Genomic DNA, 63,150 nt, shown 5'->3' with positions numbered 1-63,150 from the left:
AAATGAAAATTCTTCAAATTCTCCAATATGAATAAAAATGATGAAAATTTTTAAACAATGTTAGGAAATAGCTCTGTTCACTGGCTAATAAACAACAATTAAAAAAAACTTTATAGAAAGGGAAAACTCACACTTTTGTATAGAATCTACATATTTTTTGAATGGAATGGATTATGGAACTAATTGATAGGTTACAGAGCTGGAGTGAACAAGTTAACACAGGGTAGGGGAAAAAAAAAACCTTACTGAGAATTTTTGCAGGATGCCTAAACCACTTCATGAATTGCTTTCAGCTAGATTGTAGATCGGTTACTAAATTGTTTGTCAAATCAAAAGCATCCAAAAGAAATGTTAATCCTTAAATAAAGATGTCAAGAGTTGGCGAATAAGCAAAGGAGTTTAACTAGGTCCACCAAACAAATGCAAAGTTAATCCTTAAATATACTTAACTTACAAACATACAAAGAATTAGTACAAGAAAAAAAGATAGACCAGCTTAGCAGACAACACAGTTTCATTAAAGATATCTTAATTTTAACTGAGCATGAGATATAAATCAGATATGACCTGAAGAACTTGACAAGGAAAGAAAGATTAGCAGGACCCCTTCTCAAAGAAATTGAAAGAGGTATTGGTCTATTTGTACGTCTGACAGCCGTGCATTTGAACTACACCAGCATATTTCCTGTGTATTTAGCTGAGACAGTTACAGGATCAAATATATTTAACCAAAGTAAGATAACTGGAAAAAATAGGCAAGTTTTTGGACACAGAAACTCTTCATAATCTCTGAGGGAAGAGACCAGGACAAGGATCTGCTACAGAGCCTATTTTTTTCCATCTCTATCAGTTGGATCTAATCAATGATACTAATTCCTGCACAAGCCTTACCTTGTTTGCATCCTTAGGTTAGCAGAGTTACAACACCCCTACTTTTAAAAAGCGACGTGTATAGTGACTCATGGGTTTGCTCTCAGTTGAGCAGATATAGATTTCTTCTCATCTAACACACAATCCATCTCACCCCACCCATAACACAGGGTAAGGTCTAGTTATCTGAACTCCTTCTGCTGTCCAGGCATGAGGATAGGAAATACCAGCATGTAATTTTCCACTGTCTTGTCTTCATAATCTGTGCTAGCATGGGATGACTCATTCTCTTGATGCATTTTTCTGTCACTCCTGATTAAAAAGTGAACTTAAATAACTAGCTTGTACTAGATGACCAGCTTATAGGTGGTTAAAGTTCAATGAATTCCACACAAATATCATCCCGTGTTATGCCAGTGTTGAAGCAAGTCAAAATCTGAAAATAATCTGTTAAATTTACCAGAAAAAACATAATTTTAGAACAATGATATATTCAGATGTATAATCACATCTTGCCTTTAGTTTTGTTCCCTACATATCCATCTTCATAGCCTGGTTGAATCCCCTGCTCAAGCAGAGATGTCTAGAGCAGGTTATTCAGAATGGTGTCCAGTTAGGTTTTTAATGTTTCAGGGGGTGGAGATGCCGTAACCTCTCTGAGCAACTTGTCCAGTCAGGTTTTTAGTAGCTCTAAGGGTGGAGATGCCATAACCTCTCTGAGCAACTTGTTCCAGTGTTTCACCACCCTCACAATGAAGATTTGTTTTCTTACATTCAAGTGGAATTTCCCATGTTTCAGTTTGTGTCCATTGCATCTTGTCCTGTCACTGGGCACCGCTGAAATGTCTGGCCTCATGCTCTTTACATCTTCCACACCAGACATTTATATGTACTGATAAGATCCTCCCTGAACCCTCTCTTCTCCAGACTAAGGAGTCCCAGGTATTTCAGTCTCTCCTCCTATGATAGATGCTCCAGCCTCTTAATCATCTTTGTGGCAATTTACTGGACTTGCTCCAGTAGCTCCATATTCTTCTTGAACTGCAGAGCCCAGACCCTGCACTCCTGGTGTGGCCTCAGCAAGGCTGAGCAGGAAGAAGCCCCTCCCTTGACCTGTTGGTAACACTGCCTAATGCAGCCGAGGATGTTGATGGCTGCCTTCACACAAGCGCACATTACTGACTCATGTCCTACTTGGTGTCCACCAGGAATCTCCCAGACCATCTCTGCAAAGCCATTTGCCAGCCAGTCATCCCCTAGCCTATGTTGGTGCAAGGAGTTATTCCTGCCCAGGGGCCAAGTCCATGTGAATGGCAGCACAACCATCTGCTGCATCAGCCACTTGTCTGAGTTTGGTAGGCTCTGCAAGCTTGCTGAAGGTGTGCTCAGTCCCAAACTGACCAGTTATCTAACTCACTAGATCATTGCTAGAATAATTACGAAAAATGTAGAAGTCAAGGTACTAGTGAGTGCCAAAAAGGATGTTAGAGAAATTATGTTGACATAAGTTTAATGACATCAAATTATGCAATATATTTTTTTAAAAAAAGAAGAAATATTCTTCTAACAGTTTGTAAACCCACTTTAGGAATGATTTTTTTAAAAAATATATTTACAGTAAGTCTGTATTTTATTGGATCATCATAAAGATGTAATGTTATAATCATTTGTTTATAAGTCTAAGCATATATGAAAAAAGGACTAGACAGGAGAAATTAATATCAAAAGGGGAAAAATAAGTTTATTTCTAAAAAGACAAATAAACTTGAGCACAAAAATAAGTACATTACAGTGTAGTTAACTTCTTACAGCCGTATCCACATCCCCCAATAAACCATTTGGAAAATGAATCTTTTATTCATCTTTTGCATGATACTTGTTCTGGTTTAGCATAGAATTTTCAGTTATCAACACGCTATCTATACATTAATTCACAGTGTATGCATATGATGTATTGGAACCATCAATTTCTCCCTTGTGCCTGTACAGATCCATTTAAGAATCCCATCACTGAAAGAAAGCTGGTAAAAACACTTGCAGGTGCACTATGTGGTCCCTTCTACGAAGGGGAGCAATGTGGCTTCTAAATAGAAGGTTTGGGGTACTTCCCACTCCTCCTCCACACACAAGGCTTTGCTCCATATAAGACATTACTCAGTATAATTCTCTACATCGTAACATTTTTAGTATTTCACAATGATCAAATATTGCGTACAAACATAACCATTAAAAATGAAAATGTTTCAGTTATTTTATTCATTTCCTGAATATATATTCCTAAAATATATTTATTAATTTTGTCCACTTGTTTACAGTTACAATTTCTTTTTTTTATTTAAACCTTTCCATTTCATCCATTACTACTTTTTGCTTTTGACAACTAGTGAATGATTCCACTGCATCATCCTTTACTTCACTGCATTAGGCAGGCAAGTGAATCAGTCCTACAGAGAGCTGTGTAATGTAAGTTGTATTACTTGAGAAACAGTGTAGCTGTAGTTAAACCAGTTAATTTTTTCTGCAACTTGTGCAAAATGGTTTTTGTTTGTTTTAAAGTCAGTCATATTTATTGCAAGAGGTCCAAATATCAATGATAGGAAGCAGCAATAATTGAGTATTTTGCTATACTTTCTAATATATGGGAATATATAATTAATGAAGTAGCTATGCTTTATCACAAGGTAAATAAACTTTTAGATAATCTGTAAATTACAGATCTTATCATTAGTCTTATGTTATACATAATGCAATGATCTGCACAAGGAAAAATTAAAAAAAAAAAAAAAGTATTTTGAATAAAGTCTCATTTTCCTGACTAAATTTCGATTTGCATTTGTAAATGTTGAGGAAAACTAAAAGAAGAAATAAACCAGAATTTAAAAATATATATATTAAAAATACATACAAAAGCATTTCCCTGGAATGATCATCAGTGCTGTTAAAAAGTTGTAGCCTTACCAAAAAAAAAGGACAGGGGAAGGCTTTTAAGAGTAAAATATTAGCTTAATTCCACTTAATTATCAATAAGCTCTGTGGCACCATTAACATCTCCACTGTTAATGCAGAATTAAAAAAAAATTCACATTGTAAGACAATACATATTGTATGTTAAGTATCAAAGGCTAAAAATTTTAATAAAGGAAAACAGACTGTGTATATGGCATGTATTTCACTTTACCTTTCAGTGTTTCATGAAAATAGGTTTGATTAAATTATAAAACAGCAGAAACTAGGCTACTTACATCTCAACAGAAACAAGACAACATTGACAAAGGTTGTGTTTTAAATACTGTCCTTCAAGAGCTTGAAAACAATCTTTTTATATTGCACAGTTTTAATATTAATACAGTGTCCAAAATTACACTATGGACAGGTTCATAAAATCTTTAAAAATTACAGTCTTTAGCAATGCTTGAAAGAGAAGTTAATCCAGTGCATCAGGCAGTAGTCTGAGAGCTGTTAGATATAAACATGAGAAGCCCTCTTTGCCTCCTCACCCATTCACATGTTCTTCCTATTATTATATCTATACCTTACTTAGCGCTGCTAACAGTTGCGAGAAAGCACATTTCTTGCAAGACAAGTATATCTGTAAGTTCTTTCCATTTAAGGGACACTTTCCCCAAGAAGATTCAACTTGCAGAACCTGCCTGACAGTGCCTTTGATGTGGTCTAGGTGAAATCATACACACTAATATTGCCTCTCCCAGAGCCAGATTGAAATGCCATTTACGTTGCAAGTGGAGGGGAAGAACACAATGGTGCTTGTCTCATCGTTCAGAGATTCTCCATCTCTCTCACACCAGTGTCACTTTACATTTTGGCATAGACTGCTGGAGGCGTTTTCAGGTCTGAGCTGATTCTGAACGCTGCAGCATGTTATGCTTATCTCTAAATAACATCATTCCTTCACCTAAAAGCCATATGCTTTACTTCACTTTCATATGCATAAGTGAATGGGACAAGTTTAACACTTCAGAAAATACCAGAAATCCATAATGAACTTGTGGCATAGCAACAGATTGTTCTAATTCAGTCAGAGAAAGGAAGAACTAAAAAATAATAAAGCTGTGCAAGCAGAAGACTGTCACACTAATAATTTTTGTGTTTTGATTTCCCAAATACCACAAAAGTTTACCTTCACTCTTTCTACAGTATTCTAGTTGTGGAGAAAAGTCTCATACTTTTGTCTCAATGACTTTCAACATCAGGCTGTGGAAATCCATGTACTCTCCCAGCTTTAAGAGCAAAATAGATGTGCATAAATTTCCATGAGTTCAAAACTACATTAAACTTAATCCTAAATTGAGGTAGCACATTTAACCAAGTTTCTTTCCAAGAATTTCAGAAAGAAACTGAAGAATTTTTAAAATAGTATCTCTATCAGCAAGTTTTAAACATTTAGTGAATGATGCTTTTTTTTTCTTCCCCCTCTCTCCACTTTGAGCATTTTAGGAAATCAAAATTTCTTCTTTAACTCTTCCTTTTTTACCAAGAAAATACTGTTTAGTCCATGCACCTTTAGGACCTGTGGCATCTACTGCAACATCAATAATGGAATCTGGAGTCATCCACCTCAGAAATGCCAAGAAAAGGAAGCTCAAAACAGCAAAAAGAGCAAAAATATAACCAGTCACCGGGCCACAGTGAGATATTAGTCTGTTGAGTCGCTCATCCATTGACAAAACCACTTCATCTGCAACCCTCTCATACACCTAAAGGAGAAGATGAAAACAAAGTAAGCACTTAAGACAATGTCACATCTACCTAAAATATAAATAAATAAATAAATTATATAAAAAACCAGCACTTCGTTGTCAGTGCACAAAATGCATTACCTACTCCTAACTATTAGATTGGATGATTCTGCCCAAAAGAGCTCTGCATATTTTAAATGTTGATTTATGAATACTGTTATAGAAGTTTCATGAATTTACACAACTGTTGAGGTGAAAAAGGTAAGTGTTCTACTCTGTGACAGAACTCCAAAGTATTTTATTAAACAGGAAGGTACATCTGTCATGTAGTAATTCAAGCAACCTCTATGTAATATTTCAATTAGCTTCCGATCTTATATTCACACCAGTCAGAGGAGAACAGAGTTTGAACATGCAATTACTATATTTTCAGCACAGAAAGCTGAACTCATGGATGAGTGGACAATCTTCTAATCTCTGCACAATCAAATGAATCAGAGCAAGATAATGACTTTTTATTTAAAGAAACACTTATAACAAAACAGTGTCAAGAACTCTTCCAGTTATGCCAGGAGAGTTACTTACGGTGCAAAAAAAAAAAAAAAATCTATCTACCTGTCTATATATATACACATATACATATATATATATATGTTTATGTGTGTGTATATATATATATATATGTATATGTATATATATATATGGAGTAGAAATATAACTAGAACATTCTGAAGAGTAGATAGTGCTTTATCAGCTGTTGTGGCATAAAAGGAATACAAATAGAAAAAAAAATCTATGTGGGGCAGGTGTATCTAGGGGAGGAGCAAGTGTACTTGACAGCAAGCTCACTGAGAAATTTCACAGAGTATGTGCACAGTAATGTTTCAAATAAGTCACTTTTCAGAACTGTACTTTAAAAGGAAAAACAAAAAAAGTGAGTTATACATACTTTCTCAGTTCTCTCTGCTACATTCCTCCATGTATAAAATGTCTTTACTTTATTATGAACAGTTTCTGGAGACGGCAATGTTCCTGATCTGAGCTGGGCAATCGCTTTTTCTAATCCATCACACAAAGATTTCACTGAGGGTTCACATAAAAGAATAAGATTTTCTGGAAGCACCTCAGGAATTCCTCCAACTCGTGTACTCACCACCTTTTAAAGAAAAAAAACAAAAAGTACATAGGTTGCATAGCAACAGAAATGCAGTGATAATACTGTTATTACACTGTTTCGATTGAGTACTTAAGAGGAAGAGAAAAAAATTCAATTACTAGCTGCCATGAAGGCAAAGATTGATGTCATGTTTTAGGAATTTTACCTTGATGAGAACTGAAGGTCTGTCTAGGCCGTATAGAAGACCTAGCGTAGCAGGTTACCTGTAACTACATTCAGAATGATTCTTTGGTAGCATGGTAAAATAGAAGACTATCTAGTGAGTATTTTACAAGACAGTTATGTTTCCTAAAGGTGTTTGTCACAGCATGCAACTAAATCTGTGTAACTGGATTTTGGACTTTCTCTCCATAGTCCCTTATGGAAACTACAATGTCTGCTCAGGGAAGGCAGTTTTACCTTATCCACTTCCAGTTCCTGGTTTCTAGACTACTGAAGTTTACAACAATTTCTTCAAAAGTTCAGTCTTTTCAATTTGAATTATTTTCAAAAGGAAGTAAGATGCTAGTAAGATTCGTGTTACATTATAATCTGTAAACAGCAGGCAACAATAAGAAAATTGCATAACTTTTTGGGAGGATTTTTTGAGTTGCTAATCTGAGCTATAGATTTGCCAACAAGGGCGTTACTGTAAATGCTCCAATGTTACCTCTCTCTCCTCCTCTTCTCTGTCTGGAATCTCTGTTTGGTAAGGTAAATATATCTTCAGCTAAAATAAGAAAATGAATGTATGTTCTTTGTTCAGGAAGAAAATAGTTCTAATACAATGGTTTATCCTGATAATTCAATATTCCTGATTGGTCAAATTCAGCCATGTTCATGTGCTATTTTTCTCCAAATCCTCAATAAAAAGTGTAAAAGTAAATCTTTATGAAAAACAACTACCCCAAAACTCTGTAAAGGAGTACATACAAAAGAGCATTTTGGAGAGGCAGTTTGGTTAGTTCAGAGAACTGAGAGTTAGCAGATCTACATGTTATTCCCAATTCTGCATAAGTTTCTTCTAGGAGCTTGAGCAGTTTCGGTTAACCCTTCTGTCTCAGCTTCCAGGTGATCTGCAAATGGGGATAATATTTGCTAACCTTTGTAAAAACAGAGCCTCAGATGAAATGTAATGTCACAAGCACTTATTACTCAATCATTAGCTTTGTTTAAAATGCATACATGCACTCTATATAGTCAAAGTCTTTTCTTACCTGTAAACCACAGCTTGCTGCTTCCACAATTGCCATACAAAATGCCTCAGTGAGAGAAGTGTTGAGAAAAATATGCCCCTGGACTAGGACATTTCTAACATCCTGATGTTCCAAGGCTCCTAGGAGACGTACCCTGCATATAAGATAGCCACTAGATTTGCAATGTAAACATGCTATGTAATATTACCATATACTGAAAAGTGTATAGTTCCCATGGTATACATATACTTAGAAAAGCATCACAGACATCTTTGTTCTGGTTCCTTTACATCTTTGCTAGCAATAAAAAAAAATACAAGATTCTGCTTTTTTCACATTAAAAAACAACACAAAAATGAAGCTGGGGGAGGGTTGTTCTGCTTTGTTTTAATTGTAAATGCCTTCAAAACTTTGTTACTGTGCTGTGATAATATTGCTTTATTCAGTTAATTATTAAGATTTGTCATCATTTCTTTGTTTGGATGTATTATATAAATTTGCAATGTGAGATCTGACCAATTTCAAAGTCCAAGGGGAAAATATATATATATATATATATATATATATACATACATATATATGTATATATTTAGGACATCAATGATCAGGACCTATTATTTTGACGTAAGACTGGAAAACCAGAAGACGGAGAATAATGATACTAACAGACAATTTTATCTTCCATGCCAGGGGGGAGCAGAGAGAAGAATCATTAGACTGAAAAACAGAATGGGAAACGTAAGATAGAGGCCCTGCAGTAAGGAATGCAGAAGACTTGACAAGAGAGAAAGCTGGTCAGTGAAAGTCACCGCAGTAGGAGCATCTGAGAGGACTGCCACAAAACTTCGTAATAAAAGGCTGTCCTGGGCCTCTCCTCTGCACTAAACTAGCAGAAGCAACAAAGTAGGCAGATTTCTTGGATAATATTCACTTAGTCAATATGCATTACATATTTACTTCAATAGAACGGAAGTTAGTTTTTGTTTGCCCATAGATTTTCTAAAATGCACCCTCGGAACATATTATTCTGGAATATATATGAATAACTAGATACAGCTAAGGATATCCTAATTCTGATAAAAGTTATATTTTCAACTTTTGGTAGGAGGGAGTAGGGAAAACTTGTTTTAAAAAGATGCACTGGCACCACCAAATACTTTTTTTTTTAATATAAACTAAAAATGAAGTGGAAAATTAAGAACCTTGTATTTGCTACACAAAATTGGTTTTGACCAAAAAATAAAAATTCCAATGAAATATTTAAACACATATATGTCATAGAAACAGTTTGGTAACACAGTAGTACCTACAGGTGTCTTTGCAGTGCCACAAAAATACATATTGGTAAGTACTACACTGAAAAGTTTGATTTAGAAGAAAAAAATACATATTGGTAACCACTACACTGAAAAGTTTGATATAGAACAAAAAAAATGAAATAGAGAACTCAACAAGGAAGAAGATTGCAGAATTACTAGCAGTCATGATGCTCCTCATGAGCAGCAGTCACACCAACTAGATGCCTAACATCATATATCATTACACGGTAATATAACAAGTATAACCTGAACACCACTATTTCAGAGAGAAATATAAATAAATGCATGTCTAATTCAGATTTTTTCTGAATCATCTGAAGGTTCCCACAGGATCTATTCGTATGAATAAGTTTGCAAGATCAAGGTACAACTCAGTATTCAGTCAGTGACTGCTGAACCTGCCTTTCCCTCAGTGGTTCTCCTCCTCCAACCTAAGTTTTTTGGATTTCTTTGTTTGAATGAGAGCAGGGGAGGGACATGAGGAGAGTTGCTGCTGTCTTCTCTATCACAAAGTACACTAAAGGACCCTAAACATACATAGAACAAACCTGTCATGTAGCTGGTATCTTTCCCGCACTTCTTCCAGAACAATTCGTTTTGGTCCTTCTCCTCCAACTAAGAAATGTAAATCCGGGTATTTCTGACAGAGCTCAGGAATTATACCACTAAGCAAATCTATACCTAAGAGCACAAAATTTAAACAAACTGTTATTGTATTTGATTTTAGAACTTATTGTAATGTAGCTATTATTATAACTTTATTTGGGAGGAAAAGGCAGGAGGAGGGGAAAAAAATAGAAAGTCATTGTCTCAGAAGGACAGTTGTATTGCTGGACATAAAATTCTGAAAAAGGACATTTGATCTGTTAGGAGACAGTAATGAAAAAAATCACTGAAGTTCTTATTGCTTGATTAAAAGCAACAGTAAAAACATTCTTAATAGTTTGGGGTCTAAACCTGGTTCCCAATACAAAGCAGATCTTCCATTTTACAAATGTCAGTTTTTAAGATCTTCAATTTTTAGAAGACATAGCCCTCAAAATCCCAAGCGTGCAGACTGAAATGTATGTTTCTTCTTCTTCAATGCATAAAAATTCAGAACCTTCACCTCATGAAATAGGGAGGCTCCTGTTTCACATTTAATCCATACCATAGATATGGATATCAAAAAACAAGCAAACAAAATACACTTACATTTTGGCCCCCATTACCTTTTCTGTAAACAAGTCTGCTGACAACAACAATCGTTATTGTACTGTCATCCCTTCTTGATGGGTCTGGAGTGAAGTCGGTGGGGTCTACGGCATTAGGGATGACAGAGACTATCTGAGGATCCAGAGCTGCTCTCAGCACTGTGTTTTCCCTACTTGTGTAAGAGACACAGATTATGTGGTTCGTATCGCACAGGGACACAGTCAGAAGTTTGTTGGTTAGCACCGAGCTGACATCCGCAAACCCAAAGAGAGAGTGGTCGGTGAACACCGTCCACAGCCCCATGGTCTTGGCGTGGAAGAGCGCGTCATGGGCCATGGCCGAGAAGGAGCTGTGGGCATGAACGATGGTGACCCTCTCTCGCACAAATATGTACCTGAGCAGAGGCAAGCTGTGGAAGAGCGTCGTCGCCGTGGACTGGTTGTACATCACCTTCAGGGGCAAGTAGTAGACCTTCAGCCCGTTGGTGAGGTAGCGGATGCCTTTGCGGGTCCCGTAGGCGTGGGTGACCACCAAGACCTTGTGGCCCCGCTCGATGAGGCACTGCGACAGCTGGTAGATGTGGCTCTCCACGCCCCCCATGTTGGGGTAGAAGAAGTCCGACACCATGCAGACGCTGTGCGCCCGCCGCGCCGCCATCCCCGGCCCCTCGCCTGCGGGGGGCAACCACGAGGCGCCGTCACTCGCCGCCCGCGGGGGCTCCCGGCCGCCCCCCGCCGCCCTCACCGCCGCTGGGCCCCGCCATGCCCCCGCGCGGCGCCGCAGCCCCGGCAGCGCCAACGGCCGCCGCCGAGGGGCGGCCCCTTTAAGAGGGCGATCACCCGGGCAACCGAGCCGCCTGGGGTGGGGGGGGGGAGGGCGCGTGTGGGCGCGCGCGCGCGGGCGCGCACGCACGCACCTACCTGCCGGCGGCCGGCGCTCTGCAGGCACCGCCCGGGGCCCGCCCATTTCCGGGCACGGCCGCCGTCACCACGGCGACCGCGCGGCCCGCCTTCCTCCCGGCGGCGCGTCAGGCGGGAAAAGGAGCGGCCAATCGGAGCGGCCGCGGGGCGCAGGGACGGGGCGGAAGCGCGAGCCGCGCCCAGCGCTCGCTTTAACCCTTCGCTCGCGCCCGGGCTGGAGGGGGCGGAGTCGCGGGGTGGGGGCGGCCGTTAGGCGCCGCGGGCGGGGGGGAGGGGAGCGGAGTGCTGGCGTGGGGGTGGCCGTTGGGCTCCGCGGGTGAGTGGAGGGTTCTGCGCTCTTCCTCCTCGTCTCCGTACTAAATCCTGGTTGTGGCCTGAGCCGCTGAGGTGTGAATGTGCTCTAGCGTCTTCTCCATCCCCTGATTAGTACTCCAGCCCTCTGTGCTTTCCTTCTCCAAGGGCCTTTTGCTGCCTTTGGCCACCTCCTGAGCCCCAAGTGGCCCTGTGTGAGCTAGTCAGGAGCCTGGTGCACACCCATGCCTTGTGCCAGGCACCTGCCAAGGGGGGCTATCCCACCTGACGTGTGGGGAGCTTGGGGTGGGCAAGAGTTGCTATAAAATGTGAGCTTGCCTTGCTTGGCCGTGTATTTTGGGTCTCCTCAAAAAGATCTGGAGTTGGCTGTCACCAACTCCAGCACTGGCTTATCTGTTACTGGTGAAAATGGGTGTTATCACAGCAAGCTAGTGGTGTTCATGCCTTTCCTATATGTTTCTAGATTTTTTTTTTTTTTTTTTTTTGCCAGCTACTTCTCCTGGGTAGGATTTCTGATACGAATTTTGCCCAATTCAGCCTTATCATCGCTCCTGTGCAATTATTTTTGGCATTAAAAACAGTACTAACTGACATAGATTAAAGTACTGGTTGGATTAAAACTTGGGCAGATCAAGCTTGGAGGTGGTGATCTGGAGGAAGAGGAAGGAATTAAGCACTTCATTCTGGGGACTGAAAGTGCTGAAAGGGGTTGGTGTATTGAATAAGAAAACCACCACTATGACGTTCTACTGTGTTCAGAGAGGCAGTAATTGGTATTGCTCCATCTGACTTTGTCATCAAGTGCTCCTCGTGGGTGGAACACCTGGCAAGGACCTGAATTTCAGGATAGGAAGCTGAAGGTGAGGCCAGAAGGGGTAAGGCTACTGCCTGTAGCAGCAGGTAACCTGCTGTGAAGCAAAGGGCCAGGGGACCAGTAGGCCATTTGGGTCCTATTTCTCTGCAGAAACAGGAGTCTGGATGTAAAGCAGTTGCCTTGAAGTAAATGTAGGAGAGACCAAAGCAGTGCTAATAGAAGGAGGAAAGCACTTTGATGTTCCCAGCTCCGGCACCCCACCACGTGCTTTCTGGTAATTTACACAAGTAGGCTGCCTCAGGGTCAGGCTGCCCTGAAGAATCAAGCTGTAGTAGTCACTGCAGTTTTAGCTGTCAGAAAAAAATGTGCTTGTTTTTGCCTATTTGGAAAATAATTTATTTTCTTTTTAGACTGGCTACTATAGCTAACAAACTTGTGTGCTGTCTAGAGAAACTAATTATTTGTATGTGAGCTTTGCAAAATCCACAGAGTATCCTAACTGGCATGTAACACAGCAGCTCCTCTCTTCAGCAAAGGAAGTGGAATTTGACATGGTCCCTAAACTGTTTCTGATCACTGTACAAATTCAGGACACTCACACTGATTTATAAAACCTTCCACAGGATAGCACCATATTGTCTCAGAAATCTCCCTTTCTGCCATAGGAGCCATGATTTTGGGGACCTCTGTATTTATCTGAATATTGTACAGAACACAGAGCTTCCTCAGCAGTTAGAATGTCTTTTTAAAGGTCAGAAAAAGTATTATGACTAAGGTTTCCTGCCTTTGACCCTTGCATGTTAATTGTGATGTTCTGATATCTACATTTTAATGTCATATCATTGGCCTAATGCAATCCCATATATACCAGCAACCTCTTTTCATTGTCATCTTTAAATGACCCTGAAAATTTTATGTCTACCAAGAAGCTTAGGAAAAACCCTAAATGAAAGGAATCTTTGCTACTCCAGACTTTGCAAATGTATTGATAAATTTTCTATACACAATTGTTTCACAAGGACAAGGCACATCACATTTTCCCAGTCTACATTATTGTGTTTTTTATTCATAAAGTTGTAACTGATTCTGGGCAGATCCGGTCTATCCTGTCCTGATAAGAGGTGAAACTCCTAGTGAATGGAGCAACAGCTGAAGAGAGAATTGAATTTGCTTCCTTTCTAAATGCTAAAGCTTCATTCCCTCATTTAAAGTACATACAAGGTCAAAGTAAGACTGTGGGATATGTAAAGTAGAGAGCAAAGACATTAAATCAGTGACAGCAGAAAAATTATTGCTTCCAAGCTTGCTTATAGAACGCTTCCCAAAGCACCCTCATAAATTGAGTTAATGGAGAGAGAAGATGGAGGAGACTTAAAGAGACTCCTGTGGCTTTGTACTGCAAGCAGATGTTATCTTGCCTCAAGGACAGCAGTTCAGTATTCTTAAAAATAAAGGAAAACTTTATGCCATCTACTGTGCTATATCATTCCCCTTTCCACCTCCCCTCATGCTGAGCTCTGTTATGATGCTCTCAACCTCCTGTGCAACATGGATTGCATTTCATGTTTTCCTAGAGCAAAAAATACCAGTTTGGTGGAGCAGCTTTTCTAGGTGAGTAGAGAGGAGTGATCTGACAGTGACTACACAACTAGTTCAAAGTGAGGAAATTTTTTTTCCTTGTACTGAGGAAAGCAGAAACTACTTTATGCCGCAAATGGAGAACATAGTGAAAAATAGTACTGCAGGTGAAGACTCAGGACCTCTATTTGCAAGCATGGAGAAAGATCAATTCCAAGCAAGGAAATAACTAGGAACAGCTCAGCATGCTGTTTGAAATTCTCTGATCATGATGGAATTACATATGCTGTGTTGTGAGGAGAGAATCAGTATTTGGAGCCTTTGTTCTGAAGGAAAGGAGAAACACTCCTGTTTTGTTTGCTTTTATATGCTGATTAAGACTGGAGAGCCTATCACTTCTCCTCAGGCTCCTACAGATAGAGAGTGAGGGACCAACTGTCTACTTCAACAGTTATTTTTCATGGTCAGGAGTAAAAATGCTGTGTCAGGTTTCTTTAATACCTTAAAAAGATTGATACTGTCTGGTTTCCACTGGTATACAGCCAGTCTCGTATCTGCCTGCAACACCACCCTAAAAGCAGTCAAGAAAAATCGTGACTTTTTTATTCAAGGTTTTCTTACAGTCTAGCTCCCATATTGATGAAATCCTGCAGAAGCTGAATGAGATGACATGCTAACGTGCTTTTTAAAGTAAAGCTTTCAGGGTGAAAGGTTAATAAACTGCAATGCAGTGCATGAAAGAAATGACAAATACAAAATGTAAAAAATGGCTTCTTGTCTTTAAGTCAAATTTCAGGAGGTTATTTCCCCATTTTGCAGGCACATCTCCCTTCCAAGCAGGATATCCAAAGCAGATGAATTTGCTAAAAGAACTGAGAAGTTGATCAGCAGTTCTGTGTCTGTTAGGTCTCACATCTGTATCTACATTGTGCCCTTAATGTATACTCCGAGATCTTGATCCCTCAGACATCCTTTGCAAATATTTTCATGCTACAATTGTCTTCCTGTCCAAAAGCCCAGGTTTCCTTCTCTCTCAAATCAGGACAGTGAAGAAAAAGAAGAGGCTGCCTGCCAGCACCTGTGTCTCACTACAGAGTGGGCTAGGGACCAACTGGGGTACATATCTAGGAGTGGCTTCTGGGCCCTGAGCTTACTACACATGGTTCATGTCTCTGTCCTTCCTAGTACTTCGCAGTTGCTCACAGGGTACTGGAAGTTGTTGTGGATGATGCTCTCTTCATGACCTAGACATCAGTCTTCCTTTCAGAGAGCATTTCAGCACCTGAGCACCTGGTCTTGTGGTCATTCCTTGTCCCTGGCAGGAGCTGGAGTTGAGAACAGATCCTGATTGCTGTCGTTTTTCATTTTCACCTGAGGCCGTGAGTCAATGAATACTCTATGTATGGGATAGAAAAAGTCTTCCGCACACAATGCTACAGTACTAAATGATGATTGAGCTTCCTCTGACATCTCCTCTGACGTTTCAAATCAGTCAGATATATCGAGAAGTTTACCCTGTTCTGGCAGGCCTTGTAGATACTTGCCCTGCAGTTAGTATACAACCAGTATCAACTCTAACAAGTGACCTAACTAACTTGACAGAAATACTATCACATGCCTGTGTCCGATCTGGATCAAATATGATCCAGGAACACACAGATCTGATATCAATGATTGTGAAACCACAGCCTGATGACTAGACTAGACTAGACTTTGCTTTTTTTTACTGTAATTTACTAAATTTTAATGACTATTTAATTGCAGATCTAAATTTCAAATTATCCAGCCTTGGGGCCACATCTAAATGCTTTAGGATTTGTCTATCAGTTCTATTAAAAGAGAAAGCCAGTCTTACAGGTCTTCTGTTTGTATTTTAATGACAATACTTGACAAACTCTTAAAAAACCCTTGAAATTTATTGTTATAGAGTTAAACTGAAAGATACAAAAATCTCAGATAATTCTAATATTGAAATGCTAACAGAATGGGTTTAATTGAAAGTTAGACTAGTATAAGGATTTTTAGTGAAAAAAAATGTTGTGACAACAGCAGATGGAGCTATTGGAAACTTAAAATGTATTGGTTCTGGTGGGAATGCAAAATATTCTCTGTTCAAAACTGAAAAACCTGCACCTGGTAAAAAAGAGTCAGTGTGACAAAATGGTATATTTTATTTGCTACTACTGATGGTGTTACCACAGATACGTTCCAGAACATTATCAGCACCGAGGACTGCATGTCTTATACAAACTAAATATGAATTATCCAATATTTAGAGAGTTTATATTTTGGCTTGAACTATAAAACAAGAATAATGTATTATAATTTTACTTTAAAATCCATATGAATGAAACAAAGGTTTCTTTAAGTTGATAGTTTTATTGTAGCCATGCCTATTTAAAGATGAAAACAGTGGAAGGGCTTTGGAGGAAACAGTATATATTTTTTTTTAATTTGAGTTAGCACACTTCAGGGAAGCTTTAGCACACTTCAGGGAAGCTTTCAGGCAAATAAGCCCTTCTTGGGGGTTGAAATGGTAGCCACATATTTCAAGCTTTGTGCAGTTTGGAAACAATTGCTCTGAGTATAATTTAATTAATGTGAAGTAAAGTGTTAAGATGATTTTTCTGGCACTAGTAGTGCCCACTCTTGCTAACATGGTTGTAACTCGCTGTAAAGCATATTTGCCAGTGGTTGTGGGAACTGCTGCATCATCTGTTTCGGAAGCGTCAACCCAGACAGGGCCTCTTGCAGCAGATGGCTGCCCTACAGGTCTCAGGCTGCGTGGAGTGCTTAGAGCCTCTCCAGAAGGCCTGGACTGATGGTCCGCCCTCCTGCAAGAGGTGTGCTGTTGCTGACAATTTGTGTCCTCAAGTCAAAGAGTTGTGGGATGAGGTCAGTAGACTGAAACATGTGATAAAGTGAGCAGGAGATACACAGGGTGTTTTAAAGACGGTACTGCTCCCGAAGTCCCAATCCCCTGCAGCAGGGGAGTTGCTGGAGGACTCTGTGAAGAGTGACATAGTACAGCACAGCACTGTCGAAGAAGGTTGGAAGCTAGTTGCTTCTCAAACAAAAAGAAGAAAGGTCCCTAATCCTCCTGTAGACTGGAGTTACAGTTGAAGAACGGATTTAGTGCACTCCAGGATGAGGAGAACCTGGACCTGGCCTCAAGGGAAGCAACTTAGCTGTCTGACCCTGTGCCTTGCATGACCACTCAGAAGAGGCGACGAGTGGTCGTAGTGGGTGATTCCATGCTGAGGGGGACAGAGGTGCCTATCTGCCGACCTGACCCCTCCTCTAGAGAGGTTTGCTGCCTGCCAGGGATGAGGATACAAGATGTATCTGAAAGGCTACCAAGGCTTGTCTGCTCATCAGACTACTACCCTCTGCTGCTCTTTCATGTGGGTATTAACGATACAGAGAACAAACTAGAGACAGTCAGGGAAGACTTCAAGGCCTTGTGCATGGTGGTCAAGGGTCTGGGAGCCCAGGTGGTCTTCTCATCAGTCCTGCTGATTAGGGGGAGGCATGGGGGGAGGAGTAGGAAGATTTTCCAAATCAATCAACTGGCTACACCGCTGGTGTTGGCAACAGGGTTTTGGATTCTATGACCATGGAACATGGTTTGAAGATCAGCAACTGATGGGGAGAGATGGGATTCACCTCACCAAGCGGGGCACATTTGCCTTTGCAAACAGGTTGGCCAGCCTAGTAAAGAGGACTTTAAACTATGTAGGAGGGGGGAGGCGGAGGTGTCATCGAGACAGGGTAGACAACAAAATACGAGTTGGGTTGGGGGACCTCCAACAGGTGCATGCAACTGGGGATGTGCGTTTGGGACATGGCTATGGGGGACCCCTGTACACCCTTCCTGGGAAACCTGCAGGCATGACCACCTCTTTGAAATGCCTGTGCACCAAAGCACGCAGCATGGGGAAAACACAGGAGGAGCTGGAGATCTGTGTGCAATCGCAGGGACACGATCTCATTGCAGTCACAGAGACATGGTGGGATAGCTCACATGACTGGAATGCTGCCGTGGATGGATATGTGCTTTTTAGGAGAGACAGGCCAGGAAGGCGAGGTGGTGGAGTTGCTCTTTATGTGAGAGGGCAACGAATGCATCGAGCTCTGCCTAGGAGTGGAGGAGGAGGAGGAGGCAGTCGAGAGCTTATGGGTGAAGATCAAAGGGCAGGCTAGCATGGGGGACACTGTTGTGGGTGTCTACTACAGGCCACCTGGCCAAGAAGAGAAAGTTGATGAGGCCTTCTATAGACAGCTGGAAGTAGCCTCAAGATCACAGGCCCTGATTCTCATGGGGGACTTCGACCACCCTGACATCTGCTGGAAGGACTACACAGCAAGGCACAAGCAGTCCAGGAGTCTCCTGCAATGCATTGATGATAACTTCTTGACACAAATGGTGGAGGAGCCTATGAGGAAGGGTGTCCTGCTGGATCTTGTCCTTACCAACAGAGAGAAACTGGTTAGAGATGTGAAGGTTAGGGGTAGCCGTGGGTGCAGTGACCATGAGATGGTGGAGTTCAGGATCCTGCAGGAAAGAAGGCAACAAGCAGGATTGCAACCCTGGACTTCAGGAGAGTGGACTTCAGGCTCTTCAGAGACCTGCTTGGAGGAATCTCATGGGTTAAGGCCCTAGAAGGAACAGGGGTCCAGGAGAACTGGCTAGTTCACTTCCTCCAAGCTTAAGAGTGGTGCATTCCGCTGAGTAAGAGGTGCAGCAAAAGGGGCAGGAGAGCTGCATGGGTGAGAGCAAGGAGCTCTTGGCAAAATTCAGATGGAAGAAGAAAATACACAGAATGTGGAAGAGGGGACAGGCTACCTGGGAGAATTATAGGAGTGCAGTCAGAGTATGTAGAGATGTGTCGAGGAAGGCGAAGGCCCAGCTGGAATTGAGTCTGGCAAGGGATGTCAAGGACAACAGGAAGGGCTACTTCAAATACATCAGCAGCAAGAGCAGGACTAGGGAAAATGTGGGCCCACTACTGAATGGGGCGGGGGCCCTGGTGACAAGGGATACAGAGAAGGCAGAATTACTGAATGCCTTCTTTGCTTCAGTCTTCACTGCTAAGGGCAGCGCCCATGAATCCTGCAGCCTGGATGTGAGGGAGAAAGTCTGGAGAAGGGAAGCCTTTCCTTTGGTTGAGGAGGATAGGATTAGAGACCTTCTGGGCAGGCTAGACATCCACAAATCCAGGGGCCCGGATGGGATGCACCCACGGGTACTGAGGGAGCTGGTGGATGTTGCTGCCGGGCTGCTCTTCATCATCTTTGAAAAGTCATGGAGAACTGGAGAGGTGCCTGAGGACTGGAAGAAAGCCAGTGTCACTCCAATCTTCAAGAAGGGCAAGAAGGAGGACCCAGGCAACTCTGGGCCAGTCAGCCTCACCTCCGTCCCTAGAAAGGTGATGGAACAGCTCATTCTGGACGTCATCTCCAGACATATGGAGGAAAAGAAGGTGATCAGGAATTGCCAGTATCAATTCACCAAGGGGAAATCCTGCTTAACCAGTCTGATAGTCTTCTATGATGGAATGACTGGCTGGGTAGATGAGGGGAGAGCAGTGGATGTTGTGTAGCTTGACATCAGCAAGGCTTTTGACACTGTCTCCCATAACATCCTCCTAGGTAAGAAGTGTGGGTTAGACGAGTGGACAGTGAGGTGGATTGAGAACTGGCTGAAAGGCAGAGCTCAGAGGGTCATCACCAGTGGCGTGGAGTCTAGTTGGAGGCCTGTGGCTAGTGGCGTCCCCCAGGGCTCAGTCCTGGGTCCCATCCTGTTCAGCTTTTTCATCAATGACCTGGATGAGGGGACAGAGTGCCTCCTCAGCAAGTTTGCAGATGATAGCAAGCTGGGAGGAGTGGCTGACACACCTGAGGGCTGTGCTGCCATTCAGAGAGACCTGGGCAGGCTGGAGAGTTGGGCAGAGAGGAATCTCCTCAGGTTAAACAAGGGCAAGTGCAGGGTCCTGCACCTAGGGAGAAATAACCCTAGGCACCAGTACAGGCTGGGCACTGACCTTCTGGAGAACAGCTCTGCAGAGAAGGACCTGGGAGTGCTGGTGGATGACAAGTTGACCATGAGCCAGCAATGTGCCCTCGTGGCCAAGAAAGCCAATGGTATCTCGGGGTGCATTAGGATGGGTGTTGCCAGCAGGTCAAGGGAGGTGATCCTACTCATCTACTCAGCCCTGCTGAAGCCTCGTCTTGAGTGCTATGTCTGGTTCTGGGCTCCCCAGGACAAGAGAGACATGGAGCTACTGGAAGAGTCCAGCGTAGGGCTACAAAGATGATCAGAGGGCTGGAGCACCTGCCCTATGAGGAAAGGTTGCGAGAGCTGGACCTCTTCAGCGTGGGGAAGAGAAGACTGAGGGGGGATCTTATCAACATGTACAAGTACCTGAAGGGCGGGTGTCAAGGGAACGGGGACAAACTCTTTTCAGTTGTCCCATGTGACAGGACAAGAGGCAATGGGCAGAAATTGAACCACAGGAAGTTCCGCCTGGCCGTGAGGGGGAATTTCTTCCCTGTGAGAGTGACAGAGCACTGACATAGGTTGCCCAGAAAGGTTGTGGAGTCTCCTTCTCTGGAGATCTTCAAGGCCCACCTGGATGCAACCCATTCTAACATGCTCTAGGTGACCCTGCTGAGCAGGGGAGTTGGACTAGATGATCTCCAGAGGTCCCTTCCAACCTTACTGATTCCATGATTCTATGATTAGCCTCTGGGACACAGATAGAGAGGGATAGGCAATTATTAGCTATGAAATCCTCAGGAGTGAGCTATGGGTGGTTTTAAAATAGTATGCACAGGAAAATGTCAGATTAGAGAGAGACCAGATGATTTTAAAGGGTTTTTCACAATATGCTTTCATAATTGGTTTGAAGAATATATTGTAGTTTATTATGGAGACACTATTGATAAGAAGTGTTGCATTGTTCTTGTGAATTTGTTGAATTTTTCTTAGTATTTTATTGTTCGTATTGTTTATTTTATTCTGAGGAATGCTAAACAAATACTATGCAATCATGTTTGAGGAATCAGACACAATTCTGAACATCTAGTCCATTCATAGCAAGGAAAAAAAGCTTTCCCAGGAAAGAAAGAAAAACATGAGTGTGCTTAGAAAGCAGGATTGGGGGAAGGCGGGAGAAAGTCTTAGATACTTGGCCATTTAGTCACCTAAGAGAAACTGATGAGTTAGTCTGGTTATCTTGCATCACAGTTTCACTTGGCAATTAAGTCTCACACATTAGAAGTACAATCTTCACTAATGAAAAATACTGCTTTGCAAAAATAGTGGAAAGAATAGAGGGCAGAAGACTAGATGAAATAGTTTCTAATTGTTACCTTCTTATCACTTATTTTGGAATCATATTTAGCAACTGTATATTTTTGAAATAACAATTGTTTTATTTTTAAAATACATACACTAATGCAGATTAGAATTAGAGCATTGCTTGTCCAGCCATAGACATTTTAAAGGTAGTTGTTGATATTAAAGAAACCAAGCACCCCATAACAGCTTGTGGATCCTCAATGATGTTCTTAACCTGGGAGGACCTTTTAACATTGAATAATATTGTGAAGTAGGATAAAAATGAAAACAAAAAAAGGTGCCAATGGCACAGAAATCAACATGTAGACTAACCCCTGACAGCATCCTTTTATGTATTCATTTTGCTTCATGGGCTAAAGGAGCAGCTTCCCTTTAAGTTAATTTAAAACCTACTTTTTTCCCTGGAGGTAAAAGCTTTTATTGACGTTGTGAGTAACTGTTGATGTAGGAGCCTGACACAAATAAAATGAATGGCAGTGCATCATTTGTACACCTTGACTTGTTTGTTTTTTTCATATAGCATATAATCAGTAAGAACAGAGATTCATTTTTTTTGGTAACCACCTTGTGCTTCCACAGAGGCTGATTCGCTCCAGGTGTTTAAAATTAGAAGCAGTTAGCCTCTGTCATATTTAAAGTTGAAAAGTATTTATCCATTATTCAGCAAATACAAATGAAACTGGGAGCTAGAGAGGCTTCCCCAACTTCAATTTTCTAGATTTCCTTTTCCTAGATTTCTTTTTCTTCACACTACTGTAAAGCCAAGTAACTTGATTTAAATATCATAACTCCTGGATTTCAGTAGTATCAGAAAGCAGAAGTCAGATCCACAGGTTTTATATTTCTGGTCCAAAAATGATGGATAAACCTGGCTGATAATCTGATTGCTAGATGTCATTTTTCAGCTCTGATTAAGAAAACAAAATTTTTTTTGACACAAATGGTATCTTAATTAAGAAAACAAATTGTCTTTTGACACAAATAGTATCTTTTAAACATCCAACTAGCTACAACATTTCCTTGCTCACTTCTCTTCCTGAGTCCAGACCACAAGTTCCCCAACAGCTTTCATAAGGAAGGAGGGCTTGGCGTTGTTGAGTTTGAGGTACTGGCATGGACAGTTTAGAAGAGAGAAAACACAGTCAGCGATCATTTTTTTTCCCCTGAGATATGGTCTACTGACTAATCTCCAGCTGTTCAAAATGTGCAGAAGAGGAAATGGGATGAATCGGAGCGCTGGAGATCTGCAGGCTGAGTAAGGGTGAATTTAGGAAGAATAGCTGCAAGAGAGGAAGGGACCTTACGAGTCAGCTGGACTTGGTGCTCAAATGATACATATATAGGTTTATAGGTTTGCAATATAGAAGTATATGTGTATGACATGACTTATATATGGTCTGTCAACCTTCCTGTGAGTAATGTTTGCTGTAAGAATGTCACAGTATATGGCATATGAATTGGTTCTGGAGTAAATGGTAGCTATGCATACCTTACGAGACGTACCTGAGTTTCTTCATTGTCACGTGGCATTTTGTTAGATCACACATACCTCCATCTTTCCAGAAGACGAGTATGGTTTTAAGAAGTGGATAATGATTGACTGAATCTTTCAAATGCACTGTGACTATTTTGCTGTAGTTCTCATTCAATCTGTCCGCTGTCCCCTCCCCACAGAACGCACATGGAAGTTTGAAAGCTAACAATTAGTAAGAACTGATGTTTTTAGAGACTTCAGACTTATTTTATTCATAAGTAACATTTATTATTTATACATTCTGATTCTTTTTATGCACAAGAATGTTTAGGAAGCGTAATCCAAATGTAGCATTAAAGACTTCTCTCATTATATAAAAACTAAGACACACTATAACAGGAAATTTTAGCATTATTATTCTGGCTATGAAATCTGTAAATCAAGTCCATATGTTTAAAAAACAAGTCATGCTGAACACAGTAATAAAAGGAATTTCAAACTTCAAACAGAACGTTCCTCTCTTCAATAACCTTGCCTCTGAGAAGGTCATTTAGTCATAGGTTAAGAGCTAATGACACCAGTCAAAAACAGATCTGCCATTAATTTTACATACCTCATTTAAATCTTCTGAAATATGAACATTAAATAAATGTTCAATGTTTAATAACATTAAATGTTATTAAATTCTGATCTATTTATATGAAAGATAACGTGAAACATTTCTATTTTAAAGTTTATTGAATATTTGAAAATGGTTTGATTCCAGAATTTCTCAAATAAAATTACAACTGTGTTTTATAAATCCCCATCAAATTGTAATTACCTGCTTGTGTTTCCATCCACACAGAGCTCCTGTCAGTATTTTGCTTTTAGTCATGGTTTTCCATGTAAAGGATTTATGGCCTGTGCTTTGACATTAGCAACATCCAGATCTCCTTTGGGCTGTGATAATCAAGACCATCACACAGTACTGGCAATCACAGCATTATGCTTAAACTCTTGAGCTTTTCTACATATTATTTTGGGGAATGCTATAAATACCCAGGATATGCTCTAGCTTTGGTCTTTTTCTTGTACAGGAGACCACAATCTAAAAGAGCAGTTCCTAGCAATGCAGCAGCTGGCACAGGGCCTTGGAGCAGATGATCTGCTAGAACAGGAATTTATTGTAGAAGAAATAAGCTGTAAGCTCCCTGTACTGCACACGCAGCAGTGAGCTAGTACAGCCCAAAAAGTGTGTGAGTCAGGGCTTCGGAAGATGGAGATGCCTTTTCCTAGCCTTCCACAGAAGCCAAAGGGAGGGTGAAGGGTGGTCAATGTTGATATTGCAAGTATTTACCTTGTAGGGTTAGGCGGAGAGATTCTCGTGTTCCTGCAGCAGTACATGTGAATCTGGCCTGTTTAACTCTCTCAGACATCTCTGCTTTGCCATGCAGGATAGTGCTCACACTAAGTGAGCATTGGGCATCAGGCATGCTAAATCACCAGGGAGGGCTGCAGGACTGCAATGCTGCCTTGGCATGTGCAATGACCCTGAGTATGGGAAACCAGAAAGAAGTGTCCTCTGCCCGTCTGCCCTGGCATAGCGTGTGCTGACCTTGCTCTCACTATGGGATTTGGCAGGCCATAGGCAGCTAGCTGACAGATTAGTGAGTTAATGGAGTGAGAAAAAGTTGTGTGAAGTCCTGTGCTGCACAGGAAGGAGTTGTGTGATGACTGGTGCATGAATAGTGTGCGAACGCACATGGGCACGCGCACGCACACACACACACGCGCACGCCTGTTACCCTGCAGAAGTTTGAGCACGAGTTTTAACTTTGTGTATTAAAGTTGACAATCTTATTTGACAAAAGAAGCATTTTCATAAGCCTTTTACAAGTTAGGCCTAGGGATCCCTAAAGAGCATGAAAATTAAAATAAACTAGGTAAATATTTAAATATGCTGGCTGCTTAAGCCACTTTGTTAGTGAATGCTATCATAAGCAGTTTGTCTTTCTACTTCAGGATAAGCCTAAGACCTGTCCTGATTTCACAAGCTTTCTGGCACATTGCAGCTGCAAAATGGAAATTCCTCACAGATGAAAGAGCCATCAGGATTAAATGTGAAAATAATGCTGAATTTTACTTTGACCTTCAGATGTGTTTTTGATAACCACAGATTTTCTGTTTTTTGAGCATATTCATATCAAAAATATTTACCTGTGCATTTCACAAAGTGATCCACAGGAGTAAAGGGCAAAATTTGGGGGTTAGGGGTTAAATTCACCTAGAGTCTTAAGCTGAAGCTAAGTTGTAGGCATGGCAACATTTGGGATCTGCAGTCCTAAATTAGACCTCCAAGCACAAGCATATTTTACAGTAGGTTAAAAAGCCACAAAAACATCAGAACAGAGCCATGGGGAAAGACAGTGGTGGTCAGTGATGGTATGTTTCTGGTCTCTGTATTCTAGTGGATATTGCAGTCCTGGCACTTAGATGGCTTATGTTCAAATTCCTCTCTGCCTCATTGACAGAAGCTTTTGAAGCCAGTTTTCTGCTTCCCAGTGACTACCATATCTAAGAATCTTCTGGATTTTGAGCAGTTTTATTTTGTGAAAAATACTCACTAGGCAGAACAGAAAAGTGAGGAAGACTCTACAGATCAGCACTGACAAGACTCGGGCATTCCAATTGCTGCATTTCAATTTAAGAAAAATTAGGCAATGCAAAACCTTAAATTCTTGCCACACGTAACTCAAAGCCAGACCACTATATACCCAGAGAGCATGGTCTCATTCACACTCGTTTTAGGTCAATATAGCTGTGCTGACTTTAGCAGTTATTCTTGAGTCTAACAGATCACCAGTCAGATTCAACCTGTGAACTGTTTTCTAGTTTTTCCATTGTTAAAGCACACTATAAACTGCTGCCCATAGGCAATGTGGCTATGGTCAACAAATATACCTTAGCTTTCTTGATACTTGGAAAGGGGGATTTGTTTATACAAATACTGTTGTGTGGTCTCATGCTAAGGTGTATTATTATCCTGTACGCTGCTGGTGCTGGTTAGTTTCTGGTTCAGCATGAGTTGCCTGGGCTTGCAAAGCATGGTGCCTCTGCAGCTCCTGGGCTCTGTGAGGAAGGTACTAATGGTGTACCTTGCCAACAATCCAGCCACAAGGTCATGGTACCTCTGACTAGGACGTCAGTGAAAGGTGATGGAGAGGTTCATTCCTTGTAAGGACCCTTGTATTGTTCAGGACTTTACCCATTATGAATATGTGTCTGAATGCAGAGCTCCTCAGGGGAATGAGGGAAATATAAAGGTGTGCTTCTGCTGCCAAGCTGGCAGTAGAACCTCTGTTTTGCACCAAGGTCACGTTCCCCTTCTTGTCCATGTGTTGCACAGGCTTTGCACATTGCATGTGGCCTGGGGTCTGGAGGAAACACCTCAGCAGGGGACCCCAGTACAGACAAGTACATGACCCTGCACTGGCCTGCAGGAGCTCCATCCAGTATGGTCACAAATCAGACCACATTCTTTTGTCAGAGGATCCTAGGTCACTTCTCAGCACTGATAACAAAAACAGCCTGCTGGTATGTTTGCATAGACTCAGATCATAGACAGCTTAGCGGTCGCTCAGTCTGAGTAATCATTCAAGGTTAAATCTTCCATGCCTTACTCTGACAGAAGACACATTATATTGGTGCTTTGCCCAACAACTGAGTCCATCTTACAGGATTTGGCTGTAATTTTGCTTTAAGGAAATCCATTTTCCCCTATGTAAATCTTAGATATTCATCAAAAGGCCATTTTCTATTCTCTGTGTTGTGTCAATCTTTCCACCTCTGCAGCAGCTGTTTTGTTTCCTCCACTCCATCTGCTCACAATGCAGTATGGAACCAGAGAATTCAGTGATGGGAAAAAATGACTTAGCCATCAAGACTATCACTTCCAATTCAGGATTGTTGCTTATGATGTTTTCTCTAGACTGGCTCAGTCCAGACTCCAGTGGCTCAGCAAATAATGCAACTCTGTACTTGATTTGGTTAAAGCACTGTTATTCAGGCCTCAAACTAGTGAAAGGAATTTCAATGCAAAAGAGGTATTTCATAGCGTGGTAAGCTAAAAGGAAAACCATCTTTCAGTGGACCATGCCTTTCCAAAAATCACTGAAGACTTGGTACTGGTGTGGCTGTCATCCCTCTAGGGAAATCCACGTACCACACCAGGAACAAATAAATAAATCACACATGGCTGTTGGACAGATACGGGAAAAACAATTCTTTACTGAAACTATTATAGCAAGTGACCTTTTTCTAACCTGGGTTTGGGAAGGGGCCAGTCCCACTGGGACAAACATTAAGAAGGCTGTACTTGAGATGGCTTTGCGTTTTTGCTTATTTTCTTTTTCTTTGGCAGAGTTTTAAAATAACAGGAAAATCAAAACCACTTGAATAACTGATGTATTTATTTTCTTATATACATTTAAATATGGCACATTTGACAGTAGTTGTACAATAAACTCAAAATGATAATCGAAGCTGGACAGTAGATCAAATAACTCAGTGCTGAACATATGAGAAGCCAGATCTTGTACACTGAAGAACGTTTCACCCAAGAGTTGCACTAGCTAAGGATTCAGAGGCTAAGGTTATTTAGTCCTAAGTTCTGAAAGACTGGATGGTGACTGTGATTCTGCTACCAATAAACCAGCTTCACCTTTCATAATCCAACATGGAACTGTCTCTTTCCACTCATCCTTCCAGACAGCCAACAATTCATCAGTTGTTGCTACCTCTTAGAGAACAGTAATCAATGTCCTAGAGGACCAAATTGCAGTTAGTGATTACTCTAATAAATAAGTGCAGACTGGATCCATTCTTCTGCTATTAATGTGGAAGATGTCCATGTTTACTATTGACTGAAAGTCAGTGATAGCTACTTTGCAAAGCAGTGGATTGCTGGAGAATAGGGGAAGTTTGGTCAAGGATTTTCTTTGCTTTGGGACCCATGAGAACCTCTCTTCTCCTTTGGACAACGGCAATGCCTGGAACACACTGGTTTTGCAGTTGGGCATGTCCGGGGTTGGGATGGACATTTGTCCTCACAGCTGTTGAATAAAGGAGAAAAAAGGAAAAAAAAAAGGTAAGTATTATAATATGATAATTCTTTTCCCTCACATTCCTGAACTTTTTTAGCATTGAACACTGCAATGCTCTCCTGTAGGAGATGTTCAGGAAATTTCTGACATTCTTCAGCACATTGAGACAAGACTTTGCTGCTTGACAGCGTGTCTTGCTGTTGTTCACAATTTGTTTGTGGTTGCAGCCTAAATAATACTTTAACTTCTTGTGAGCAGTGAAATCCAAAGTGTCAGCACTGGACAGTACTGCCCTCAAATTCTACAAAGTGCCTTATATTCAGAAACCTCCCAAGCTCACCTGACACTTCAGCTTTGGTCCTCCAGAAATGTTGTACATAAAAGTCTGGCATACACACTGTATGTCCAGATTACAGTCATTTCTAGAAGCCAAATTCAGCCAAAACTGAATCTAAAAGTGCAAAGGCTATTGATTCCACATATTCCTTGCCATAAATGAATCTATAATGTCTGTGAGAATGGACCTTATGGGTCCAACTTTGTTAAGGTACCCAGGGAAACTGAGTACTGACTGTCCTTATATAAGCTTTTGGATAGAGCTATTGCATGATCTTGGATCTCTACATGTGAACAAAGCTTTCTGTGAAGGAAATATAAAAAATAAACTAATATATGGAAAAGTAATATTTAAGAAGTTTTTATTCTATGCAAGTTTTACCAAAGAATCCTCAAAACTAGTTGCACAAAAGGATTAGGAAAACTCATGGAGTATAATAGCCCCAGAAAGAATTTTCCTGCTTCTCAGTGGAATCAGAGCTGATTGACTAGCTTTTATGTGTACAAAATCTCATTAGCTCTAGAAAATCCCTTGATTTGAGGATGAACTTAAGGAGGAATGAGCTGTATAGTGAAGGTGCCAAATTAGTATGCTTTTATGCACAGACCTGAGACTACATTAAGCTGTCACAAAGAACATAGTTAGGTTCTAATTACCTAGAAATGGAGTATTCCATATCTTCCTATAAATCCTCCGTGTTACACAGTTATTTCAGGTGTAGCACATTTTTAATAATCATTCCCTTAAGATTAGGGGACAAAAGGTAATAAATATATGTACTGGAGTAGTATCCTTGTCCAGACTTCTCAAACCATGTTAATTAAATAAACCTTAGACTACTTCTACGAGGTTAGTATTGTAAATATTCTCTCTATTATTATTATTTCTATAATTGCTGCAAGGTATTTCATCCTGGATGGATCTCCTAGCTAATTGAGCACTTGCACCTCCAGTATCTAAACAAGCTAATTCAGATCTTACAGTATAGACACACACTGAACAACAAGGAACACTTACCTGCAGGTTTCAGCCTGAAATATCTTGTGTTTTTGAGCACAGCTCTCCTGGCTCTCCCTGCACAAATAGCAGCTGCAGTTCTCCTTGCTTTGAAAGAAGTCTGTGGGACATTTCTGTCTACAGATGCATTCACAGTTATCTTCATCAAATTCCATATGTTGTCCACACATAGCCAGCTCAGCAAGTGGAGGGAGTCCTACAATAGCATATGTGTCTTTTAGTAATAAGCTTTACATGGCTAAATCTTGCTCTTGAAGAGACATGTAGCACTTCCTTTGCAATCACTGGGACTTACACATACACTCTCTGGTAGCTTCTAGTCTTTAGAGTTTCTGTTACCACTCAGAGTGCAGAAAAGAACTCCTAGAGTTTTTCAGCAGAGGAATAGACTAATTATTTCCCTTATGCTAATACTGCTTTTTTTCTTGTGGTTTTACTGAACAAACCTTGCATTATTTGGAGGTTATATATTAAAAGAGCCAAATGTCAGGTTTTGGAATGCACAAATCTGTACTAAGCAGCAATATAGATAAGAAAATCTAAAAAGGGATTTAATCTATACTCATTACAAAGTGCACATCCACACAAAATATCACGTTCACTTGTCAATGTACAGCACTATCCACCACAAAATTTTTACAAAAGCAATATTATATCTAGCAAGGTGCAGCTTGCTCTAACGCTGTTCAATATACATCATATGTACACTTTTCAGTTACTGGAAGGAGAAAACATTTTGTTTCAAAAATAAAATCCCAGCCAGCTGAATGCGCTACCTAATACCTCATCCATCTTCCCTCAAAATACACATCTGGAGTACAATATAAGGCTAAATCCTAGCAAAAAGGGAACACATTTTCTAAAAGCCATATTAAAATACTGGCAGCACATCTCTGGTTAAAGGTCATGGCGTATAATGGGTCATCGGAAAGGTAATTTCCTGTAGTTGTGCAATTAGCTCTTGGATTTAACTTATGGAATGTGGAATGTAACCTACGTCCGTGACCTCTGCAATTTGAGTTCTCATCTTAGTGGCCAAGAAAGGCATAGCCGTTACTTGAAAGAAGCCTTCATTGCTATTTACTTAATGCTGGAGAACCAATATCCAAACAAAATAAAAAACACATCCTATTTGAAGGGAAAAAGGAATCTGCAGCAAATTCTTGGAAAACAAGCCCCTTCCTTGGAGTGATAAAGCTTGGCATGTATGAATTGATGGAGAGTGTTTAGGTCTCTCTTTGTTTCAGCCTCAAAAACAGATATTAAGTTATTTTGTCCAAGCCACTGCCAAACACAATGTAGTTCAGAGAATGATTTTTTATTTGATGAAATATTTTGTCAACAAAAGCTATTATTCAACAAGTCACAATTTATAATGTTGCAAGCTGACCTTACAAAAGGCCAAGAGCTGAAGGGACTGTGGATATTTACAGTCCTTTGGACTTTAAAATATAGAATATTAACCCTTTTTTGAGCCAAAAAACTAACTTGAGCTCAACTATCTAACTTGATGGATAAAAAATCTGATCCAGAATGAGAACAGATCCTATAAAAACAACTACAACTGATCTCTTGCTTTTTAAGAGACTGTAACCAAGAGAGTAGTTTATGAAGTTATTTTATGTTAGCTTGCTAGTCTGGGATTTGGTTGCTAGATTGCTGTTATTGTTGACTTGAATGGTTTATTTTTGTACTTTCTAAATGTAGGTTAATCGAAAGAGGAAGGACTTCCATCTGCATCTATCTACTCTACTGCAATGACAATTTTATTTTGACTAGCGAAATCTCTTGAGGAAAATATTTTTTTAAAAAATCTTACATAAGATATGGGAAATTTCTCTTAATGTTTACTGCTAGTAAGTATCTTTAAACTTAAATAGTTTCACCAGAGAATATTTCCTGCAAATTTCTTTGACAGATTAAACTCTTTTTTCCAGGATAAGTAGAAGGAGGGAAGATATATCTTCTAATTTTACTCTATTCCATTTGTTTCCACAGATTTAAAAAGTTTCGCTTGCATACTCCTGAATACATATAGCATACTGGTTTGAAAATTTCCTAAATAACTTATTAAATAACACAATAATAAAAAATAGGCAAATACTTTGAAAGCTCATAGAATCTATTTCATTGCCTAAAACCAATCATCAAGACAGATTTTACCTATCTTATTGGGGTTCAGGTTTAGCTCAGTTGGTTAGAGTATGGTGCTAATAATGCTAAAGTCGCAGGTTTGATCCCTGTATGGGCCACTCGCTTGAGGGTTGGACTAGGTGATCTCCACAGGTCCCTTCCAATCTTACCAATGCTATGAATCTATTCTATGATTCAGGACCTTCCCTCAGGCTGCTGGTATGTTTTGGGAGGGTAGTAGACATTTTGGGGGTTAGGTTGCTCAGTTGGTTAGAGCATGGTGCTAATAATGCCAAGGTCATGGGTTCAAGCACCATATGGGCCAGTTGTTTCCCTGCTGAGCAGGGGGGTTGGACTAGATGATCTCCAGAGGTCCCTTCCAACCTTACTGATTCCATGATTCCTTATGGTCTATTCTTAAATATTTCCTACCATGAAGATTCCACACCCTCCCCATGCAATTTATCTTAGGGCATAATTTTTTGTACAGTTAAAAAATTCTCCCTAGTATCTGAACCATATGTTCCATCATGCAATTTAAAAGCCATGTAAAATAACAGTGTAGCAAGGATGCCTATTTCTTCCTCCTTATTCAGGTTTCTAATATAGATGTAATGAAATGCACAAACAGAAAACATGAGATGGGGATAAACATATACTTGTGTTTATTTTCAGGTGGGTTTCTACTCTATTAACAAAAGCTATCAAGGGATTTATGATCAAAGCTCAACTCTCTCAGTGACAAAATGGGACAAAACTAAGATGAGACATAACTAGTGTAGAGATAACATAGCAAACGTGTCCATTCATAATTTCAGCTTTACCTTCCCGTCTGTTAAGGTGCTGTACATCTGCAACACATTCACATTTGTCACTATCCCATATCCATCCATTATGGCAAAGTTTGTTAGTAAAGGGGCATCTAGGAAAAAAAAAAAAGTTTTTTTTTTTTTTGTTTTTTTTTTTTTTTATATTAAGAACATCAGTATAGTTGCTTTGCAAAATGAGCCTGCTAGTATTGTGGTCTGCCATTTGCGTTCTGTGAACCTATGGCATCTCTGTGTATTACTACTGCAAACAAAAAACCTTAGGGATGGATGAATTTACTGATACGGCTCAGCTGTCTGGTTCCCAACAACTAGCAGTACAGCACATATTTTGGATTACATGCCTAGCAAACAGCTACAGTTTTGCAGTCCCATTTATTCATATCACAGCTCTAACCAGCCCAGGCTAGTTTATATCCAACTATATTCATGCTCCAATTTTGCCATGCTTCAAAGTGCTACGCTACTTAAAATTTTACCTGTGTTTAAGGATGTATGAAAGACTGTTCTCAGGGTCAGAGGGGTCAGTTTGACAAACTGATCTATGCCCAAACTGTAGCAGATGGGAGAAAATTTGGGCTTACTAGGGCCCAAATTGGCCTGGGAGGGGAACTCACAAACTGGAATGAGGCTGAAGTTCTTCTATATTTGCATAGGAAGGAGATTGGAATGGCCAGTAGCCTGAGCAAGAGCTGCAGTGGCTTCACTGAAATGTCATCTCTCTTCCAGCCTGGATACCTAACTGAAGGTCAGTTATGGGGGTAAGTTTACGTGCATGACTAGACAGAGACATCTGAGCTAGCTTTAAATAAGCCACTTGCCATAGCCCTGTTTCTAGACTTTTTGCAGAATTAATGTATCCTGTTGTCATCAGGACTAAAGTTATATTTACATCATATTTTGGAAATTGATATGAGATCACTTTTCTCTAGGCACTGGATCTGAAAGATGCGAGTCAGGTTAGGACCAGAAAGCGCATAGCCATGATTTGCACTGATCTTGACCCAACTGGCCATGAGGTGTGGCAGAGCATTTTAGCATGACCTAAGTATTCTGTTTGCCCTGGTGAAAATATGTGTGATCAGAGCTGCTTGTGTAAGGTCAGAAAAGTCTACGCACACATAACCAAACAGTGGAGCATAGTGCTAATATGTCCAAGCCCCCCTCAAGCACTTAAGTGTATTAATGACTCCAGATCCTGATGAACTAGCCTGCTATTTTTTGGATTCTGGTGTCCATTTACTTCCAATTTACTAGGTTTAATTCAAGTTTTCTAACGCTTCTAATTTCTAATGCTAAATGATAATCAAGATATTTGGAAAAACTATTGGGAAAACAGAAAGTGAAAGGACTATTATAATGACCAATTCAAAACAAAACAATTTTCATACTTAGGCTTGTACACCCTGTGTAACATTTTGTAAATGAGGGAACTTACCCATCTTCTTCAGGGTACTTGACAGATCTTCTTATGATGGCATACTGATGACGCTGGGTATTTGATATACACTTACAGCCTGTGTGATTGGCAATTTTGATTGGCACGGGCTCTGGAACACTTGTCAAGGGAACAGAGATCTCAAAGAGCTAGACAGATGAAATAATCATTTTTTTTCCAATTTCCGTTATACAGGTAATATGTGTCCTAAATCAAAACCTCTTACCCTTTCTCACCATTTGTCTGATGCTTACTCTTTTCTAGAGATAGTTACCACCTGCATAAATGAGCAGATGATCACTGAGGGTCTTGAAGGGAAGAATAAGCAATGCCTACCAAGGCAGGAACTTGCCAAAATGATGATCCCAGTGCTGTAAGTACTACTAGCTCCTAAATATCCAAGATCACCCAAAATTCTTTGCAAACTCTTTCAAAAGCCTCTTCTGGGTTGCTAGGCCGAACTGAATAAGATATAGGTGCTGGGAACATTGTTCTCAATTGTATCATCAATTGAATTTTAGCCATAAAGAAATAGTCCTTAACTGTCCTGGGGTACAGTCACACCATGCAACTTTAGGGATCTACCAAAGCCCTCACAATCTCCCCGGAGAAGAAAAAAACAGGAACATGTAGAGGACAGCGTAGTCCACTTTAGTTGGGTTTTTGCAGGGAATCATCTTGCAGAGGGTCTAAGCAAACCTATACCAAAACTAATTCTTCTTTACTATATTGTTACTAGAATCTGGGACCTTCTGAGAGCATTGGCTTATAGGGATCCTCCACACTGAAGGATTAAGAGAGAACTTGGGAAATTCTGTTAAGTGAGACCAGGAGTTTGAGATCTGCATTTTTAAAATTGTTGCTAATGCCAAAAAAAGCATGACAGTAATTTTTGATGTGCAGCTTTTTGAGCCTAAAAATGGAGTCATTTTCAGCAGGAGAGGCCAGATGCTCACAATTTGAATGTCTCAGAATGTGAATGCCCCCAAATCATAAGTCACTTTGGAAAAGAAAGGCTTAAACCAGTAGCTAATTTCTACTCAGATGCAACAGCCAATAAATACTTTGTGATATAATGAATAGTGCCAAGAACTGAACATAAACAGAGTATTCAAACAGCTTCTCACAGTTGACTCCCTCTAGCATCTACATACAGAGATATTTTACTCTAATAAAATAAGCAGAACTAGCAGTTCTAAGCAGAACTCCAGCTTTAGTTCTTTGAATCAGCCCTATGGATAAAGCCATCTATGTCCACAGTCTACAGAAGGAGCACCGGAGGCTAGTCTTCCTGGATTGATCTCCATATTGTGCCTCTTTCCTTCCAGTTGATAAAAGCTTCTGTATTTGGGGTAATATATTAAATTCTTGCTATCAAAATGGGTTTTCTTAAAACAAAACAAAAATCACAGGCAATTTTTTTAAAATGAAAATTGAAGTCTTTATGGGGCAACATTCTAAGGGGAACAGAACTGATTCACCCCTGTATTGTTTCAGGTTTGTTGGAATGTAATTTTATCATGTCTAAGACAGTTGTACTGGAATATAGTTTAAGTAAAATAAACCAGTGCCCATACTTCTTGCGTCAATGTTCATTAATTGGTTCCATTCCACATCAGAAAAGAAATCTCTTATGAGCTGTTTGCTATATCAGGAGACATCTGATCAGCTCAGGGTACTAGATAAGGCTAAGAAGTATTTATTTATTTATGTATTTTTGGAACAGCAATTCGTAAGTTTGTTGAAAAACTACAGTTCTGCAGACTGTAACATTCCTTTAGCTTCCTTCAAAATAACAATTCCCTCAAAAGCCCCTCGGTTACATTCCATTCCTGGATACAACCTCATCAATCCAGATTTACTCCCCTAAAATCAATGGAATTACTCCCATACTACTGAGAACAGTTTTTTTCCTGATATGAAATATTCACTGAAGGATATTCATGCCAACTGAAGTTAGACAATGCCACACATTAATTTCTAAATATGTATAAACAGTGTTAATTAGGTGTATTTCTCAGCCTCCGTGTCTGGATGCAGCAATGTGGGCATGCTAACATGCATCCCAAACCTTGGTTTCCAGGGGAAGGAAGATTAGTTGTGGGCAAAGAGGTGCTGTAGCTCTCATCAAAATCTCCCACACATAACTAATCAAGGGTGCAGGGCTTCCATAAGACTCCTCAGAGATCACTTTAAATAATTTGAGTGCACTGAAATTAGACTGCTCTGTTTCGTAGGTTCCTCAACATCACAGGGGCCTGCAGTCATTTTCTCAGGGCCTTATTTTCCACCTCTATGCATATATAGCCATTTTTAAATATGCATCATGAATGTAAAATACTATTGCACACACCTGCATTCACTCCTCATGGATTAAAAAAAATTAATTCTCCTGTTATGACTGTGCAGACAGATCTGACATAAGAGGATTCCAGAAGCCAAACATCCTCTTTCCCCTTCCATTTCTAAGAGCCAGAGTAAAAGAAGGCAGATAAATATGCTCATTTACCGTTTTTGACACATAAGTTGTACTTGTATTCATGCAGCTCAGACTCTCCTCATTGCAGCAGCCTCCACATCTGAATACATTCACACAGGGAGGCTTGAAGAATTTGTTGGTTGTTGTACCCAGCTCTTTGGCAACTTCCACACAGGTTTCTCGTGGCACACATTGAGTCTTCTGCCATTCCTCATCTATAACTAGAAAAAAACACCATTTTCATAAGCAATGACTGCAATGTAAACCTGTGATTACTGAGGCAAAAACATTATATAAAGAAACTGAATTGCTGGCAGACCATTTGGACTATTCACTGATACTTGGATCAGTTTAAGGACCAGAGAGAGGCTGAGGACAATATTATCCCCGTGACTTACACCAGCTGCACTGGCAAAGAGTTGTTACATTTATGTGCCTGTAGTTTTCACAAGATAGATGGCAAAAATCTCAGTTAATTTCAGTGGGTTAAGTAGAACTACATCGATTTCTACTAGCTGAGGATCAGCTCCACAGTCTTCATCTGAAAAAGCTGACCCAAACCCTGTTCTCATTTTCTCCAGGGTAGAAACAGTATTGTCATACTGTGCTCTCTTCACATTTACCCCACTATTTGTCAAAGCCAGAGCCTGACTGGAAAAGCACATTAATGATTAACAGATTCTGGTCAGAGGGTATTAATACTCCTATTGGATGTCAGCCAGGGAGCAATGTTTCCGAAATGTCTAATGTAATCCAAGACAAACACTCTCACACCTAAGTACCCTCAGGGGTTTCAAATTTGAATAACAGGAATATGAATTCAATCATGATTTATCTTTTCAAAACAATGTGACATCTTTCAAATACTGAATTGTTGCAGACTAGCAATTTATTTTAGACTGCTCTGTCAAATTCTGACAGTGAGAAGGAATAATGCATTAACTGACTGAACCAGAGACAGAAAACAGTAACATTTACATAGTATTATTGCAAGTCCTGTTTGAGGTGGCCCTCCTTATTTTGGCTTTTGCTTAACTCATTCATGTGATGGAATTACTTGAGAGTCATCAATGCTTATCCTTTAAGTCCTTCCTAAAATTATAAAAGACATTTTTCCTGTCTACCCTCCTTCAGCAGGCTTATGAAAGATCAATACCAACTTCTATACTATTAGGAAAGTTGCTATCTTCCTAAGTAGTCCACCTCCCTACTGTTGTGCAAGCCGTGCACCTACTTATAGAAAAATTCTAAAAAAATTACTTTTTGTGTAAGAAAGACTTTTAATTTAAATGTTCTACCTTGTCTTCTGATGAGCATTTATTTCTCCCTTTCCTACCTGACTTTCCCTTTCTTTTTTTAATTTGTTCTTTATTTGTCTGTATATATTCAAAACAGTTGTTTATTCCTGCAAAGTCCTTCCCCAGGGCTGACTCATGTCATTTGTCAGTCATGCAAAAATACAGGAATAATTGTGTGGGGCTAGATTCTAACTTTACATCCCACAGCATAAATTAGGAGAAGAAACACTAAAATCAAAATAAATTTTGGAGTTAGGTGAATCTATCAAAACAGCAATCTAATCCTAGGCCTTAAAATAGAAAATAAGGTGTTCACCAGACTTATTAAGGTATGTGCACGTAATAATTTCAGATGTCATTTCAATGCATGTCAGCAGCAATGACCTTTTCAGCTGCACATATCCTCCCTTTATTAATCTCTTTTTTTAAAGGTGGGACTGTTATAAGTAGGGCCAGTGAAAGAAGTGGGTTTCATGGGCTCAGGCATTTGCTGAGAAATTTGGCTGTGATACATGCTCAAGCTTGGGAGTTCTGCTGCTCTAGGTGAGCTGAGCTGCTCTGGGGAGTCTGTGTTTACACAGGGTGTCGAGAGCTTTTTGTGAATTCATTGCTACAGCTCTGAAAAGGAGAAACAAAATCCTGAATTCGCCCTGCTGGTGCATGGGTGCTGTTGAAAGTCGTCTAGCAATGAAACATTCAGTAGCCCTGACCCCACCCCAAGCCTTCTCATCCTAACACTGTTAAAACAAAACAGATGCCCCTGGCGAAAGGGTCAGTGCTGGCTGACTGGAAAGGGTGTGGGAAAGAAATTCGTGTTTATAGACTTGGTTTTTTAATAGGGGCTTTAGTGCCTTGAACATGTTAAGACATTAGAACAAAAATAATTTCTCTCCTTGGATAATTCCACTTTGGATCGAGGAACGGAGGAATGGAGAAGATGATCTAGTAGGCTTTTTTTTAACTCAAATTTCAGTGAATGACAAAGCTGACATGTCTAAGTCTAGAGCTGGATATTTAAAGGGGAAGTAGGATGAAACCTAATAGCTGTTACAGACTGTTAGTGATGATAAAGAGGTATCTGTAAGACTAGATAGTCATCTAATCTTATTACCTGAACAATTGCATTATTCTGCCATTGAGAAAAGCCCATTGCAATATACACTGCTTCAGTACCACTTGGCAAAATCCTCGTCTAATAGAGGATTGTTGTTTGTTGACATAAAGAATATAATTTTACAGAAATGCTGATGCTCACTAAATGAGCAACAGTGAACAGAAAAATCCAGCATTTGACACTGGGTAGTATTTCAGTACAGTAACAGCTCTATGGACTGCTAATATTTCTATATAAACTTGTAAATATGTGTAGATAAAATTCATACCATTAATTAAAGGTCCCTTAATTGTCCACTGTAGTGCCTATTGGATTCTGTGCTTTTTTTTTTTTTTTTTTCTGTGAAAAAACTGTAAGAGATTTAAGCCATGTCTATCATACAAAAACACCATTTAGGCTGTCATTCAGGTCTTCATTTCTGTGTTCTGGCTCAGAGAAGCAAGTTAAGGGCTCTACTCTGTCATCATTTAGCTGAAATGTAGAAGTAAAAGATATGAAAGTGACAGTAATAGTGTGCAAATGTGGCTGTGGTTATTGTAAAAGTGGTGGTGGAACAGGATCAGCAATATCTGATTTCCCAAAGAAAAGTGGTATAATCACATCACTTCAGGGTCAAGATTGAACAAAAAGAAGAATAGCTCAGTTTACACTATGCTCAGTCTGCTGTTTGGTTTTGATGCACGATATTTACTTTCTTGAACAAAGTGTACTATCTGATTCTTTATTTTACACCAATGAACACATATGGGCTGTTGAGTTTTTAACTTACACAGAATAGTACTCTTTTTTTGCTCCAAGTGGGGGAACAGTTTGTGATTCCCTGTATTTAGGTGTTGGCTGGTAGTTTCAAGATCTACATCCTCTCTCCATCATCAAATAGATCAAGATTAGGGTAGTACCTTCCTTCTCAGTAATTCCTTCCCAGCCATTGCATACAGTGCATACAGTGACTTATATCAGAGCACACCTAATAAAAAAAAGGAATTTCTACGCCTGCTGTAAAGCTCATTTGTTTCTGCCTGCAGACAAATTCCAAGATTTAGCATAATGCTGCTGGCAGGCCCCTCAGCCAGTCATTCCAACCTATTCTTGCTTGTTTACTTCCCCTCTTTTTTTTTTTTTTTTTTGTGGACTGACAAATCCATACTTAATACAACTTTCCTTTGGATAGTATATAGAGAACAATAAGCCTGATCTGGCTATAAAACGGGGAGACATACTTAGGCTGTTGCCTAACATTCTTTCATACAATGTCATTTTCCACGAATGCCTTGTTGTTACTGATGTATTCTAGGAATCCCCTGTTATTTAACTCTTTATTGCATAAGCAGTAGTGGTCCTGAAGCTGACACCAGATTCAGCTGCAGACCTGTACCTACCTTTTAGTGTATCAATATCATAGAAAGCAGCAGCAAATCTGGTGGAGCGATGTGACGCAGAGCGGGAGTCTAAATTGGCCAGGTTTTTGAGTTTTAGCCTGCATTTCCACAGCTTCCAGTCCTCAGAATGAGTGATTCGAAGCAGTTCTTCCAGGCTGGATGCTCTCCTGATCTGCTGTTCTGACCTCTCTAATGCTGACAGAGATGTTCTCTGGAAGGAAAGGGCCATGTCAGAGAGGCAGTACCTTTGTAGCCTGTCCATAATGCAGTACACAGGGCACTCATACAAAAGGCAGCATATTACTCAGGACAACAGAGAAAATCTGGGAAAACAGGAGCACACAGGGATGTCTCCATTTTTGACAGTGGCTAGAGTCAGACCAGTCTGCAGGATTTGCACTTGCGTGAATTGGGAAGGGGAGATATAGTCACTTCCTCATTCATCACAGGTCATCAGAGCTGACTGACAAATGCAGGCTGCACTCCATGTATCTCTGCTCCTTGGGCAGATACTGCCCACATCTCCACTGTGCCTGACTTGGTCAGTCACATCAACATGAATCCATGGTCACCACTGCAGACAACCTGAATGAGCTCAGCTGGTAAGCACTACCCTTGTGCCTTTGCAGCAAGCCACACAGGGCCCTCCTAGAGAAACGCTGGTGCCAATCATGCGACATCATTGAAAGGGCAAATGATATAGCTGTAAGCTGCCCCAAAAATGAGGGTCCATCCACATGGTGGGTAAACACAATCTTCAATGTGCTGTAAAATGCAGTCTATATCTATGATTTCCCATTCCAACTGCCATTTGGGCCACCCCTAAGTCAGATAAAGCCAGCGTGAGCTCTGTTGCTGTACAGCAGTCATCGCATTCTCTTGAGGGACAAATGTCTCCTGAATGCATCCATGATATAATTGACCAATCTCCACTCCCAAGGTAGGATGCTCCCTGCAAAGACCTACCCCACTAATTTGAAGTCATTTATCCATTTTAAAAATACCCATTTAACATAAACTTAGCATCATAGGGCACCACACAGCAATACCTGTTTCCTCAGCTGCTGCTTTCCAACATCTGAGTTTGTGCATTTATCAAGACATGGAGTATTTATGTCCACTGACTCACCAGATCTGCTGAAAATTATTACTTCCATCCCAAGTTATCTTTGCGAATGGGTGTATAGCACTGGGCTGGTGCTCTCAAATGTACTCTTTGGTAGTGCAGCTGACTATATTTTTGCTTTGCAAATAAAGGTTTGCACTGCCAGCTCTCATAAATAAAATGTCAGTTCTTAAAGGCAAAAGTGCAAGATAGGAAGTTGGTGATTCAGTAAGTAGTAGTCTGCAGTCTGAACTAGTAGCAAGCTAATATTCTGTATAATGTTGGGGAAGAGGTTGGAGGAATGGTCACCAATTAGAGGAAGTCCTTTACATGAGATATAAAACCCAGGCGCTGACCACATCTGTTATTCATTATTAAAACATCTGCGGCATTTATTTTGCAATGATACAAATGTCAGCTTGTACATTTTGGCCAAGTTCATTTTTGGGTAATTACCCTTCACTGACCTAAAACTTCCTATGTAGTTAACTCAGAATAAGTTATTTGCTCTTCTTTTAAGCCTTATGGAACATTATATCTCGCACGCTGCCATGATCCTTGCACTGTAGAGGTGGTCACTCTTCACTGGTGAGTGATTTCTCAAACATTATATTTAATGAAAACTGGAAATCCCATCTCAATACTTATGAACAAAAAAGTCAGAAAGAAACTGATTAACACCAAAAACTGAATTGCAAGACTTTTACAAACTTTTTAAAAATGTACCTCTAACATTGATGCATCAGAGTGGTATTGACAGAGTCTGCCTATATATGAGGGTTGTTCCTTCTCTTCTTGTACTATTTTTCATTTACTGGAAAACTGGAGAAGTACAGTCAAAGGAAATAGAATGAGCAGCGCTCACTAGCAGTGTCCCCTTTGCAGTCATCAGAAGTTGTTTCTCATCAACTGAGCCATGATTATCCAAAATTCACATAGAGGCTTTAGAACTGAGTTATCACTTCTGTGTAGAATCTAATTCTGCTCAGTGTTGCCTAGGCTATTTAATCCAGAAGTAGATCTGCTGTCTATTCTCGCCTTATGTTCTCTTCATGTTTTCTAACATCTCTCCAGGTTCTTTGGTTTGATAGGATAGCCAGCTGCCTACCTGCACAATCCCATAATAATAGGGTTTCTTCTTTTTATATTTGAGTTCTCCTTGAAGGGAACAGATTTTACAGCTGATTTTATAGCTTCTTCCCAGGAATCTCTATCCGAGACAGAATTTACAGACACACTCTCCCACAAAGACAAGAGCTTTGAGATAAAGAGCACTTTCTCCCCCTGAGCACTATTGACACTAGGCAAGATGGTGAACAGAAGGCACTCCTAGACTTCAGAAGAGGACGAATCCCCCATAATTGTGAATTTTTATAATGTAGACATCTATCTTCTGAGCTAGTTACCCTCAGCTCCCTCTAGAGCCAAGACAGAGAGGTATAGACACTTTTAGAATGTGATTCATTTGACCTACGTTAGATGAGATCACATTCAAAGTCTTTTTGCGGGCTACCTAGCAAGCCACAACTCGCCAGATCTCATGAGGTGTCTGTCTGTATTGTGAATCTTTGGTCAAATGACTCCAGCTGCAGCTATCAGGAGTATAAAATGTCTGAAGAGAAGCATATAGTTTTGCTCCAATCTGCCTAAGTGCCAAAATGCAAACTGTAAATATTGTCTGCACATCTGTTTTGGCTTCATTGGGCCTATTCAGATACTTTCATATATAATGCTTGTTTAAACACTTGCTAAAGCATTGGCAGATTGTTTAGCATCCAGAAAGATGTTCCCCATCCTTATACACTTTGGCTGTGCAGGTTGCTATCCACAAGTTAAAAGCAATCAAAAATAAAACCTTATAAAAGGAAAATAATGTAGAAGATACAGCAATCCCCTCAGTGAGGTGTAGCACTGAGACCTCTGATATCAGAGACTAAACTTCTTCAGTCAGGCACTCTGCTGTTATGGCACTGCAGCACTCAGTAATACAGCATGTTGTCAGAAAATCTGTCTGAAGCATACACTTCTAGTCAGCCTGTTTTGGAAAGGACAGTATGAAGTGAAAATATATTGTCCTTTGCAAAGGTCTAATGAGACCATTAGAAAGGTCTAAGACCTTTCTAATGGTCTCAGATAATACCATATATGAAGTACCATAGGGCTGCTAGTACCATGCATTTCTTTTATGTACTAGTCTAAATTCAAGCCCTGTTTAAGGCTGACAAGAAAGCTCTATCCTGAAGAAAGACAAAAATATGCACAGAAAGACAAAAAAAAAATGTTTCAAAATATGAAATTGGACAAAGGTGTTAGGATTGATGGCACCTCAAGCTTCCCCCTTGTGTGATGATCAAGGACCTTATTTCTTCTCAGAGTGATATCAAGTGGACAGCAATTACAATCAGTCAAACAGGAGGGGAACTCTGCTCAGCTGCAGAGCAGGGGGAAACATGCAAAGAGGTCAGTGCTCCACTGACATCTTTGGGAGATCAAATTCTCCAGAACAAGAAAGAGGAACAGAGCTGCTTTCTGACTGCAAGCATCTGCACATTGTATTTCCCACTTTTCAGATACCCCTAGCTGTCTTTTTTAGGCTTTCCCTGATAACTATAGTCCTTCCTTCCAGATTCTCTTCTCTGTCATGGTGTCACATGCCCCTCCTCTGCCTTCCTATGTTTTAATCTATCTGGAACATCCTCCACTCTATTCTCGTCATGTTTTAGCATATGGAGCCCACTGTAGTTTTATATCATTTATGTTTACTCCTTTCCTCATGTTCTGTTTTAAGAGATGAACCAAACGGTCTAATCAGACCTAATTCAGGTTGAGTTGTTCAACCTTCTGGTGTGGAGGAACATGTCATTTATTTCCCTGACATGCCTTCACTAGCCTTCCCTTAGGTCTGCCCATATTTTAGTAGTTAGCTAGAATGAGCCGTCACCACTGTGGCAGCTGTAGACTATAATGGTTGCAACCTAGCTGGGAAATAGGATCTCACTGCATTTGGTGTTCACACAGATAGCAAAATGATGAACCTGGCTGGCCCCAAAAAGCTTAAAATCTACACTAAGGCTTAGGAGAGAGACAAAACAGAGAAAGAGACACAGGCAAAGGGCAAGACAACTTCCTTCACATAATCCTAAAATACAAAAATCACCATTGGAGCCATATCATTGGAAAGCTCCAAATGTCACAAACTTTAAATGCCACAAATGTACACCTTGCAGTGGAATGCATATATATGCTATTGCCTATAATAAAGGTTTCCTAAGAACCTGTCAATACCAATATCAAAACAAAGTAAAAGTAATAAGTTTGAGTGGTTCATCCTTACTGCTTTTTTAATATTTTTTTTTTTTAATACGAGAAATAATCCTGTATCAGGACATAAAAATCAGATTTATACTTAGATGGAGCTGTATGTTTTTTGCAACACTGGCCTTCCATATTTTCCAAAATGGTTCTTCAACTCAAAGAAGATAATCTATTTTCCTACATTTGGGCTATGAGCAACATCACTGACATCAGGAAATGATAATGTGGGTCAGCATTGCAATTTTTGGATAATTATAACTCTTATCCTTCCAAAAGAAACCATAATGGACTATCTATCTTCTTCCTAGCAATCTCAAATGCCAGAAAAACCCTACAAGTAGTTAGCACTGGAAAGAAACTAGAGAAAAAGCAGTGGTACATTCAGTGACCTTTCCCACCTTGGAAGCTGGTTTAAATCAGACACTGAGTTCATTATCTCATTGATTTATGCTAGTAAAAGGTTTGGCTTATGCATCATGTCATAGAGATGCACACTCTTACACATAGTCTGCGTTGTTCAAACTTAGCTGCTTCTTGAGAATTAGTATTGATGACTTCCAATCAGATGTTGCAGCTCAACAGTTTGTATCTTTCCCAATGCTTGACAAGGTTTCTTGCCTAAGAAAAAGTGCCTTTTTCAAACCAATGCCTGATTGAGTTAGCAGAACCCAAACAAGTAATAAAAGTTCTGAAGGTTCTACTCTTTCTGGTCTGTCAAAGGTGGTTTTTGCAAGTGCTCTCCTGAAATGAATGCTTTCCTGAGTCAGGGTCACAGGTACTATTGTGATAAGCGCTATATAAATACCAATGGAAAGTTTCAACATTATCACTACATCTGGGGCCAAGACAAGTGATTAAGAAACCTCTCAATAACTTTGCACCGTTTTATGATCCAGCAATAAAAAGAGCCAACAGGTATATCTTGCCAAGGAAAGCAGATTGTAGCTGCATAACACAGAGCGATGGTTCTCTGAATGACATTGATTCACAAAAATGGCAAAATAAGTTTGAGTTAAACTATTTTTCAAAATTAATCAGTTTAGTGGGGGAAAGGTCATCACACAGTGGGGACACGTAGACATCAACAGGCAGTATTGGCATCACATAACAACTTGAAAGATTTAATGTGAATGTTGTGCTTGATGTTGCAGTAGCAGCTACATTCAGGTCAAGAGAAATCACGTAGAAGACGAAGAGATGACACAACTCAAAGGTTTTTTTTTTTTTTTTTTGATTGTTTGTTTGGTTTTTTTTAATCAAGAACTAATACACCCCCATTCCAGTGCTGCCTGAAGGCTGCTCACTAAGTTAGACCCAGTCCAGTTTAAATACTAGATATATGATTCATGACGTCAAAATATTAGGGAACTTTGCTGCTGTGTGTGCTACACCTGAAAATAACTTCCTTTTCTTCCCTGATGCATTCCTCCAAGTGATTTTTGGACAGTATATGAGTTAATCATTATTAAGGGCTCAAGTTCCAGGGATACAGACTGCCTATGGCTCTCTGCAGCACTACAGTCATACAATAATCTGATCCTATGGGTATCATTCACCTGACTGAATATATGAACTAGTTATCCAAGATTCTCATTATAGTTAATGCAGAAAAATAGGTCCACTGGGCGCATACTTGTCTTATTCTAAAGTCCATCAGAAGAACTGTGTCCCCAAACTTTTTCTCCATTGACGTTGCAAGAGGAATCTGCAGGTCTCTGGCTCATCTGTAGTTAGGTGACATGAATCACACTCAACTGAGTCAAATGAGATAAAATTCACTTTCCTTATCCAAAGCCAGGCAGTGTATGAAGGACAGCAGTCAACTTTTTTCAGGGGCACAAAAATAAGTAAGTAGGAAGCACAACTGTACCAAGGCCTGAATGGTCTGGGACTGGCTGGAGGAAAGCACTGGCAGTTGCCAGACAGAGGAAACCGCTTAATTCCCTACTTCAAGGCCATGGGTTAACTGCCCAGCTATGTTGTGGCTTGTAGCACAGACTGTGAGCCAGTTTGGCCAAGGAACCTCTAAACTGCAAGAGAGTTCTTGTGGAAAAGTCTTGTTCTCTTCTGGCAGGAAAACAGGCCTGCTCCTGTCATTGTGAAGCCAACACAAAGATCTAAATAGTTCCTGAAGGCTTCTCAATTGACCATTTCCCCAGGGGTGGTAGCAAGCTTGTGTGGAATCTATGCAGTAATATGAACTCCTTTTGAGGAATCTTGTGATTATTATTACTATTTTTAACATTATTGAAGCTCTTAGGTGGCTCCCATACCATTGTATGGGGTCAGATACAGATAAAGAGGCTATCTCTAGTGTCTACAACCTAAGTAGAAGCCAACAGAGAGGCATTCGTCTAAAGGAGTATCCAGGAAACATAGCAAATATTGCTCAGAGTAATGATTAATGATTTTGAGATAGCAAGACTATAATCATTCTCAAGTTTACCATAACAAGTATTGCCTATAATAACAATATCTTGTATATTTGGGGTGGTGCACAAGGGATAATAAAATCATGAGAGAATCTTGTACAGTTTGAAAGAATCAGACTTGCAGAATTGCCTTACAGCTGTATCAACAACCAGCAGCAACAACCCTATAAACATTCAGCGTGATGAGTCTAACTTTAACATGCCTGATACAGAGCAGCTTGTGGTAATTTTGTTATCACCACTGTATTCCATTTCTAAGGAGACAGAAATTGTATGCTTTTCAACAGCTTCACTATGATCAGAACTGATCAGAGATTTTGACTCTCTGTCAACTGTAAACTTTTAATACATTAAGTCTTATCCCCAACTCTATTCCATTACTGTCTAATATCTTTAGTACTATTAAGCTATTTTTAGTTATAATGAATGTCACCATAAAGAGACAAAGCAATGAGGTATTTTGGCTTCCAAGTAACATCTGAAACATATAGGCTTCTTATGGGATTTTTCAGTGACAACTGTGGGCTCTTCCATCATTATCAGAAGCATAAACTAAGTTTCACGACCTTGCAGATTCTACCTTCAAATGATCATTGTTTAAGCAATTACTTAAACCTTTTCCAATATCTTACAAAAATTTCAAGCTCCCTCAACACACTGACTTATCCACATAACTGGGCATTCATCTGGGCTGTCATCACAGTTACAACATTAGTAATCTGAAGGGACATGCTGCCTGTGGTAGAGTCAAGTTTGGTTATGTGAGGGAGAATTCCAGTTTTCATTTTATAGTAGAATGCTTTCTCCAACAAAGACTAGTTTGAAGGAATACAGCTATTTTGTTTGAAGGAATACAGCTATTTTGTCCAAGTAGATTGTAAAACATGCATCTAGGCTGAATTTATTCTTTAAAAGGCTGGGAATGACCTAAACAGTCTTTCACTGAATATAAAAGGAGTTAAGGACTGTGTTACAGTTGAGAAACCCTGGGATGGCATCAGGCATAGTTTCATGAGAGTCAAAGAAGCTAGGTTTTGGGGGCTTGAAAGAAAAGTACTTTTTGTTTTCCAAAGCCTCTCAGAAATTTTGAATCCTTGATTTGTCTGCTAATGTTTTGCACTTTTGAAATGTGCCTACTACTACAGCCTTTTCTGCATCCATATCAGAAGGCAACTCCATTTATCTCCCATCAGCAAATATCTTCATGTGTCAGAAATGTATCATGTACCTGTAAGGTTCAGCCAGCTACTCCAGTAGTGCCTGCAGAGGAGGAAATGGTATTCTGAGGGGAAGGCCTGTAGGCCAGCTGTCTCCTCATCAGTGCCAGCTTGCACAGCCATAGCTCAAGGTTTGAAGAGTGAGGACTAGAAGAAGCTTTTGTTTCCCACGTCCAAAGCCTCAGAAAGACCTATCATCTGCCTGCCTCAGGAGTTAAAGAATATCTGCCTTGGCCATACATACTGTCAGAAAAGGGTGATCGTGTGATCCAGCCACTCATCTTGCAGTGCAGTGTATCACTGCTACAGGAAGAGAAATTGCAGAGGGGCCTGTCCTGTAGGAAGAGCAATGAAGACTGACCAGAGCACAGAAGATGGAAGGCCCACAGACACCCTATGTTTGTTTTTGTGAGAAACACAAAATGGTAAAACTAATTGAGTTGCAGATATTTTAGGAGGAAGCAGAGGACTAACCGGGAAACATTCATTTGACAATTTCTCATTTCTGGCTGATGGAGAGGGGATGTTTGAGGGCCTCTTCTGCTAAAACCTTGTAAGCATATTGTTTGACTAGCATCCTAAACTTTGGAGAAAGGAATCAACTTCTAGACTGTTCTACCTCTGATGTTCAACATGGTAGAAAGCTCAGTCCAGTGTCCTCTCCTCTAGGGTCCAGCCTCACTCCTAGTGAATATAGGAGATATAATTACCTGTTTCCTAGACTTAGTGGTCAAGGTAGTGTGACAAAGTGGCATCTAGTCCACCTGGAAGTGTCACATTTTCACAAGTAAATCATGTTAGCTACACTATGACTTCAAAAGAACAGCTGTTTTATATTTTGATTAGCCTTTACAACTAGAATTGGATCTATTGTGGTGCTACAACAAACATAGATCAGACTTCTTGCACTTTAGTATCATGTTTACACTATCAAAATCCTCAGTTGGTTTGAACAAACCAAAATATTGAAAGCAAAGAACTAAAACAGTAAAAAATTGCTTGATTTTGAGGTGAAAGCATAAATCTACTTAGATTATTTGAATTTCATTTCATGTCTACAGCAGTCAGAGACTGATATTTTATCAAAATAATTCTCACAGCTATATTCTTTTAGCCAGTTAGACTCTTACACGAAAAGCTGGGAGACAGGCGTGTGCTTTCCGCCAGCAAAGATTTTGAGAACTGTTTCACTCTCTCCTTAAGCAAATCTTTGTTCCCACAACCAGGTCTTCTGGCTCTCATGGGCGACACCCTCACAGCAGGCAAAGTACGATTTCAAAGGTGACATCTTCACTATGTATCATTTTTTTGGCAGTGATGGAAAAACAAGATGGCAAAAAATGAGCAGGTCTGCTCTGATGCAGAATTTCTTCCTTTTCATGCCTACTCATCTGCACAAAGAAATTACCTTTATGCCTCTCACATGGTGTCCATGCAAAGTATATTTGCTCTATAAAAGACACAGATGGATTCTGTCATAAATGACTAGGGAAGTCACTGGCTAACATGTCCCAAATGCTACTGCTGGATTTGGGAATCTTACAGGATGTTTTTTGGACCTTTATTTTCCACACTTGTTTGTATTGCCTTGCATTACTATAATCTGCTCGGGCAGATGTGACGCTTAATATGGAACATAGCTAGAGACATTATACAGCTCTGCTTCATAGTACACAATGTTAAGTGCTAGTCTAACACTATCATAGGATACACATGTCAAAAATTACCTATTTTATGTGTTTATGAAGAGCATATCCAAACTCTAGTCACTTTCTTTTGATGATTGTCCATTTTTCAGAAGGCACTGGGATTTGGACAGTGATTTTGAAATGTCTCAGCAATAGAGAATTGAATTAAATCAGATGACTAAGTAATGATTCTTTTAATATTTGAAAATATTATTTTTAAAGCGATGAAGGTTCCTTCAGTTAGTGCTTTTATTGATTTCTGGTTTTGACCCAAGACACTTTAATAAATGTTCTGGAAGCGTGACTAGCCAATTGGACGGTAGGATTTCAAAATGTCACTTGACAAAGTGGATCAACTGCCAATACTGTCTGAACTTATGTTACCCCAATCACATGCACACATTTTCCTGGAATTGTGATTTTTCTTAACTAATATTTTTATAGCAGTTCAGGAAAGTAGCCTAAGTAACATGGTTTCTGAGTCACATTGCTAACTAAAGTGAAAAATTTTGCCTGTTTGTGTGGCACGTTCTCTACATGCAATGTGACGTATGATACAGTAACATAATACAACCTTTCTGCAATTTAACACGACTCAAATATCATTCCTTCCCCTACTGCATGCAAATAGTGACTGCACTGCAGTCAGTGACAATGAATTCTCGAAACTAACCCAATATGCTTCAGATCAGAAAGCATAGTTCAGACAAAGCCACCCTGATAACGTAAGGATGGTGGTCACCCCTTTCTAAACCAATGTAGTGCCCACACTTGGTGGCCAAATCCCATTTGCTCAACCATGTGTGTCCCACTGCTTACTCAGTATCATTCTGTTGAAATGTAAGGACTCTAGATGGCATTGCACCACTAGCAGAGAAGTCAGAAACTTTAAGTCACTGTTGGGGAGAAATAGAATAAATATGCAGATGTCTCTCAGGAAGTTTAATTTTCTTAATGTGAGGAAACTAAACCAGCCTGCTCAGTTATTCTGCCATTCATGGATACAGAGATTCATGTATAGCTATTCCACATGGACATGGAAAAAGAACAAATTCTGCTTGGTCTTCCCATGCGCAAATGGGGTCTCTGCAGCTTGTGTCATGAGCACATGAGGCATTTTGCCCCAGCTCCCCAACTCCCAAGAAGAATTATAAGATTTGCTGAGGAGGTAGGTAGAGAAGGGAGCAGGCAGAGAAGTAGATCAGAATCCACATTACTGTGGATATTGTCAAGGGGCTGGTGAAGACTGGGAGATATAAGGGTTTCCTTAGGAAAGGCATCATATAAGTAAGGTATCGTAAGTTTGACCTTTTGCAACAAAATAGCTCAAGCCACTTTTCCCTACAGGCAGAGCTGAACAATACAGTTAGTATGGGACTATATCTCAAAGTCCAGAACCTGTTCAAACTGAGAACACAAGAACAAAAATAGTCAGCTTTGTAATTGGACCCACTTGCTTGGTGAGAAAGCTCTAAAAGAAACACAGATCCCGGGCATTTAGTGATAACTATAAAAAACTGCAGTAGAAGGTTTTTAATGAGAATAAGTGAGTTGTCACCTGGAACAACCCTATCTTGTCTATTTTTCTCAAATGGATACCAAGACAGTGTCCAGAAGTAATAAGACAGAAGTAAATATTACTCAGCTCTAGTGCAAAGTGGGGACAGTAATCACAGGAACAAAACTTGCAGACAATAGGGCACAGGTCTCACAAGACAGAGTTTGCACTATTTTTGTCCATTTTCAAACAGACTATTTCCTGTCCAGTTCTGTTTGCCTCTTGTGAGAGCCTACATCAACATCACCACATCAGTGGCTACAAATGAGGCAATTCCCTGTGTGTGTGGGGGGGGGGAGGGGGAAGCACAAGTAAGCTGTGGAAAACAGCCCTTAGACAAGCAACACTCACTGAGTCAGAGCTGATTGCTTGTTTTGATTGCCTTGTGATCACAAATCAACAGAAAGTTGCTCCACTGCCCTCTAAATCTGCCTTCCGGCCTCCCCTTGGTTTTACAGAGCTCCAGATGTGAGCCACGATTGATGTTGTTGAAGTTTAATTAGTGCTGTCTTCGTTTCGAGCAGCTGACTGACAGAATGGACTTCTCAAACGCTGTGTCTCATTAATCCAAAGAGTTTGATGTATTATTCAGATGTCAGAAGCCTTACTGAGATGGAGTGGACTAGGATGGTAGCTGGAAGGGATTTTTTGCTATTACTCACAAGCTGCTCTTACTAATGTAGCAGTGTGTTAGCAGTTTCCTTTCGAAATTGATAAGAGCCAAGGACAGATGCCTTGTGGCATAGCAACAATACAAAATTGTTCTCTTATCCTTCGTTGTAGCTTCTCAAGTCAGTAGCAGATAAAAGTCAGAACAAATTGGCTTTCTTCACAACCTCCCCAATAGCTTCCCACCCCTGAAGGAAAAGCACAATTATTTCTGCAGGAATGTTGTAAGTATATTTTCATATATTTTTGGCTTATCATGCCTATCAGATTGTAATCAAAGAGAATCAACAGCAGCAACCACAAAGCCAAGATAATAAAGCACCTTTGAAAACCACAACTCCATAATATTTCTTTCAAAGAGTATGCTAACTTTGAAAGAAAGTTGGATGTAAGGCTGAAAAGTCTAGTTTAAAGAGAGAAATTGTTTCTAACAAGTTTCAAAGTTGCTTTGTCTAGTTGTTGTGCAGTTAACTGTACTTCTCAGAGATGTCTTTGAGTAAGAGGACCTATGGCTTAGAAGATTTGTTAAAATCTCTTCTAGAAACTGAGCAAAATTTACAACTGAATATTAGACTATTGTGCAGATTTGACTATCCAAACGGCAGTATCAATGGTAATTAAAGAAACAAAAGCTTCCTTTCAGCTCTGCTAAAACTTACTCAGGTTCCTCCCAGAAGTCTGTTTTGATTGTACAGACAGACTGCAAATGGCTCTAGGATGGAAAAGAGGCAAAGAGCTTTCTGATTCCTTGTGCTAACAGCATGACGATTCTCCAATATTTCTATCCTGTCATAAGGGCAAGGCATTCTCCACTTACGTGCTCCAGGGATTGAAGATCATGGGGAAGTGCTGTGTCACACCCACTGTCAGCAAAGCAGGCCAGTGAACAGGTATTACATACCAGTGGAGTTTGTAAAGTGTCTTATATCTCTATCCAGCTTTCAGTAGCAATATGAGATTACTAGATCTAAGAAAACCTGTTAAAGCAAAAATGGCCATTCAAAGCTGTATCAGTGCATGGTACAGAGGTAAAAAGTTGGTTTAGCTGTGAAAAAGGAGTGCATACAACAGAGAGCAGCCATGCATATCTCCAGTGAAGAAGAATATCTAACCCCCTATCATCTTGCCAGAAAGTAGAGTTCTAGCTCAATGATATTCTTCAGACCTATCTGCCATGGAATTTTCTCTAATGAATGAAAGGAGAGTTCATCACAGGGAGAGACCTTTGCAAAAAAAAACCTCTGAAAGCTGCAAGTCTGTTATAAATTGGGCATTACCAATTATCCTTTTTCTCCTACTTTTCCTCTAAAGCTTTATTATTAATATAGGGGGGCAGGATAGGGCAGAGAGGGTTGAGACTCAGATTCTAAAAGATCAGGACCTTACAGCCTCCTTAGAGAGGCAGTTTTATTGTTGGAAGACAGAAGTAACTCTAACAGCTTTTCTTGGCAAAATTGCCTCAGCTCTGATGAATATAGGACATAGCTCTTTGCATCTAATTTTAAAATTCTGGAAAAAGTGGCCTATGTCTGCCATTGCTTTAGCAGAGGAAAAATGTGTGGGGGAGAGACAGAAAAAGAGACAGTGAAGTTTGCGGTTCTGTAGCTGAAAGATTCCAAAACATATAAGACGCAGAGACTATCAGGGCACAATTTCAACAGGGAATTTTTTAAGCATTTCCTAATGAAAAAAAATAATGTTTAGACTTCAGAAAACTCATGTGGAAATCTAATTTTTCACTGAAGAATCAGTATGTCAGACTGGCATCCTGAATCAAATAATCGGAGTGTGAAAAAGCGGGATTACTGCCACTCTTGACCTGATTTCAGTTAGAGAGTCATGTCTGATACCTGCATGATTGTGTGGTCCCAAACTGAGGCTGCTATCATAAGACTCTGCTTCCAGTTGCTTAGAAAATTGCCAGACTTTAGATGTTCAGGCTGAAACTTTCCACAAAGTATCTGCTTTAAGATGATTTTAGTATTTTTTTTCTCCAGTCAAAATAGTTTGATGATAGTTGAGGATAAAGCTCTTTCTTTGTCCATGTAAAACATTTTCTACCAATCTCTTCTTTGTAAATGTCTAGAATTCTCTTGTTGTGGATCACAAATGTGAAGTTTTGCCATTTGAAGAGGCTTTGTTGGCAAAGATATCTCTGTGCCTGTAAAAATCTACCCTACTATAGCAATGTAATAACTTCTGAGAACAACAGGAACTCAGAGATGCTCCATAGAGACTTTCTGGAGTTTACCAGCTAAACTCTCCGTAGATTGGGCCTGTATTGAACACATTGCAGCCTGGAGCTAAGCAGGATGTGGCTGCAGGTCAGAACAGGTACAGCCCATAGAGCTGAAAGCTCCCTTCCTCTCCCTCCAGCTGCTGGGCTTGGGCAATGTGGAAGAGGAAGTCATCGTATTTGAATGTGGCAGAGGAAGAAGGCAAACACTGATGGAAAAAGGTAAGAGCCAGCCAAGAAGCCTGAGAGTATTGGAAGACACTAAAATTAGAAACTGGAGTTAGGGAAAAGGAAAGCCCAGTAGACCTGAACCTAACGGAAAAACAGGGAGCTAGGGATGGAAGCAGGGGGCGGGGAGTGGGAATAAGCAGACTAGCGATGTAAAGCAAAGGGGGCTGGTAGGGCACCAAGACTGGCATTGAGAAACCTCTGGGGAGACACCGACCTCCTAAGGGTACGTGAGAGAGGTGGTATATCTCAGCCTGAGTAAGTGGGAAGGAGGAAGGCACAAAGAGCACTCAAGGAACCCAGGCAGAAAAGCTGCGACTGTAAGCCAGTGAGTCAGGCAACATGGGTCAATAAAGCTGAACTGAAAATGGAAAGAGAACACTTAGGGAGACAGGAAGGAAGAACTGGGACTGATGGGCACAGAATGAATGGGACTGGTGCAGACTTGGGTGAAAAAAGAGAAGCCAGTACCCAGAAGAGGATGGTATTTCTGTTGAGTTAGGAAAAGTTAGTCATAGCTTAGATTATGGCAGCTTCTAAGTAAGCTTTGTGACCTTCACAATATTATTTAAGATATTTGTAGAATTTGTATTTGTAAATGAATATTTAATTCCCCCCAAAACTCTGTCAAGTGTTACCACACTGATACCACCTGAGTCAACAACAGGTTTAAAACTTCAGGAATGCTGCATAGAGCTCAGTTACTTGACAACTGATAGAGAACATAAATTGCTTCTGTGTGACTCTTTCTTGCGTCTCATTAATGATGTATTACCTATGCCCTAACTCCATGGCTTTTATTCTGGCAATATTGCCATTGATCTTAAAAGGCTTTAAAATATAAAGATATGAAAGGTGAATACAATGCATTGTTTGTGTGGTCTGCAACTAAAACTGAGGTACATCAGTAAGGATGGTTGTAGCCCTGTGTGCCATTAAACACTGCAACACGAAGGACTTTTTGGGGGGTATGTGTGCACATAAAAACCCATGAGTCATAAATGCCAAAACAATCCAGAAATCTAATATATGAAATAAAACATCAAAACAAAAATAATCAACAACTCAGCCAAGAATCTCTGTGCATACAGAAAGAATCTGAACAAGCGGAGAAACTGGCTTTTTGTTTTGGTAATCACCAACCAATGCATGTGAAACATGGCCCTTTATAGTGTGAACTGCACTATACCTTCATGATAATCTTGGAAATAAATAGTGATTTAATATTATACTGCAAGAATGCCTTATGGCTAGACTGTGGTTGCTTGACATCAGTAGCTAACTTAAAATTGAAACAACTAAAGCTGTGCATCTATTGGACAGACAATGCTATCACAGTGAATAAACTGTAAACTATGCATAACAACCAGGTGCAGCAGCAAAAAGAGATCTTGCTTTTATTCTAGGCAAAGTGGATATGGTTTCAAAGTTCAGTTAAATACTCTAACTAGTGGTTTACTAATATGCTGAATAAATTTGTGCCCCATGTGAAAACATAATTACCATCATATCCAATTATACAATGGTTAGTATTCTCTATTAGAAATTGCTTTCTAATTTAAGTGAAGTGATTCCTTCATGTAAGAAACCAGTGATTTGTCATGCAGTGTGTGAAAGTAATGTATGCACAGACTGATTACACCGATCTTAATGCCTTCAAAGAACTGACTGCTGAAGTTGCAAGTTAAAAGCTTTTGAATGGTGAGCAGGCAAAAGGGGGTTAGTCATCAGTCATTCTGAAGCACACATCGCTCACCACTAACTTCTTGTGCTGGCAACAGGAATCTGCAATTAAGCACATAACTTAGCATTTTTTTTTCTAAAACAGAGGTCAACATGCAATGCATTTCACAGACAAGTGTGTGGTCATCCCTTACAAGCAGGAGGTTTTCTGAAGTAAAAACAAAAGTATTAACTTGTTTTGCTCCATTGGCGAAAAACAAATAATTTGTTCTGGACCACACACTGAATTAATCATGTTTTGGATACACTGCACGCTGAGAATCTTGTTCCACTTTTTGTTCTGATTTTTAGAAATGATAGTCCTGGATGTTCTCATATTGTCTCGGAAAGTCAGATCTGAGAAATCCTGCTCTCAAGGTGAGGCTTCACCCCAAATTTTGTTGTGTGAATTACATTCAGAATAAAGGTTAATTCCCAGGTAATGTGCTCTATTATTACTAGTATTTGCTTAATTTAGAGTCTTGGGTAATACTTCCTAATAAAACAAAACAAAAAAAAAAAGACATAATTCTGATTTTTAGAAACAAGAGAACAACTGATGAACAAGTGTTTTTAGAGGAAAAATTTCAGTATTAGGATATTAATTCCTGAAACTATACATTCCTGAAATAAAGGAGTTCATCTGACAGGTATTTGAAATGTTCTGACTTGCATTTTTGTTTAGATTTTGTTTTTTTATTTTGGATAACTTATATTAAAACTCTTATTTAGGAAGAAAGTATACAATAATTACTTAATAATAAGTAGCAAAAGAAAATATTAAACCCTGAGTATGTATTGAATTTCATTAAAGATTCTCTCTCCTCTATGGCTGCTAAACCTTTGTGGAACCAAACAACCAAAAAAAAAAAAAAAAGAAAAAAAAAGAAAAAAAAAAGAAAAAGAAAAGAAAAAAGAAAAAAAAAAAGAAAGAAAAAAGAAAGAAAAGAAAACACAGCACAAAGACCACCACCTTGCACATTACATTTGCATACTTTTGGCAATTTGGATTATTCACAATGATGGTGAAGAAAAGATCACCTACCTTCACAGATCCATTCTCATAGTCAGATCCTTGCAGCAGATGTAGAAAAGACACTATGAAAATATTCACAGTTGCCCACGGTTGGTACATTCTGATGTTTAAGATCCACAGGTTACTATGCAGTTGTCATACAGCTGGAGGCGTCTGTTTTGAAATGCATTTCTCTATCACCAATTCAAAAAAGAAAGCTTCCAGAATTTCTGCTATAAACTCACAAAGAATTCCGGTGTATGAGAGTAAGTATCTAGCTCTTTACTGTTCAAAACAATTAAAATTCATCTAGCGAATGTCATTTCTTAGAGTAGCTTTTAGATATACTTGAAAGAAAATCATGATAAGGGTTTATATAGATATATATCTGCATGCATACACATACAACCTCACAAGTAATCAGGTATGGATTCCAGTTAATATAGTTGACATATCTTCCATCAGGACACAAGGAGGTATTCAAAATCCATCTGTGATCCAGAAAATTGAAAAGATCTGCTCTATTTTGTGCTCCGCGTTACAGCAGCCTGTTAAGACAGTAGTGTAATGGCCAATGTTTTGAGCGAGAGAGCTGTAATCCAACTCTGTATTAAAACTTTTTTCACAGCCTTCATGGAAGCTTGCAGAAGCATGTGTCTTAAATCTGATACAGACTCTGGCAGTAACACAGTCAAATTTTGGCTCTAATCCCATTTTCTCCCTACCAATAGCATAGCAGTTTTTAAACTAACTGATGCAATCTGTACTCCCATTATTTTAAAGAAGATTACCTGAAACATGAAACTTCAGCACACGTTCTTACACAGCTCACACATTTTAAGTTACTTCTTAAAAAAAGGGAGGGAGAGAAAGGAAAAGAGAAAGAAGGAGAAAGATCATTTTCTTTATGGCAATAAAGCCATATGACTTCTATCTTCTGTTGCATGGGGTTTTCTGGATAGATTTTACAAAGCGGAGTTGAAAACCGTCCTTAACACCAAAAAGGATTTTGTTTTTAATGAAAATTCCTGAAGCTGCAGATATAAAAAAAAGAAAAAGTCTGTTTTTATCACAGCAAAACAGAATTATTTCTGCAGCAAACTAGAAAGACCTGGATGCATTTTCTCTGTGCATTTTCACAGTTTAAAACCAACATGGAAATTTAACACTTGCAATTATAACATAGACAAAGGCTTTGCTAATTATGCATGTTTAATATATATTGCTGTCCTCATATAACATGTTATATTCACGACTGACTCTCTTACATCTTTGGGTTTGCAAAATCAGAAACTATAGCTGTTAACATGAAACAGGCAGCCACTTACCTAATAATTTCAGATCACTGGTTTCCTACCTTCAACTTCCAAGCAGTTGTTCTCTTAGTTACATTTCTGTAGCTATCATTAGCTTGCATAATTTCTTCTTCAGTATTCATCACAAATGGACATCAGAGAGAAAATTATTCAAATCTAGTCATTCCAGCTTTTGCCATTTTACTGAGCCATCATGTTCTAAAAGCATGTGATGTATGTAACTATATTATTTGTTAGCATAGTCTTTTGCCACCTGTTTTCTGGAAGCAAGCTATTCCCCCTTTCTTCTAGCTGGTGGCTTCCTTCCTCTCCCACCCTGCTCTAGTTTGTACAAGGACAGCAGGGATTTCACCTCTCTGAATTGGGTGTGAAATAGCTCCTCTTTTCTGTGTACTTGCTTCTCTCAGTCACACCTTCCCCATAGCCGTGTTGCCAGTGGAATTTGTGCAGTTTCCCAGGTCCCACAGCTGGAAGGCTCATTCTGTGACAATTACTATAGTTTCCCATTAAATTACAGGAACTATCTATTTAATCATTTTAAATTAACATATTATCTAATGCTTATGTATGGTCACCTTAACCTCATTTAATTTCTCCGTTTCCCTTCTGATACCGATATCCATGTCATTGCAGGAACTGAAACCCTGCTGAACTAAATGAATACTCTTTAGCTTTGCGTGCACTGCTTTAGCATAAAGGTCCAAACAAAATTTTTACGATGGTCCCAGGGCTACACGATAATAATAATTTTCTACTGACCTGAAGTTAACTTGGGGAGTATCTGCCCAATAAACAATCCTCATAAATCTCTCTTTTATGCAGAGATTTATGAGGATTGTTCAACTGAAACACAGACTCAGGTTTACAAAACAGGCAAGGGGTGATACCCTCACACCCTGCAGCCTAGTGACTCGGATGCTTTTACAGGTCCACAGCACAGTTCAAGGCTGAGCTGCCCTGCGTCTCTGGGAGAGTTAATACGAAAGTCCACGTTTTCTTCAGCCAGAACAGGCTCCCAGAGGAAAGGCTTCCTGCCGCTATCGGCCGATCTGCTTCTGTCCCTCTCACGAGCATCACCATTCCACTTCATAAGCTGGGAGAAGCAAGGAAAAAAACAGATACATCACAGAAGTTTTTAAACACCAGCTATGGAATTTCTCCCTTCAGCTCAGTAAGTTTTTAACTAGTTATACTAAGCAAAACAGTTTCAGGGGAGAGCGAAAAGCACCTGTGGTGGTACATTTTACACATCAGTAACGAAGGCACATTTCTGAGAATAGGAGTATAGCTCAGGTCCTTGCTCTAAATGGAGACAGAAAGCAATTCAAACCCGAGGACTGTCATATCCTCAACCTCAAGATGATGGTGATGATGGCCTTGCTGCCCTCGCGGGATCTGCAAAACGTACTTGAGGCACTCTTGGCAATCTAGCACTAGAAAAGCAAGAGTGTTTGTTTTGGGAAGGTCGAGGAGAAATTCCTCATTGATTTTTTTTTAGTTCATCACTGCTATTTACTGAAATCAACCCCAAATCACGAATACATTTGGAAAAAACAAACCTACAACTTTCTGGAAGTAAACTAATCATCAGAAAAATCCACCCACCTCTGCTTCATTGGGCTTTTTGGCAGGAATACTGAACTGAATCTCTGGCACTGAATCAAATCCATTTACAAGAGCAAGTTAAATGCTGCAGACAAAAGAGAAAAAATATTTAGTCTTTCCCTTAGGGCTCAAACAAAAAGGCTAGTAAAGAAGGAAAAAAAAAAAAAAAAAAAAAAAAAAAAAAAACCTCTTGTTGACTGCAGTGGACTTTCAATCTAGCCCAAAGCTGTTAATGAAAGCAAACGTTAAGCAAGAGGAATCAACTGACAGGAAAGCATAGCAACTGTGATGATGGACTTCAAGAAACAGCTTGCTTTCACAATCTGCACCACTGTCCCCATCTCTTTCCTTACCCCTCCTGTCTCTCCCCTCGTATTCTGGATATGAATAGGTGTTTTCTCCAGCACCATCTCAGCCCTGCTCCTCACCCAGCTTCCTTATCATTTTTCCTGTCTAATGCTGCACTGAGAACAATTTAAATACTTTAAGGATAAAGCTGAAAACTCAGGAGTATGTTGAGATTATACTACAGGCTGCCTGCAACAGCAGCAGAACAGACTTGTTGCCCAATCAGATGCCTTCTAGAACCATGTCCTATGTTTTCATATATGATAACAAATGAGCAATATTTGAATTCTAATTTCTTGTTTTATCTCAGTTTGCTGTTGCAGAATACCATGCATATGCATGTCTGATTGGTATTTTTTTTCTAAATCTGCTACTGTAAAAAAATAAGGCATTTAAATCATCTGACTATTTACATCACTACTTTTGTAGACACAGCTCTGTGGATATCAGTAAGGCTAAGGTACTCTTAAATTAACAAATAGCTCATAACTGTGTCACCTTTGAGTGAATAGCTTATAGATTAATATTGCAGGAACCATTTAATACATTAAAAATTATTTTAATTAATCTTTCTCAAATACTGATCAACATACTCATATGCTGTTTCTATGATGGAAAAGAACACATAAAAGACACAGAAGTCGGCAGATATCACTGTGAATAGATTAATCGCATTTGCTTCATTCTTTCCACTAATTTGTAAGACAGAACATGAAGACCAGGTACAGCTACTTTACCAGAATTGCTTGCCATGTTGTATTGCAGATTCTTTAATTGAACTTCCCAACAAACAAGAGAAAAAAGGTTTGCACTGATGAATGGAATGGAAAAAATAACACCATATTTAGTTTGTACATTTCTTGCATGCACACACACACACAAAGAACAGAGGAATTTCTTGACAATAGTGAATAACTCATATTTTTCAAGCTGGAGTTCCTTTAGATAAGACAGTAAGTTCCTCTGGTTATCTGAAAATAACTTATACTCAAAGATAGTGCTATAATAGTGACCAGTGTCACTATTTACCAGATAAAAGTAAAAGGGAAACACTGCAAACAAAAAACATCTTCATCTGGAGACACATAACAAAACACAAAGAGAAGATATGTCAGACCTTTAACACAAGTGCAAGCCATAAATCAGTTGGACTACTCAGATCATGGAAGGTTCATGAGGATATGCCCTAAATTCACTTCAGTTAAACTGATTAATCTCAGATTGAAAAACTAAAATTGGAGATCAATAAAGGCAATTAATTGCTTTTACTCTCAGTTAATGTATTATTTCCTCACCTAATTTGCATTTGAGAACTCTGCACAAAAATAAATAAATAAATAAATAAATAAATAAATAAATAAATAAGATATTCAGAAAACTAACACAATTCCAAACTAAGGTCATTAAGTATCTGTAAGATAATTCTATGAGGGGATTTGTACATTCTCTCTAAATAATCCACACACAGAAGAACTTTTGTTTTCTTGAAAATTACATGGAAAAAGAAAAATTGTGTCAATTATCTCAAATATTGCAAACAAGGATCTAATTTAGACTTAACAGGCTACTTATGACACAGCAATTATATGGCAATTTGAGGTTAATCATTTAACACATGGACACATAATTACTAACTTAAAAAATATTTTTAAAGTAAAGTAAGTATAGTATAGCTACTGGAACCAGAAATTTCTGTCAAACAGCAGAATGTTTGAAAAAATATTAAGTGCTGAGCTGGACTGATTATTAATCAGATTAACTTATAAAAGTATGCCAAACTGAACAGCCACCTTCTGCTGAATCTGTGCTAGTGGAGTGATGGGAGCTTTGGGGAACCACAAACCACCCAGCTCCAGAATCAGCCCCCCGGGCAGACTGTCACTTCACCTCACAAGTTTACACTTAAGCTACCCTTAAATCAGATAGCCAGCTATGTTGCCTACTTGCTGCAGGAACTTTGAGCTCAGTGCAGAGTGAAAAACCTGCCTGAGAAGTGGGATAAATAGCTGGATGTTGTGTCTCTGCTGTGCTCCAGGCTGTGGTGGCTAAACTGCTATCAATATCCAATCTAGCTAGACTGAAGCTCACTAGGGAATGTCTACACAAGCTGCAAACACACCCTTGGCTGAAGGGCAGACATACTCCTAGCTTTAAAATATATGAACCACATTACACATCAGTTCAATTCTCCATCATGCCACACTGAGGCAGAGCTCAAAGCAGGGACACTGTTGCTAATTGTATGCAACAGAAGGAGAGCTGTCAACAAAAGGCGGATAAAAATCACAAACATTTTTGGTTGAACTTTTGAGTGATGAATGCACCTTTGAACTGCTCTGTCTTTGAAAGACTACTCCAACCTCGTGGAGAGCATAGCTGCTTTATTACTCTTTTCTAGTTCATATTGGTAATTCTTAGTGCTGGGAGAAATGGAAATCTATTGAGATGGTTGCTGTGCTGAAGGACAGCTTCAGCATCTCAGAGCTAGACTAAGTATGAAGAAATTGGTGTTTCATAACAGGGCTTCCTGTGTTTCTCTGTGTGCGTATAACTCAACTTTTAAGGGACCTAATCCCCATGGCCCCTAATCAAGAGAGCAGGACCTATCTCTAGATTCCTGCTAACCAACAGATCTACAACAATGGGAGCTCTGTATCTGCTTGTCTTCACATCCATCTGTATTTACATCATTGTTAA

At 39.7% G+C, this 63,150-nt stretch overlaps 2 protein-coding genes across 3 annotated transcripts; both read right to left on the bottom strand.

The window, feature by feature from the left end:
- Positions 1-3,717: 3,717 nt before the first annotated feature.
- Positions 3,718-11,390, bottom strand: PIGA (phosphatidylinositol glycan anchor biosynthesis class A). Its single transcript, XM_062574435.1, has 6 exons — positions 11,353-11,390; positions 10,450-11,103; positions 9,787-9,919; positions 7,941-8,073; positions 6,517-6,723; positions 3,718-5,585 (listed from the first exon to the last, which is right to left on the bottom strand). The coding sequence occupies exons 2-6, from the start codon at positions 11,087-11,089 to the stop codon at positions 5,322-5,324; spliced, it is 1,377 nt and encodes a 458-aa protein (XP_062430419.1). The 5' UTR covers positions 11,090-11,103; positions 11,353-11,390; the 3' UTR covers positions 3,718-5,321.
- A 15,936-nt stretch (positions 11,391-27,326) lies between these two features.
- Positions 27,327-57,819, bottom strand: VEGFD (vascular endothelial growth factor D). Of its 2 annotated transcripts, XM_062574420.1 has the most exons (8): positions 57,594-57,819; positions 57,215-57,358; positions 40,000-40,210; positions 36,239-36,429; positions 33,730-33,878; positions 32,289-32,386; positions 29,332-29,527; positions 27,327-27,986 (listed from the first exon to the last, which is right to left on the bottom strand). In XM_062574420.1, the coding sequence occupies exons 2-8, from the start codon at positions 57,302-57,304 to the stop codon at positions 27,860-27,862; spliced, it is 1,062 nt and encodes a 353-aa protein (XP_062430404.1). In that variant the 5' UTR covers positions 57,305-57,358; positions 57,594-57,819; the 3' UTR covers positions 27,327-27,859. The 2 variants fall into 2 exon arrangements, with proteins under 2 accessions (XP_062430404.1, XP_062430400.1); XM_062574416.1 differs by having other exon boundaries at positions 57,215-57,819.
- Between the last annotated feature and the right edge of the window lie 5,331 nt (positions 57,820-63,150).

The sequence above is a fragment of the Rhea pennata genome, chromosome 1, assembly GCF_028389875.1.
Source record: "Rhea pennata isolate bPtePen1 chromosome 1, bPtePen1.pri, whole genome shotgun sequence".
NCBI classification, from domain to species: domain Eukaryota; kingdom Metazoa; phylum Chordata; class Aves; order Rheiformes; family Rheidae; genus Rhea; species Rhea pennata.
The sequence above is the reverse complement of the archived record's forward strand: the minus strand, read 5'-3'. Positions and strand labels throughout refer to the sequence as shown.

Bases quoted from the DNA above. Each gene is read 5' to 3' on its own strand.
- PIGA (XM_062574435.1), bottom strand. From the start codon at position 11,089: ATGGCGGCGCGGCGGGCGCACAGCGTCTGCATGGTGTCGGACTTCTTC. The intron at 9,920-10,449 runs GTAATGGGGGCC...TTGTGCTCTTAG, and splicing joins CAGACTTGTTTACAGAAAAG to GTATAGATTTGCTTAGTGGT. The intron at 8,074-9,786 runs GTTTGTTCTATG...TCTTATATGCAG, and splicing joins AGATACCAGCTACATGACAG to GGTACGTCTCCTAGGAGCCT.
- VEGFD (XM_062574416.1), bottom strand. From the start codon at position 57,304: ATGTACCAACCGTGGGCAACTGTGAATATTTTCATAGTGTCTTTTCTA. The intron at 32,387-33,729 runs GTAAGTTCCCTC...TTTTTTTCCTAG, and splicing joins AAGTACCCTGAAGAAGATGG to ATGCCCCTTTACTAACAAAC. The intron at 29,528-32,288 runs GTAAAGCTGAAA...ATGCTATTGTAG, and splicing joins GCACCTTAACAGACGGGAAG to GACTCCCTCCACTTGCTGAG.